Source organism: Panthera onca, chromosome B2 (assembly GCF_046562875.1).
Source record: "Panthera onca isolate mPanOnc1 chromosome B2, mPanOnc1 haplotype 2, whole genome shotgun sequence".
Classification (NCBI taxonomy): domain Eukaryota; kingdom Metazoa; phylum Chordata; class Mammalia; order Carnivora; family Felidae; genus Panthera; species Panthera onca.
The window spans coordinates 45,253,626-45,325,714 of record NC_138343.1 but is presented as its reverse complement, the minus strand read 5'-3'; the positions used below and the strand labels follow the sequence as shown (position 1 = coordinate 45,325,714).

General features: G+C 40.5%; 1 protein-coding gene across 1 annotated transcript; it reads right to left on the bottom strand.

Annotated features, from left to right (window-relative positions):
* Positions 1–13,201: 13,201 nt before the first annotated feature.
* Positions 13,202–40,426, bottom strand: OPN5 (opsin 5). The gene is made up of 6 exons (XM_060614510.2): positions 40,297–40,426; positions 36,247–36,366; positions 32,081–32,251; positions 27,920–28,254; positions 16,652–16,893; positions 13,202–13,265 (listed from the first exon to the last, which is right to left on the bottom strand). The coding sequence occupies exons 1-6, from the start codon at positions 40,424–40,426 to the stop codon at positions 13,202–13,204; spliced, it is 1,062 nt and encodes a 353-aa protein (XP_060470493.1).
* Between the last annotated feature and the right edge of the window lie 31,663 nt (positions 40,427–72,089).

The following is a 72,089-nucleotide window of genomic DNA, read 5'->3' as shown; positions in this document are numbered from 1 at the left end:
GTAAAGCTCAAATCATGTTGGTGCTTAATTTTGTGTAGCTATTACCCAACTGTCCTATTCCCCATGATACATTTGAAAACAATTGCATAATTTTCCAATTTCCCTGCATGATTTTGTACTCAGGGAAGAATATACCAAACATGTACTCTAGAAGGCAATACTTTGACCTTGGCAAGCAAAGTGAGATAGATGAAAAATAGCTACTCTTCTCAGCTTACATCATGGTCACCTCTGCTAAGGAACCACTAAGTGGCTCCATAGAGCCCCTCCCATCACTAAGGAGACCTGGACCAGAGCTTCCAACCCAGGCTGGGGTGGGGGGAGTGAGAAAATCACCAAGAGCACTGGCAGAGTTCTCCCTGGAACGTGATAGTCATAAGTTGTCCTAAGAAAACTAACTTTGTAGATTCCTCCTTTCCTACCCTAAAACATGAAAATCGTGATCTAGACACCGAGGTAAGCACCAGACCTTGCCTGTAGGATATTTTGAAAAGTGCATTATCATGAGTAGATTCTCCTCCATCAAGTAATTCTTGATTAAGGTGGTTTCCCTCGCACCCCTTTCCTTTGCCTCTCTGGTTTACATAAACTAAAACAAGCCAGAAGTCAGGATCATACTCTATTTGACAATGCAATATTCACAGTGCAGTCAAAACAAAATGCCCTGGACATAATATCTAGGTTCTAATTCCAAGTCTGTAATGACAATAGACTTGTAAATAATCTAAAATGTACAAAGCACAATGGAAATACAAATTATTAAACAAAATCCTTAGCCTACTGATTCTGACCAAATATGTTTTGCTGTACCTTTGCTTCCCTTGTCACTGCAAGTGAAAAGAAAAGAAGAGTCGGTCTATCAATGCCACCAGAGGACGTCCCCATCATCAGTTGTAACTAACACCTCCTCTCCAAATGTGTATATAGCACAGGGATTCCAGGAGCTGCACAGATATGGGAGTAAATCCTGCCCCAGTCTCTTCCCTACTGTGTAACCATTGTCAAGTTGTTTCATATATCTGATCTTCAATTTCTTCATCTGAAAATGGGGTAATATATTACCCTGTAATATATTACAGTAAATCTCATCTCAAAGGATTATTATAAGGATTAAATAAGGAAATGCATATAAAAATATTTTACAGAAAACTTGGCACATAGCAAGTGCCTAGTAAATGTTGTAAATATTATCTCTTAATGTTTCTTCCATATGATGTAAATAGGATCTGCTGGAAATAGAGTTCTAGACTCAATCGAATTTGGAAGATACTGGTTTAAATGAGTTCCAACATGTAGACTTCTCATCTCAGAGCCATTAATGTGCTAACATACAGGGTAGCCATTCAAAAAGGAGACAAAGTGCCTAGCATTTTCCCAAAGTATTTGAAGATTAGCACCCTTTATTTTTGCAGTATCTTTGTAGGACAGGGTTTTTGTGGATCATACTTTGGGAAATTTTGTTCTCACAAATCAGATACTCATAAAATTGTGGTGACATCCCAGGATGTTATTTGCTTTGGAGGCGAGGGAAGAAGGTAGATAAGGGTATACATGATACAAGATGAGCCACGTATCGATCATTGTTGAAACTGGAAGATGGATACATCGTTCATTATACTTTTCTTTCTCTTTTATCTATTCATGGAAAGTTCTATTAAGTTTTTGTAAAGATATTAAGCAAACCAGAAAATTATGTACACACACACACACACACACACACACACACACAGAGTCTAAAAGGAATGGCTAATCTCCTGAGGTTCACACACCCACTCAAGCAAAGGTAAGTTATTTGTTTCTCTCGCTTACTTGGAAATGAAACTCTTCATGTACCTGAAAGAACCTGAAGAGGTCCCCTGTGGTGTCAGTAGTCATGGAGAATCCAGCTACCAGAATTGTTATTCATACATGCCTACCAGACGTGCTACTGTAGTCAAAATCAACCAACGTCTTGGCAGGAGGAAAACCAGAATCAGTCCCTGGATGACAGAGCTTTGAATATATCAAACTCTCAATTGGCCTGGTGTAATAATTAGTAGGTTTGACTTGAAGACTCACGAGCATCTTTCATTTTGATGAAAACGGTATTTCGGGAATGCCAAGCTTTCTAGCTGCCAGGGAATCCCAAGGGACTTATAGTTGGTCTGGAACTTATTTCACTTGCCACAGGGCCCAATTTATTATATTAAGAGAAATATTTTTACTGACAACAATGAAACCACCAAGCAATGATCACTTTTTGGCTTTTTAGACGAATTTTCCCTAATTGCTCTTTTGTTCTAGATGTTGTTATTTTAAACATTATCTCATTATTTTTAGTCATGCCCAATGAAAGGTGCTCACATATTTGCATCATGTAGTTAATGGTTTAAACTCACTTTGGGGCACTGACAAAATCTTATTATTGTTCATTTAACCTTTAGAAAGTTCACAGATAGCTGACGCATCTGTCACCAAGATTTGTGTTCACGCGTTAGTCATTTCCCAACTAGACCACTTCATGGTCTCCTGGCAGGCCTTTTTATTCATTTCTTCTGTGTTTCCAGTCCACTCAAAATTTATAAGGTGCGTAAATTTGTTTCATCCTCCAAATTTCCTGCTTCCACTCTCCCTTTGGTCCAGCATAATGACTTTCCTCCTCACCTAAGCGTTACCTTTGAAATTAAGGTAGCCTCTTCTTATTTTGCTTCTGTTGTATAATATGAGAGAGAGAGAGAGAGAGAGAGAAAAGTAAGGAAAACAAAAGCTATTCCATTGGCTTATAAGTATAATGGGTCTCTATTTTCCTCTTTATAAAAGACACATTGATTCGGGTTACCCTGGTTTCATTTCTTATTCTCCAGAGAGTCCTGATAAGGGGCATTCTCAAGATGCTTAAGCAGGAAGAAAAAGAAGATGAAGTAATTCAGTTGTAAGAATCAGACCGCTTCTGCCTGCGTGGGGTCCACATCTGGGAAACTACAGCTAGGACAGGACAATAATCTACACAGAAACTGTGATGAGTGGGCACATTATGAGCATAGGAAGCCCACACTACTTTCACTGAAAATGGGGTTGGTCCGAAACCCCAGAGAGGTGAGCAGATACTGTGATTAAGGCATCAGGAACAAACCCTGCCTCCCTAATCAGGTGATGCTGCCAATCAGTAGAAGACCCTTTGCACCACTTTTTTCGGTTATAAAAATACTTTTCTCGCCAGTCCACGCTCACCTCTGCCCGGCACCTCATCTGTAAGAGAACAAGGCAAATTACAGATGTGGACTGAAGCTGCCCCAGATGGAGACTCAGACGGACCTCCTTTAACCCTCACTGTATCCAGACCAGCTTTCACAAGCTCCTGTCCTAGAGGAAAGGAGTCCCTTACACAGTAGACTGACATGGGCATCAGAGGATGGTGGAAGTGCAGGTTTCCAGCACCCTGTAGTTGGTAACTCTGCCATAGATTGGGATAATTCAACTAACATATTTTACTTCAATATTCATAGGGTGCATCGTTATTTGGATATTCCTTATTAATTACTTTCTCTTGACAAGGTACATGGGTTGGGGTTGGGAGTCCGGAGAACTAACACTTGCCAGCTAACTTCCCTGTATGTGCCAGACCATATGGGAGCACTTTAGATGCACTCTTCATTTCCAAAAGGTGTGCCATTCCTCTTGTAGAGAAGAAAAATTGAGTTTCAAGGAGAAGCATACCACTGGGAAGTGGAGAGATTCCAAAACTAAATTCAGATCCTAATCATACCCACCACGCCCCAACACACGTACACACTAGGACAGGGATTGGGATGGACATTGTCATTGCGGATGGCTTCTCAGTGGATTCCTTTCTCTTCTTCCCAGATGCAATTAGTGCTGGAGATTCGAGCTTTCTGGATGCATATCATCCTGTTCCCTTCCTGGATATTCTATTTTAGTTCGGGCCCTTTTTCTTATCCATCCACCTCCATAGTCTCCCAACTCATTTCCTTGTGTTCTACTCCTACACATCACCTAGAATAAAATGCAAAACCTCTAAGACTAACCCAGAAGGTCCTCTAGGATGTGCTCCCTACTCATCTGCACAGCCTAATTTTCTCCTACACACCCTTTGATCCAACTAATACAAACTGTTCTCTATCCTCCAGGCATGCCTCTGCAGGGACCAGCCCCTCCATCTCCTCCTGGGCCTGAACACCTAACCCACCCTCTAAGTTTTTACTTCCTCCTTGAAGCCAGATGGTGTACCCATCCTCTGATGCTGCTTTCCCCATTAGACAATGAGCTCCTTGAAGGTTGAGTTCATATGTTTTTCAACATCACTACCGAGTCATGGGCTGGAACAAAGTCACACAACTAACCGGAGGCAGAACCCAGTTCTGGAAACTCCCTTAACCAAGTTCTTTCCAATAAGCCTGTTGCTTGGGGATTTTGCTGGAAACATGACAGGGATTTGTGCTATTCTCTTGTGCTATTTAGGACAGCCAAAGCAAACTAAATCCTAGAAAGTGTCTCCTTCACATACATGGGAGGATAATCCACTTCTGGATTATCTATGGCAGATCAGCTTGTAGATTTGTGAAGTTGGAGGATTTCATTTAGAGTATCTGATCAACAGCAGTGTGGGATGATAAAAACCATCAATCAAATAACAGTTTCTCAGAGAGAGAAAAAAACCAGTATGATGTTGGTTCATAAGCAAATCTTCCCCAGTTCTCTCATGGCCAATCCGCCCACAGACGAGACTCCTTAATTTAACTAAACTGCTCTTCCTGCCAGGTTTCACATCCTTCACAGTGGCATGACAAGTTCAAAAAATGTAACATATTATACATCAGGATCTCCTTTCCAATAATTACATATTCCAACTAACTACTCTGGACATAGTTTTCTCTGTTTTAGGGAAACTAAACTGAGTGCTCATTTCTAGACTTCCTGGCTCATTTTCTGAAATGAGTGAAAGATAGGGAAGCTACTGAGCAAATATCTGAGTTGACTTGGGAGAGAAGGCAGAAGGAGGGACAATTGTAGGTGGGAGAAAAATATTCTCTATCTCATTGCAATTACTTAAGCCAGAATTTTTTTTTTTAATCAGAAAGGACATTTCCTTTTCCTTTGCTATCCATTATCCACATGCAATTAATTACCAACTCGTGTCAATCTTTAATTCCAAAATACTTCTAAAATCCATCTCTCCCTCTGCAACCCAGGTACAACTTTTCAGACCCTCTTCAGTCCTCACCTAGGTTAGTTTTCCCCCTACGCCTTCTTAAAACCATTCTTCAATGCTCCTCAAGCTGTGAAGTGCATAAAAACATCATTAGATTTCAATATCCCAGAGATTTAAATGGGTACCACTCCACAGAAAGTCAGATGTGGGAGGTATGAGTAGGGCCAGGTGATTTACATTTACACAAGCCTCCAAGGCAATTCAATACAGGTGTCCCAACTGCTGTGTTTTGTGTTTTGTGGTCCAAAATGGAACTCTGAACACAATCCTCGTGTACTAAAAACGCTTAAAGATTTTCCCACAGTCAACTGGAAACAAAAGAAGCTGTTGACCCTGAGATCATGATCTTCAAGGACCTTCATGAATTTACAACCCCTTCCCTGTCTCTATACAACTTCTTAGAGCCTCTGTAATATATCATGCCTTTACATAGAGTGTCCTTTTCCTCACAAAGCTCTCTCTGGTTTTGAAAACCCTTCTAGCAATTTCTTCTGACCAACTCCTATGGGAAATTTCCTCTTCCAGGACGGGTCTCATCCCTTCCCACACCAGTGTGGCTTAGGAGAGCCCTCCTATGCTCATAGAGCTCCCTGTGCTCCCTCTCTCATAGCACTCTCCACAAGGTATCGCAATCATCCTTCACTCATCTGTTTTTCCACCGGACCATGACCTCTTTTCATATAAAGAGTGTGCATTCTTTTCAGCATAGCTTCCTGTGTAGTAAATACTCATTAAATAATGTTTACTTTAATTTATCTTCAAAGGTTATCACCTCAACACACCCCCATACAACTGATTCCCTTCTAAACAGAGTTATGACTTGATGCACCCGGTCTGGGACCTCCGGGCTCTATAAAAAGGGTGGAAATTGATTCTTAATTCCCCATCCCATTTGTAAATTGAGCAAGGAAGTAAAATTATTCGAAGAAACCTAGAGTAGGATTTTAGAGCAAGCAAGAGGGAAGGAGAAAATTTAAAGACAGAACAAATCTCTCTGTCAGCCCCTACAGCAGTGAGAAGTGCAGGCTCTGGAGGCAGCGGGAGAGAGCTGGAACCCCAACTCTTCCACTGACTGTGTGACTTTTGAGCAGGTTGCATAAATTCTCTGCACCTCAGTTTCTTCATAAGGAGCAAAGTATATCCCCCTCGAGGTGTTAAGACATATAAACAGTAGAGCAGATTTTTGTGAGACTTTTTCTGTGAAGTGCCAGAAAACACATACTTTAGGCCCTTCAAGACAATCTCTCTCTCAACAACTCAAAAAGGGAAGCAGCCACAGACGATATGTAAACAAATGAGTGGTTGTGTTCCAATAAAACTTTATTTACAAAAATAGGCGGTGGGCCAGATTTGACCTGAGGGCTGTATTTTGCTGACCTCTGCTCTAGAGCAATGCTTGTTTGTCACATGTTAAACTTAATAATATTGTAGCTGCTATTATTTCCCTTGGAGAAATTTAATACCTGGCAAGTAACTTGAGTTTCGACCTTTTACACAACCTTTAATCATATGGCTCTCACTACAATGAGAACACACCTCATCTATTTGTATTAACTGGAATCAATACAAAATGGGCCGCCATCTAAGACTCACAAGCTCAGATGATTTCCCACCACTACTCATTTATACCGATCATCTGAAATAAAACGAGTAGAGTATTTTCTGGGAGACTATATCTCCCCCTCTAACTTCAACCATTCTGAAACTTAATTTGAAAAAACTCATAAGCCACTGTAACAGGAAACATGTACTGATAGTAGCAGCTGACTGATGTGAATGATTTTATTCATTTGAAGATCATTTATATTGAGTGATAAACGATTTTAATTAATAGTTGTGCTAAATTAAATTAAGACAAAACTGAAGACAACCAAGACCCTAAACGGCTGAAAATGGAATAAATAACTCCCTTTCTTCCCACCAGGATCACATGTATACTTACAGTGCCAAAAATATGTATGTCTCTAACCTTCAGAATTATTCAGTTATTTCCAAACAGCAAGCCATGTCATTGACTCCACTACCTAGGAAATGTAGAGCACCCAAGGGGTGAAGCCAACCGCTAGATGTTGTCGTTGGGGATTTGAGCAACTAAACTGTGAGTACAATCATTTAACCACTTCTGGTATTTTCTCTAGGAGCTAAAAATAAATATATTTTTAAAGGTATTTAAAGAAGTCACACCTGCCTCCTTTTTATATCAACGTTTGCATGCAAACTTTTTGTAGAGTTTGTCTTGAAGTTGTTACTCTGTGCCCACATAGTTACCAGCTAATTAGCTCCTCCAAGGGTCTGTATCCAACCTGCAGGCCCTGAAATAGGAAATTGCCCCTCCTGATCCACTCTTTCAGTGTATCTCCACTCTACCTCTTGTTTCTGCCTTACCCACTCAAGCCATTACACTCCAGGGGCTCTGACTGTGACCATGAACATTTTTGAGCCACTTGTTTCTTACAGAGGTACCTACCTGGTCTTCTGGTTCCTGGGCTAACCTGACTTTCAGGACGTTCATGCTACCAGTCCACACGCCTTCCATTGCAGGCTCCTCACTGGGGCTTGCCCAGATACTTCCGCTAACAATAACAGCAAACGACTCAAAAGAGGTGGCTGGGGTCTCATCTCACCCTGAACCATCTTCTTCGTCTTCAGAGAGGTGTCATCTTTGGAAAGCGCCTGGTTTCATCCCGATCCTGGGCCAAGGGCTTCATCTATTCCCCACGTTCAGCCTCAACCACAGAATTGCATTCTCTTTTGGATGGATGCTCTGCCAGTTCCCCTGTGGCAGCAAGTTCCTGCAAACTCCTAGTTTGGAAGTGCTTGTAGAATCTTCAGGCTTGGTCCTATATTTAGAGAAGGGTGCCAGTTTCTCTACTCTCTGGGAGTGTTGAGAGTGATTCTGCTTTAATACTATTATTCCTCACTTCCAATGCTTTAAAGCTTTTTATCAGTCTGGGCTCATACATGGCTTTGCTTCTACATGGACGGAGTGTCAAAATCCGTAGATTCAGATCTAATTCTAAGCAGTTTGGATAAATCCCACATGCTTGCTGCCAAATGTGGTTCATTTTTCAAGTGGATCAGATGCTTTTCTTTTCCCCTAACAAAATTAGATTTTGTTCATTTGGGTGTGCGTGTATGTGGGAAGGGTGGGTGTTACAAGTGGATGACTCTTCCAAAATAGAAAATACTTACAAAAGTATAACTCTTGGTATTAAGGGAAAAAAGTCCTCCTCTCTGAACAAGATAGCTCTGACACCTACTAATACAGCTGTATGTGAGGAATATGCTGACTCACCCAACAGCCTCTTGTTCCCTTCCTCTGGTTTCTCAGGGAGGAGACTGGGAGCCTTGGTTCCAGCATTCCACAAGGGGCTGTTTTCTTAGATTTCTCCCTCCAAAACACCTGGTGCCACACTATCCCTCTGTTCTGAGGATGGAACCCAGCTTACAGCGTATGTATTCTTCAGAGTTCCACAACCTAATGAATATATATGTTGAAAGTTGTACCATCTTTGAAAAACCATTCAAGGTTATGGTGGCGACCAGCAGTTTGGCGGTGGGGCTAATGGCTTGACATTGGACATCCCTCCAGTTTCTTACCATATCCCTTATAGCTCTTATATTTCTTGCCATTTACTCCTTTTCACAAGAAGAGTACATAAAAGTCAACTCTTTGGCCTTCCAGGCAATAGGTCTGCCTTGTTTTCTACAAAATTAGTTATTGAATCAAAGGCTCTTTCTACTTTCACTAACCTTTTTTTCTACAATGGCATTTACCCTCACTCCATATAAATCATCCTCTGACAGTTTGGCAGAATTTAAGACATTTTATTCTGTAGGCAATACAATATCCCACTCACTCTCCACCTTTTCCTCTCTACTTCCCCTTCCTTGTTGCTCCCTCATGTGCACTAACTTAATGGAAAAGCACTCCCACTGGCAGATTTGGGGTTCATATTTTTAAGAATCATTAAAGATGGCAATGCATTTTTCCCTGGAAAAAGAACTGAGTTACCATTCAGTTCGAAATAAATATAAGGCTTGATTCTCCAAACAATTAAATTTCTAAGAGTTAAATAGCTGGGTTTTACTGTGTAATATATTCCTATTCCCTCATTCTACTTGGGAAAAAAAATCAAAATATTTTTGGATTTTATTATGATTCTTGACACCCAACATTCCAAGTTATTAGGGCATCTCTATTCTTAATCCCCATTTCACAAATTCATGCACTTATTCATTCATTCATTCACTCATTCGTGAGACAGTCATATTAAAACAGCTACATAGAAACAAGTGGATTTAAAATAAAGCATAAACTAGGGATCTAGGATTTTACACTCTTAATTCAGTACTTTATTCCATGCTTCCAGATCTTTCCCAATTCAAACCTGAAAGCCACTCTTTTGATTTCAACCATTCAATGTCTGAGCGTCCTTCCTGTGCCTGGCATAGAACCATGGAAATAGCTACCAGAATCTAAAGGAGACTAAGCATAGTGTCTGCTCAAGGTTTCAGATTATCTCACGCAGCCTTATCAGCACGAAATATGATATGTCTATCTTCTTTTTTTTTTTTTTTTTAATTTTTTTTTTTCAACGTTTTTTTATTCATTTTTGGGACAGAGAGAGACAGAGCATGAACGGGGGAGGGGCAGAGAGAGAGGGAGACACAGAATCGGAAACAGGCTCCAGGCTCCGAGCCATCAGCCCAGAGCCTGACGCGGGGCTCGAACTCACGGACCGCGAGATCGTGACCTGGCTGAAGTCGGACGCTTAACCGACTGCGCCACCCAGGCGCCCCGATATGTCTATCTTCTAAGCTAAAGTAAGCTTAACTGAATTTGTTGAAGTGTTTGGGGACTACACAGAGCTTTCTCAAATCATTGGAAGCCCCAGGGAATGGTCAATCATCCAACAACAGCCCAACCCTCAAGGGCTCATTCTTTTCCTCCTTTATTCTACCCTAAGTTTTCTCTTTCCCTATCAGTACTGGTAACAATTCTGGTGCCTCCCAGCTCCCAAAGTATCACCAAAAAAAAAAAAAAAAAATGTGGAACCAGAGCATGTAGAATCACTTCTTAAGTCATATTTTTTCCCAAAATTCCTGGTATTTACACTCTTCCCTCTGCCCCTGCTCTCCCCCAGCCCCATACCAATAGCTCTGCTAATCCTTTCTTATAGATGCTTTTCTAAGCCACGGGAAAGACTACACCCTAGTTAAACAGTTAAAAAAATGACAGGATGGGTCTATCTTCAGGAACTTCTGTACAATGTCAGTGTTAAATTCTACCTTCTAGATGTTAATCGGAATGTTCTTTTCTACTCCCCTCCATCATTCACTTCCATAATCATGCCTTCAAAATCAAAACGAAACAAAAAATTCTTCACTTCATTTTCATCAGGTCTTTTGAAACAGGCAATTTCTCCCTTAACGTTCATTCTTTTCCTACCTGCTTCACTTGAAAATTCCAATCCCCATACATCATGTATGATTTTAGGTTATTTTTAACTGCCTATTTTTTAAAATATCTTTACCTGTGCTCTGGACACTAGGGTCAACATATCCCAAATTTGGTTTGTTGTCTGCCCCCATCCCTCTGCCCTCTTGCACGATGCAGTCACCACTAACCTCACTGTTTCCTGAGCAGATGCTCCCCTGTCATCCTTGGTTCCTTCACCTCCCACACAATCAATTGTCAAGATCTCCCACTTAAAATATTTTAAACCTATATTTTCATCTCCATGTCTGATATTTTCATCTCCATGTCTGATACCAATCCTTAATTCAGGCCCTCATAAACTGTCATGTCTTTATACAGCTACCCAACTGGTCTCCCAACCTCTACTCTTGAACCCTATCGCCACGCAGAACAATCTACTCTCCACGCTGCCCTCAGACTGGTCTTCCTAAAAGTCATAAACCTCATCACACCCTTCCCAGAGGGTCCCCATCCCTTTAGAGGTAAGAATCACATAACATCACCGACAAGGCCCTTGGGGTCTGATCTGGCTCTTGCCTGACTACAATTTCTTGCCCCGCTTGTGACCACCACCAACCACGTTAATAGTAATGACCACAATTGCTAATATGTAGGGGCTGCTCCCTCCGTTACTGTCTTGGCGCTAAGTGATTTATGTGGATATTTTCCCATCTAAGCCTCAAAAGGATCCTGTGATCAAGCTGTTGTCGCTATACCCACCTTACAGGCTTGCTGAAGGGCAGTGAGCTGTAGACACAGGCAGTCTGACTGTGCTCTGAACTTGTGTCCCCCTCCACCGTGCCATGCTCTTCCACACCTCTGTATTTTACTCATCTGCCTCAAAGTCCCTTGCTCCTTATTCTAATGATAATCCTGCCACTTTTGTCTGCACTCAGGTAAGCAGTCCCAAGCCCCACGCAGGCATGTCACTCCCTTTGCTTTAATCGGAGAGTGTTTTACATACACATCTATTGAGCACTTATCATAAGCCCTTCACACTCATCAACTCCTTCTCCACCCCAACTCTGGAGAAAACTAATAGACAAAGAAATCCAAGGTACCATGTACTGAGGACTGAGGACTTGGAGGAGGGTCTGATCTCTATAAATCCTCAGATGGAAGGAGTGGAAAGATTATCAAAGGTTCTGGAAGGGCCTCTCCCTTCTTTCTCCCTCTTCTCTCACCAGCCGTTATCAGAAAGGTGGGATCAGAATTGTTGAGCAGGGTTTAGGGTCATAGCAGAAGAGGAAGGTGAATGGAGCAGGGAGCATGGGGGACCCCTGCCTAGGGCTTCAATGAAAAGAACTGCAAGGAAGATGGCCCTAACCCAATCCTCCTTGGATTAGGAAACAAGACCGGATAGACAGGTCTTAAAGGCCAGTTTGGACCTAGTATTTACATGCCTGCCCCCTTGCGTTAGTTCTTAAGGGGCAGGCATCTGCAACTGAAATCATTCCAATTTATTCTTATCTGCATTTCTTTCACCTGTAAACCTCACAAGGTATTTGTTGAAAACAATGAACAAAAGAAACAAAAAGGTAACGGAAAACAAACAAAAAATACTTCCATAGAGCTATTATCACTAAATTTGTTTCTTGTATAATTACAGCTCGTAATAAATACCCTGTCACATCCACTGTTAGTATGTACGGCTTCATGAGGAAAATCCATGTGGGTAAAATTATTACCGGTAAGAATTGCTTTTGCCCTCAAATTCAGAGACACGAGAGAGTTTTCCATTTAGGGGTTTAAGGCAAAATTGATTTCCCTAGAGGACTGCTCCATGGAATCACTACCATTAGTATGACTCTTTGCCAACATCAGAAGAGAATGGTTACAAGAATCAGAAGCAGAGGGGCGCCTGGGTGGCTCAGTCAGTTGAGCGTCCGACTTCGGCTCAGGGCATGATCTCACAGTTCGTGAGTTCGAGGCCCGCATCCGGTTCTGTGCTGACAGCTCAGAGCCTGGAGCCTGCTTCAAATTCTGTGTCTCCCTCTCTCGCTGCTTCTCCCCTGCTCATGCTCTCTCTCCCTCTCTTTAAAAAAAAAAAAAAAAAAAAAAAGAACCAGAAGCGGATACCAGTCAAAGAACCACAGTCCCAACAATCACCCACCTGAATGAACCCCAAAACTGCCACCCTGGCCCTACATTAAGAAATAATGATGATATAATGAAATGAAATAACATGCGAATAAATAAAGTAATTAAACATTTTTCTCAGTATCTCAGACTTCATACTTTGGGGCATGACAATTAGGTTTTAAATTACAATAAAAAGAAATTCCAGGGAGGCTCATCCTGGTAATATTCCTTACATAGTATCCTACAATCTAATTTCCACTTGGCCATGGGCATTCCCCAGCAAATCCTGGCTGAAGGAAAAAGAGGGAAAGTGTACAAAATATAAAAATATAATATAAAGAGAAAAGTGTAGTCACAATCAAACATCAACAGCAGTGAAGAGGCAAATAAGTGAATAATTATGTCCATGAGTGATGCCGTGCCCATCTTCATACCTCTTGATGGACTTCCAGCACAGCAGAAGACTTCCTGACTGTGGTTACAGTGTGCAGCCTAGATACAGGAGAAGAAAAACACAACTTAATATATATACGCACACACAGACACATACTATGTATATACATCAGTCTTGTCTATCATGAAGATTATAGACACAAGACTTGAACTAAAAAGAGAAGGCAAATAATAAATCACTTTAAAATATTCAAAACCAAAGGGCATCTGGGTGGCTCAGTCGGGTGAGCGTCCGACTTCGGCTCAGGTCATGGTCGCACTGTTTGTGGGTTTGAGCCCCACGTCTGGCTCTGTGCTGGCAGCTCAGAGCCTGGAGCCTGCTTCTGTTTCTGTGTCTCCCTCTCTCTCTGCCCCTCCCCTGCTTGCACTCTATCATTCTCTCTCTCTCTCTCTCTCCCTCACTCTCTCTCAAAAATAAATAAACATTAGAAAATTTTTTAAAATATTCAAAGTCAAGAAATCCCTTGAGTGGAGCTTTCCAAAACCAGACCACTTATTCATGGCACATTCCGCGTGGCCTAGTGAGTTTTCTGTCCCTAGAACAAACTACATCGCCTACCTATCTACCAACCAGTCAGTTGGGCCCTGTATCTTACCTACAAAGAGTGAAGGACAGCATTCAAATTAAGGTGGTGAGGGAAGGTTTATTACAACGGCAATGCCAGAATTTAGTACTTTTTTTATACTTTATCTTTACTAAACTATTAGGAATGTAAAATGCCTCGGTCCTTCGCTATGTATTCCCCGTGTCATTTGAACGTTTTATTGCATCTAAGATTGGCCTAGCTCCTGAAGTCTGGTTTCCCTGTCACTGATGTAGATGACCTCATTGGTCTCTGTGTAAGTGGGGTGAGAGGCTTCTGAACTATTAATGTTTTCCTTTTCCAGGCTCTGGGTCACTGGCTTTCAACAATGGCTGGGTACGAGAACCATCTGGGAGAGCTAACTAATCAAACTAATGAAGGTCCAGTCCAGACCAGTGGAAGCCAAATCTCTTTCCAGGGAGCATTAGTTTTTTCCATGTTCCCCAGGTGTCTCCAATACACAAACAGGGCAGAAAAGCACTGTTTGCAAAATACAGGAGACCTCATCTGGATACCCAGATGAGATGAATAACAGACAGCCTGTCAAAAAGGGCTCTTGGCCATGCTTTAGTTCATCAGCTTCTACCAAAATCTCAAGAGGACTCAATTCAGCGGGGGGAATTAGTTAACTTTAAATGAACTGTAAAAACCACTCAAAATTTATTTCCACAAGCTCATATTCAACACATTAGCTTTCTTATTTGAATGCAAAATATTTCCCAAGAGGGTGTCCCATTATAAGCAAATTCATTCCAGAGCTCAGAAAAGGAAAAAAAAAAAACAAGGATATCAATTAATCTAGTTTAAATTCAATTTAAACTGTTCTGGCAGAGCATTAACCACTCTGGACTGGCTTCTTACCACTTTGTCTCATTCTATAAGCATCTATGTTACCCACTTTCTTAGTTTTTTAATAACAAGAGCAACGACGACAAAATGTTTGCTTTTTCGCTTCTTTGGAAAGTTCTTCTCCGAAGAGAGACTTCTAAAAATCGGCGACTCCTCACACCGCTTCTGCATTCCTTTTCTAAAGATGTTCCAGACTTTAAAACCCAAGGGTTTTTTAGCGCTACCGCCTGCTTTTTCCACTGAAAGCTGAGACCCCGGAGTAAGAAAACAGCACTTGTCCTTCAGCCAACCAACTGTTGTATTTCATAGCAACAGCTAACAGGAGCAGGTGAACTGAACTGACTCTTGGCTGGCTGGCTTTTCTGAAGGTCTGAGGCCCCGAGTCACTGCCTTCCTCATAAATTTCTCTCTTTTCATTTTTGCGCAATTGAGTATTTATGTGCTGCCTACCCTGAAGAGCTAAGGCACAGAACACAGACTCAGTCCGAGGCAAGATTATGAGGTAGGTGCAATCTGCCTTCAGCCATTCCTGTCAAAGTCCCATCTCTTTCAGAGGAAGAAATGCCCATTATTTTCTCCCACAACTGCTCTATGAAGAACACTCTCTCTAACCTGCATTCATAATAAAGTATTAATAGTTGATAAGGGAAAAGTGCTGTTACTGCCGAAATAGATGCATTTTAGCATTTGAGTTTATCCAATTCCACAGAAAAGGCATGAACCACCAACAACGTGAAAGAAAAACAAGACAAAACAAAAACCACGAACAGTTGTCACCTAGCCCTTTCCAAACATGCATTTGGTGTAATTCCTACAGTTTCAAATGACGGCTGTTACAAGCAGCTCGTCACAATTTTAAGTTATAAGTAGTTCATTTGCCCGGATACAGAAAAATGAACCAAACACTAATCTTCTACTTCCAAATTGTGTATTTCTTCCCCTGTACCAGCAACAATGACAATACTGTTTCTTTGTGCCTTTTTTTTTTTTTTCATTTGATCTGTACTGCATGGCGAGGACGTTAAAGGTCAAAAACGTAACCACTTTGCTCCAGCACACTGAGAGAACAAGATAAAGACCCGTATCTTCTCAAAGCTAGTTCTACCTTTCTTTCCCCTTCTGTTTCCTATTTGATACAGGAAAATAGTATTGGGAAACAACCAGACATCCAGTGAGTAAGAATTAATGGAAATCAGAGAACCCATTCCTTCTCAACACCCCTCACCTCAGACCATGCATTCAGGTGCCTGATCTACACTCTACTAAGACTGGCCCTAACTGGACACAAAGTCCACACATCACTCTCAACTCTTTACTCACATGGAGCCTTTGGGAACTATGGTGCTGGATCCCCAAACTCATCTGTTCATTTCGTAGCGGAAACAGTGTAGACTGTTTTGAAACCCAGGGGACCCGAATTGAAACCTCTGCTCTGCTACTTGCTGGCTGCGTAAACACAGGCAGCTCGCTTGACCTTAACCTTACTTGTTTTACCTTACCTCCATCTCCTTGTCTGACAAAGAGAAGGGACAACATGGGGCTCTTGTGGGAATAACACGAAGAACCTGAACAGAGAGCAGAATATGTCACCTCCCTTCTCTCCTTCCTTTGCCCGCCCAAATCCTAGAACTCTTAGCTAATGGCAGAAACATCTCAAACAGGAGAATCTGTTCTGTTGTGAGAACTTAATTTTGGATCATTGCCATGTGGAACTGTACTCTTGGGGTAAAATGGATTTGGTCCTAGATAAGGAAGAGGGATGAATGGTGGTTGCTCAAATAGAGCATCCGTTTGGTATCCTCTACCCATGACATTCAACCTTACATATCTGATGGCTTGATTTCAGGAATTTTGATGAACAGAAAAATACAGTCCTCATTACACTACTCCTAAGTGATGAGCTCTAAGCCTAAGAAGATAGCATATCGGAGTGGCTTGAATCCCATAGGATTGTGAAACAGCATCATTCATTCCCAGCTTCCAAAATTTTACCTGAAGTCTTCCAAGGATTTCTTCTTGGTTGCTTTCAAACCACCAGTTTGGCAACAGGCAAATTTGTAATCGATGACCTGGTAAATGATGGGGTTGTACATTGCTGCTGATTTTGCAAGTAGGGTTGGCACCACAGACAGTTGGATGGGGATGGAGTCTGGCCTTCCAAAAGCTGACCACACAGAGACCACCGCGTAAGGAATCCAGGCGATCAGGAAGCCAGCGCAAATCAGCATCGCCACCTGGCGAGGGCAAGTAACAGAACAGAGTCAAAACACTGGGTGGAAATGAAGGGTGGGAGGAGGAGCGGCAGCCCAATTACACCCAAGAAAGTCTATTACCTTTTACATTTATCTCGCCCATAGGAGAGACATTTCAGATGGACTTCAGAGATGTTCAGCCAGAAGAAGTTATTACAATGCCTTATCCCATTTACCACATCCTATCCAATCTCTACTCCAGAATTGGAATGTACCAAGAGACCCAAAGTTTAACCCTATAAACGCTGTCCAATTTTACATTGGGCATGAACTCATGCTAAGAAGACATCAGTGCCCCTGAAATTTCCAAGACTTCTCAACCCACGTTGATGGAAAATATGTTCCATCGTATTTTCACAGAGGTACACGGACAATATGTTCACCTTGAAGAAATTTGAAATCACTCATTTGCCTCAGGAAACAGAAACTCTGCTCTTGTTGGAAATTTTAATATGAATCTTCTTCAGAGATTTCTATCAAGTGTTCCTTCTTTTGGCTCATTTTCTCAAGTGTGAGGCTCAGAGAGTGGAAATTCACTAGATATAAAGTAAAACAGAATCGCCAAGCTTTAACCAAAGTGACACAGTTGCATTAAGCAAGACTTTTCCAGAAAGGACTTTTCTCTCTCACAAAATTATAATTACCTGGGGGAGCCTCTAAAGTTTCAGATCAAAGAATAATTAGAGACAGGGTTTTAAAACGCTCTCACTAGTTTCTCACCATCTGCAACCCAGCCCCCCTACTGACGTAGCCCTAATTAGTGCCCTGTAACTACTTGACCCTATGGATTATCTCACTTGAATTCAACAACCCCTTTTTAGCAAGTGCCTTGTGTCAGACACAATGCCAAGCGCTAACGGGGACACTAGTACACCTTAGTGCCTGGCTGTATCCCTCTGGAATACAAACCACTGCAGTACACGGCAGAGTAGGATTTAAGTGCCAGCCCGGAGGAGGACCAAACTGCACGGCACGGGGCAAGTTCAGAACAGTTTCGCGGGAGACGTGGCATATAACCTGCATGTTGGTAAGTTAAAATAAAGGAATAGCAGTACGGTCAGTGTGAGCAAAGGCACAGGTATGTGTGAGGTTTGTACAGAAACTAGCAAACAATTCACTTTGGCACATGAGATGAGCCTGGAGAGAGAGACAACATGCGTATATTCAGGGGCTTGTGGAGCATATTACCAAGCGTGCACTTCATTCCATGTGCTTTGAGGCACTAGTAGGTTTTTGAGCAGGAGACTTAACGAATGGAAGATTGACCTCTGCTGAATGAACTGGGGCAGGAAGAAATAGGAGGTAGAAAACTCATTGCTCATTCGTTGAATCAACAAGGGTGAGTATTCCCCCATGTTCTGTGCTGGGGATAAAGCAATGAGCAAAGCAGACACCATCCCTGGCCACACAGAATTTCCACTTGTAACAGTTTGTTTAGGCTGCAGTGTAAATAAGAAATAGAAGGGCTCTCGCTTCGAGTACTAACACTGGCAAATGAGGTCCGAGCTTTGGTGTCCATTTTAAACAGGAGCCACTTCACGTCCTAATTGAGACAGAGTGCATGAACCTCGAAGTCTCTTTACACTATTATCTACCAGAGTATTTTTTTCTGTAGGAGAAATCATGAAACAATATTCACGTTAGGGCTGTGCAGTGGACGTCTGGTTTTGTTTATTTTCCTCTGCCTCATATACCTTCTACTTCAGCATTGCCTGTATCCCTTCTACCCCTGTTGCATAGAGCTGGTTTCGCGTGACCCAAGCTTGAGCAGAGGCCTGCAGGCCCCTGGCCACCATAGCAAGAACAGGGATGAGTACATGGCCAGAAAGAGCATGATCAGACCCATCTTTGTGATTTTATAAGGGCTTTGTAGGAAAAGTGGAGCTTCCTTTATCCTTGAGTTCCCCAAAACCCAGAGAAGATGAAAAAATGGAACTATCCAAGGCAGGCATCACCACCTCTTTCCCCACCCTCTTTTTTTTTTTTTTAATTTTTTTTTTTAATGTTTATTCATTTTTGAGAGGGAGGGAGTGTGAGCTGGGGAGGAACAGAGAGAGGGAAACACAGAATCCAAAGCAGGCTCCAGGCTCGGAGCTGTCAGCACAGAGCCCGTCACGGGGCTCAAACTCACCAACGGTGAGATCATGACCTGAGACAAGTCGGACGCTTAGCGGACTGAGCCACCCAGGCGCCCCTCACCCCCATCCTCTTATTCAAGAAGGAAAATAACAGCTTCCGGTATGAAGGTCATGACAAGCTAGCGTAGTGGATCAAGGATGAAGAATGAGACACAAAATGCTTTATTAGTAATAGTTAAAGCAACAACATTCGTGCATGCTTTTTTGTTTTAGAAATTCAACCGGATAAGTTTTGTTTTGTTTTATAACAAAGTCATTTGAGCACATGTGCATTTCAATACGCATGAGAGCAGAGCTATTATATGCAGGGAATGGTCCTACCCCTACTTGACCTCCGAACAGCCAGCAGCAGGGTGTTTGCCCTGAGACCCCCATATTTGTGGGCCGTGTCAAGAAAGAAGTCTGAAACACCTACTGGAAGTCTCATGTTATAAAATTCCACCCAAGAAGTTCAAGGCTCATCTCTAAAAATGAACTGCCGCTGAGACACACATCAGTTACATTCATTTCGTTCCATTTTACAAATAGAGTCTAAATCTCATAGCGATGAATGAAGTGAGCGCGGACCTCCTTCAAGTCCTGAGCCCTGTGTTGGGGTCCCGCAGCCTTCCTTTAGGGTCCTGATCCAAAATACTTGCCCGTGCTTAACAATTATCCCCCAGCCCCAGATCACACATGCAATCCCGCTGCTTGCTTTCCCACCTCTCTGCAGAGGGTTCCCCGGGAGAAACTGTATTTGGTTTGGTCTGGCCTGTGTGACTTCTTTTGTAAATAGAAAGGATGCCACAGGGCTCAAAGTGAGGGCCTTTTTCTAAATCCCCAAATAAACAATAACTGTATAAATAACACTTGCTTTAGCAGATGTCTGGGAACTTAACATAGCTCTTGCCTTTATCCTTTGGTGACTCACATGATGATTTCACAGTATTGCAAAGGCTGCATTCTGGGTTGCCGTCAAAGTCATTGACAAAAAATAGATTGGCACTCAGTCCATAATGTTTTCTGCATTTTATGTATCTTCTACTTTTATGAGAGTGTGCAATGGAAAGACAAAGGACTTCAAACATTAGCATTACGTTATCCTTTTTAAAAGAACATAGGAGAATTAACTGTACTGTGGTTTTTAAACACAGAGCAAATGCATCATCGTGGCTTTTCTGATTAGAATTAAGCTAAGTGCTTTAAAATGAATGACTAGAAATCAGGTTTAAAGCAGAAAGAGGGATAAAAGCCTAGATGGAAAAGCACTGCAGAATGTTACTTATATGTTTGAAGTGAATACAAAGTTAACAGAAGCCACATTCATTTTTTACCATCTTCTCATGTTAAAATCTACTCCACAAAATATTAAACATTAAAACATTAAATATTAAAGGCATTTTAAGATACACCCTACAGAAATCTCGCATGTTACATTCATTTTCCCAGTGCTTTCTACTCAACATGGAACGTGTTTAATTTTTCATCAGCCTGTTCCTTGCTTTCCTCATTTCTGAGTGTATCCTCATTTCCATTTTCCAAATTTTCTTTTCCAGGTGTCCTTAAACTAGATCTAACACAGACACCTGTACCTGTCAGCTTTTTCTAAGTTGTTTATTTTTTAATCGCTTCACTTTTATTACTGCCTTGTGGTTTACTGGAAAACAGTAAAACTTCAGTTCTTAAATTAGGCAATTTTTGTGGGAGGAAATTCACAGAATATGTGTTCTGCTTCTACAAAAAAAAAAAAAAAAAATCACACATCTGCAACCCAGTTCACTTTAAACATACCTTGCTGCAGAGGACAAAGGGATATCTGCATGTTCCAGCTAAATTCAAGGGCATTAATTGAAGTGTCCCAGAAGCAGTACTGTCCATAATTGATTGATTCTAGCGAATCGATCAATTAAAGCAATAATAGAACAGTGGAATTGAAAGTAAATTCTCCAAGTTACGTAAGGCTCTATGTGTGGGTCCAATTCATCTTCACCAGTCCAGCAGACATGGTTTCCAAAAAGGGATGTCCTGCCCTCTCTGTGCTGAGGCAGTGTGCAAAAGTGCAAATATCACAGATGGAGAAGTACTCAGGTTTGGATTCCAACTGTGTTTGGCTCCATAGTGTGAGTGAGACAGAACCCCGGGTTCTCTGAGAATGCCCTTTCAGTTCCTTCCACCAGGCTCCTTTGCCCAGATATGAGTAAGGCTTCTCATTTTGAATCTGTGTACTACCTTGAACAATGAAATGGATGGTTGGGGCACCCGGGTGGCTCAATTGGTTAAGCGTCTGACTCTTGGTTTTGGCTCAGGTCCTGATCTCACCGTTCGTGAGTTCAAGCCCCATGTCGGTCTCCATGCCTAGCGTGGAGCCTGCTTAGGATTCTCTCTCTCCCTGTCTCTCTCTCTCTCTCTCTCTGCCCCTCCCCTGCTCACTCTCTGCCTTTCTCAAAATAAATAAAGTTTAAAAAATAAATAAATAAAAGATGTGATAATGCAAGAGTCAATGCCAGGTACGCGGCTACCACCCCCCACACGCAAGCAGCCTGCCATTGAGTGACACCACCAATGGCAAGGAGGAAGGAAGGTGATAAACTTAACCATGACCTACCTTCACTGGAACCTCAGCTCCTGACAGGTACAAAAATAAGGGTGGTGATAGCTTGCACGCCACCTTTGAAGAAATAGAGGAATTCAACAACCCTAAGCATGTCTCATTTGAGTTTCTTCCTCCCTTCTCTTTAATCGATAGAAGGACAACTAAGGCCAACCATCCAAGGCCCTTCTTCATGCACTTAGAAAGAAAAGAATTCTGACAGCTTTGATGTGTCCACCATCATGTGAGCCCTGGTTGTGATCCAAGTAGAAAATATTAATTTGTATTAAAAAAAAAAAAGACATACAAGAAGGAGGAGTGTTCTGCACTTCCCAGCTGCAACTTTCTCAAATCTTAAAATACCACTATTCTATAAACAAGCAAAAGCTGAGATTGAAAGGAGAGGATGTAAATTAGGTCATATCGCTCTGTACACCTGTGTTTTGGGGTTTTGGTCTAAAACTGAACACAACATTCCCCAATGAGGCAGCGGCTGGCTTGAAGAACTCTCAGTATCTGGTTCTGCAAAACAAGGGAGACTTCACTGGTCATTACAGATAAACCAAGCCCTTAAGGTGAGGAAACCGCTACTCAGAGGGAAAACGTACTGAGGTGGAGAGGTAAAGTGGTTTTAGCAATAAGAGTGATCGCCATGGGTGCTTAATCCACCAATCTAGCCGTTTTGATACAACCTGAGAGTCTTAGAAGGTAACTTAGATAGCATTTAACTCCCCTCTCCCACCTTCTCTCGCAGATGAGAAAACCGAAGCCCAGCCAGGTGAAGTGGTTTTTCCGAGGTGAATCAGTTAAGATTCTGAGTTGCAAGTAACAGAACTTGACTTTGGCCAAGGGAGACAGAAAAGGAATGGGCTGATTAGGACAGAGTGTCACTGGGAATGCTGGACATAGGACTGAGGCCAACCACACAGAAATGGCACCCAAAACGGATGGCTTGAGCTGGCCCTGATGCAGAAACCACTGCTGCTGCAGCCATGCCCCCAGGGGACATCTCCCTGCCCCTTCGCTGGTGACACTGGCTCCTGAGACAGACTGGCTGGAGCCTAGGGTTATGGCTATACTCCAGCTGCAAGGGAATCTGGGAAAATTCATGACTGATCTTTCTGTATCTTTTAAATTAGGAGTCATCCTTTGCTCAGACATATTGTTCCTCCCCTCCACCCCCCAGCAAGACTCAAAATGTTGGAAGTTCCTTAACACAGAAATTCCAAACATGGAAAGGGGTTCAGCCACTGGCAGCCAAAATAAATAACAAATATCAGCTCACTGAGACCCTAAAGTGGGTCACAGGCAAAACTGGGATTGATTCCTAATTGCAATTCTTTCCTTCAACAAATATATATTTTTAACATATATTTATGTATACATCTTTATTCATATTTATTTATATTTAACTTACATTAATATACTATAATCAATTATATGTTATACCATATGACATTATTATATAATATATATATAATTGTTTGTGTGTGTGTGTGTGTATATATATATATATATATGTATATATTTGAGGCATTGTGCTATGTCCTGGGGACACAAAGCGAACAAAATGATAGTTGTTACTCCACAGTAACAACTAATGACTAATGTTAAAACCAGACATTGAGCAAATAATCACAAAAATAAATATGCAATCATAAATTAATTATAAGTCAGAACCAGCTCCAAGAAGAAAATGTAAAGACAGCAGTGACACGTTGTAATAGGAAGATTTGAATTCAATTCGGGCAATGCTCTTCTGAGAAGTGACATTTAAACTAAGAGCACTTACGAAGAACCAGAGGAAATGAATTAATCGGTTTAAAAAATAAAAAGCAATGCCGTTCCACTTTCCCACAAACTGACCCAGAAGCCTCCCTGGGGGGGGGGCTCTCTGACTATGACCCCTCCATGATAAATAACACTCCATGCGCAATAAAAGAGAGATAATCATTTGAGGAAAGCAGAGATTTACATTTGTGATTTTTAAAAAGACTTCAGGGTGAAAGAACAAAGCAAAACAAAATGCCTCTCAGTTATGAAAGGGACGGAGGATCTCCAGCCAGGGGTCAAGGGACCACTTACCGCTCATCAAGGTAATTAGATGAACTTAGTTTATTCAATTATGTATTCATTATCGTGATCATGATTAAGCGTCTAGGAGGCCCTAGGCAGTGAGGCTCAGAAGCACACAGGACGCGTAGCACTTGCGCTCACCTACCTACTAGCAAAGAAGAGGGACCAGCGTGGGATTCAATAAAGCGAATGTTCCAAGTGCTCCTATGGCCCATTACAGAGGGACTTCAACTAGCCAGGGGCGATCAGGAAGGTGTTTTGGTGGAAATAAGGGAAATGAGCAGAAATCCAGATCCCAAAGGATCTAGATACTAATTACAGACCTGGAACTTATAGATGATCTACATGTGTTAAATGAATAAATATGAAGTACTAATCCATACCACATAATAATATTTGGAAAAATTAGTCTGTGCTTCTGGTATTTTCTTCCTGTTACTCCACCACCCCCCTCATTAAAGCAGAAGCAAGAGTGTTCAGTGCATTGTGTGAAGATTTTTTCAAGCAGAAATATCCAAAGAAGTAAAACATTCATTTCTCAGCTTGTGAGTTTTAAAATAGAAATTTGAAACTTACAGGAGAGAAAATACTTGAGAGAAAGGGGATTCGGATGTGCGAAAAATGACATCGAGCATCCACAGCCAGAAACTTGCAGGCCTGGAAGCATCAGTCTTACTGAATGGGAACAATTTTAGAGGCAGGCATGTGGTTACAGGTTTCCCACCCAAGAGTGGGTAAAAGGCCTACAGCTCGAAGGTGAAGGGACCGCCGAGGAGCTGGTAACTGACCTTGAGAAATTGTCCTGAGGGACTCCACTGAACTACACACAAGGGGCCAGGGTTGGTGTTGGGGGAGCAAAAGACCCTTAATGCATTTAGGGATATCTTCCCAGGGTCCTTCCCAGGGTCCCAGGGTCCCAGGGTCCCAGGGCAGGAAACTTCCCAGGGTCCCAGCCAAGCTCCCAAAATACACATGATGAGTTGCAGTCAAAGGACAGGGAAGTAACTAGAATTGCTGACGAGCCTAAAGAGACCTTCTAACTGGAACAAGCAGGACGCAAAGTGACCCATGACGGCTGATGACTGAGACCAGAAAGAAACCTAAATATCTCAGCAATACCAGGGTCAATAAATGAACAACCAGACCAAGAGCCCCCCCCCCCCCCCCCCATTGACACTACGGAATTCTGAAAATCTCCCTGGAATTTATACATAGCCCTGGGAGAAGGAGGAAAACCCCAAAGCAACTGAACTTATCCTGATTGTCTAATATTAAGTTTGCATTACAAAGTCAAATGTAGGCACGAAAATGAGATTATACTGAGTCATAGAAATATAAAGAGCTTTTGTTTGTTTGTTTGTTTTATTTCTTGGGCTTTTTTTGCACACCTCTGTTTGCACTCTTGTGAAATCTCAGCCTACCAGAAAAGGCTGGCAAAAGCATCATTTTTAAAAAATTAATTAGAGGAAAACTACAAACTACAGAGATATTCGTAAATGGAATGTCAATTTCTAGGTTGATAAGACCAGCCTGGCAAAATGCAGGCCCAGATAATAACCCAGCTGAAAATAATTAGAGCCCCCAGAAAAGTAAATGATTTTGACCCCAGAATCCAAGGAAGTGGGCTTTAAGTAGTAAGCTTTCAGACCAGGCTTTTCTAAAAGATCAGAAGCACCAACTGAATGCGCAAACTGCTCAGTCCTAAGAGGTAGTTGAATGGAGGAAAAGCTTTCTCAGACGATGAAAAGGCCCAGTATGAGGTTGTTTTTACTTATTTTTACTCAGTAGAAAAAAAAAATCAAGATCAAAATTAACTAGTAATTGAAAACATTTCAAATTTAGCACAGAAGATGCCAAAATAGAAAGCTATGTTTATCAATGTGGGTTGAATTTTGATTTACATTTTTTGTGTTTAAGTGTAAGTAATTAGAAGCATGTTATATTCAGGCTATTTTAATATAAGTTTTATATATACAAATGAGATGCAGACATATTGGATAATATATAACATATACAATATAGACATTATATGTAATATAATGCCACTTAGTGTATGTTAGAAGAAGATGCATATAAAATAAAATCATACATATATACGCCTACACTTTTCATTTAATATCTCTCTGGTTGATCTGGGCTGAGTAAGCCTGCATACTTGATCTATACAGTCCAGTCCAGGTCAAGGAGAATGATGACCACAACCCAAATTAAATGGTGTGTGCTGAGTTTCACCTCCTATGCATAATGATTTTCAGAATCATTCACCAAATTGCCCACCCGCCAGAATACACAAAGAACAAGATGCCAGGGTATTTATAAAAGTTGGCTGTGGGTGGAGTTAGGCAATTCCATTAACCAGAGACCAGATGATGAATAACAACGGACTCAGAGAAACTGGAGAAGAACCCCATGGGAATCAGGATCTGGACTCACTGATCAAGACCATCAAAATGCCTCAAAGCTGATATCATTAGAGGGTGGCAAGAAGTGAGAGGAAGTCAGATGACAACTGAGCAGCTTTCTGCTATGCCAAATAACGGGGCTGCAAGTTGAACTCAAATCCACCTACGAGTGTGACGGATGATACGATGTTTCTCTGGGCGTATTTTCACAAAGCACTGAGAAGAGAAATTTTTATTATTGTTGTATTTACTGTGTCCCAAAAACAGTACTTGGTCCTGTGTAGGGTTTGGATTAAATGTAATCCGAAATTAACTTGGATTAATTTATTTGGATTAATTTTTGTTTTTTTGTTTTTTTAATCACAGATAAGAGCAAAAAGGAGAGCTAGAAATGAAGAACTGAATTCCTGATCCTGGATTTTATGGAAACATTTCTTTCCATTTTACAACCAATTATAAGAGAGAAGTAGATTATGATTCCTGATTCTGCATTTTCATCCCAATAGAATTACTCTATGATTAGATTATGAGCATAGATTTGCAGTGATGAAAACTTCCCTCAGAGCTTGTCTTTATTGAGCAGGTGGAGCTCAGGAAGGAAAAGTCAACCAGAACCATGAAGAATCTCTAGCTCATACTCTGCAACCAAGACACCCTTGCACCATCTCGAAACATCTGCAGTGTGAAGAGAGGAATATTAATAGAACCAAGGCCCTGACTTATTAGAAGCGACCCCGGGTCTAGAGGGAACTGTTACTATAGGTCCCGAGACAAGTGGTCCCCAAGTAGGTTGTGAGGACACGTGAAAGTGGGATATCAGTAATATGATTGGTTGGGACCAAAAGGAATGGTTAGAACCTTAATCTGCATTTATTTCTGCATCTTTAAAAGTAAAATGGAAATTAGCATGTCCTAGTGTCAAATATACAGTTTGACGGTGTTAGCTGCATGTCATTTATATTGACGTGTGTGCAGAAAAGATATTTTTCAACATAAAGGTAAGACAGGATGAAAGTGGAAAGACCACTGCCTCATACTTTCCCAGAATTCTTTAAAATTACAAGAGAATAAAGGAACTGAGGCTTCTTCAACACCTTCTATGCACCAAATGACAGAACAACCTGCTTTATCTCGTTGAATCTCCACCACAATCCAATGAGATCAATGGTACTATTCTTGTTGCCCAAGTGAGGAAACAGAGATTCAAAGAATTTCAGTGTCTAGCTCTGGGTCACAAACTTCACAGGTGTTGGTCATGGAATGAAAACCCCAGTCTGTTTTCAAACTGTGTGTTCCTTTCCTTACACTACAATGCCTAAACAGCTGTCAACCCTTGACGTTAGCATTTACCAAGAAACTCAACCCTGCAGGAATTATGTTGCATTAAGATAAGCTTCCCATAGGACAGCAGACATGGTAAATAATGCGAGGTGACAGAATGTCCTTCACACCCACCAACGTCCGTACAAAACTATAAATACTCTGAGGCATCTCATGATGCTTAAAACTTATTCTTATTATGACTTAAATAATTTTTGAGAACCAAGAGTATCTTATTCAATAGAGAGAATAAGCTCCCAGTAGATCCACCATACAAATTAAGTAAATATCAGATGTGTTTGGGTGTGTGTGTGTGTGTAAATGAGAGACAGAAACAAGAAAAAGAAACACTACAAAGGTTTAGATAAATAATAGCAAAGTTGAGCAGTATGTAAAGAATAGGGACTCTAAGTTCTCCCCAGTCCCTAGCATCCCCTATCCTCTTTGTCCTACGATGTTTTAATTGATTACAAAACACCTCTGTAAACTGTTACTGTAGTTACCTTGGTCAGTTTCATTTCCAGCACATGGCTGCTATGTATCCGACTGTCGAAATGAGCTACTTCTTTGGAGGAGGACTTAACCTTGGCAATGATCTTCACATAGGAGAACACAATCACAGCCGTTGGGAGCAACAGGCAGAAGAAGAGGATGTTCAGGATGAAAATCTGGCCGCCCACGGAGGCCTGGGCCAGCCACCAGTCCAGGGTGCATGAGGTTCCGAAGGGCTCAGGCGCGTAGTCCCCTAGACCTACCAAGGGCATGGTGGTCCAGAAGGAAGCATAGGCCCAGATGACTGCCAGGCAGATGTAGGCGTGCTTTCTTTTCAGCCAAACCCCTGGAGGTAGAAGAAAAGCGTTACTGGGATGTAATCTGCCCTGTACCCAAATACCTCCCCTAGATATGTCAAATTCCACATCCAAAGAGTTATTCCATTGGATTCTGGGAGAAGTGGTCAGATAACTGAGCTCTGAGGGAGAGTGGAGTGAAGGGAGAAAAGTTCCAGAGCATGGGCCTTTTTCCACGCAAATAAAACTAGAAGTGCTTTCACAGGGAAGGTTTCCATAGGCACACGGGAGCCTTGGGAGGTGAAGGGACAAAAGCTGAGGAAGGAGGGGCAGTAGAAAGATGAGAGGGTGCCGAAGACGATGAAGGAAGGATCTTAAGAAAGCATCTAGAATGACCTTTGAGATCCTATCCAATATAAGGCCCATTGGTAGACCAGAAGGACCAAGCGCCAAAAACCATGTATCAATGGTTCATCCAAGATAGAGTCCTTTGGGAAAGGTGGAAATGGTAACACATTGTTTGTGCCTTTAAATACCCTTCTCCCTAAAATCTTCCATGTCTCTCATCTCATTTGTCCTCATAAGCACTTGTTGGTGGGGGTCGGTGGGCCACCACCATTACTGCCTGTGACCTTAAAGTGACTGACCCTGCTTCACGGGAGCAGATTTTGAACCTTCGAACGTTACTAACACAGCAGTCATGCTCACACAGCCATGGCAAGAGAGGTAGAGGATTTAGTTAGATTGTATCATGTTCTGCAAAAGTAATTGGGGTGGAGTGGTGCCTGGGTGGCTCAGTCAGTTAAGCATTCAGCTCAGATTGTGATCTCACGGTCATGAGATTGAGCCCTGTATCAGGCTCTGTGCTGGCAGCACAGGGCCTCCTTGGGATTCTCTCTCTCCTTTTCTCTCTGCCCTTCCCCAACTGGCGCTCTCTCTCTCTCTCTCTCTCAAACAAATAAATATTAAAGGTGACTCAGTTGGTTAAGCCTCTGACTTCAGCTCAGGTCATGATCTCATGGTTCATGGGTTTGAGCCTCACGTAGGGCTCTGTGCTGACAAGCTCAGAGCCTGGAGCCTGCTTCAGATTCTGTGTCTCCCTCTCTATCTGCCCCTCTTCCACTTGTGCTCTGTCTCTTTGTCTCTCTCTCTCTCTCTCTCTCTCTCTCTCTCGCACGCGCGTGCACTCAAAATAAATATACATTAAAAAATTTTAAAAAAGAAAGAGTAGTTCTGTGGAAATATTTTCAGGAAAACAAAATTAACCTCTAGGTTTTTCAGGAATAGTTTCCATCAACCAAAAGAGAATTCCAAGAAGAAGAAACAATGTAGTCATCTAAAAAAAAAAAAAAAAACGCTGTAGAACACTAGTGATCATTTTCCAAAGTTCAACACACCCACCAAAGACAGGGTAGCCTGATCTAAGTGCTGCAGCCTACCGGGAAAATTACCTTCACACCCCATTTATCACCTCAAAGAGAAAGGGCTGGAGAAGGGAATCCTTACTGCCTTGGTTTGGAGTAGCAGAGAAGAAATATCGGAACACATTCAACAAAAGCCAAATGATCTCTTCATCACAGACTCCAGCCTGCCTCTGCTCAGTGCCACGTGGTTTGGGAAGTCAGTACGGCCTAATTTTCGTTTATAGGACTTGACCCTTTTCATGTAACCTTTCTAGACACCCATGTTCTTAGCAGTAAAACAGAGTAAATAAGACGTACATTGCTGACAGGTTTTGATAAGAGTTCGATGAAACAATGCCAGGCCTGATTTGCAAGCTACGAAGGACTACAGTAGCATGATTTTTCAGTCTTGTGTTTGCCTCAGCTCTCGCAAGAAATATAACAGATTGTATCTGTATTCTATTGTCTCTATTTTTCTCAAACACATGGCATTTTTTTATCAAAAAATGCAAATTTCTCAAGCCCAACCAGATAGAGGTAAGGATCAGGTAGCCACATTTATGTCAGCTCTTGCTTGTCCATTATAATGGGTAAAACACTGGCACGGATAACCACATATATTTAGGGGGATGTGCATAGGCATACGTATAAGCATTTATGGTTAGGGTTACTTGGCGAGGTGTTGGATACTTACATTCGAGTGTGGTGAAAGGCTGTCAAGTACAGGAGGGAGTAGATTAGTAGATTGGTTCTGTGTTGCTCCAGAAGTCAGAACTAGGACCAATGGGTGGAGGTTACTGGGAGGCAGTTTTGTCTCAATATAAGGAATAACATTGTAACAATGAGAGCAGACCAATCAGAGAATGGGCTGCCTTGTGCAGTAGTAAGCTCCCCGTCACTGGTCACTGGAATTATTCAAGAAGAGGCCAAGTGGCTGTCTGTCAGGGATGCCTTAAAACAGTTTATCACATTAATGGGAGAAAGGTCTACATGTTCCCAAGCGGTCTTCTAATTCCAACATTTTAAGACACTGTGTAGAGGGCTTAAGCATGAGTCAAAGCAAATGGTGAAACCATTCTATTGAGGTTCAATCTTAAAAGAAGCTGGAAAAATATATACAGTTCCCATATGGAGAGATGCCCTGCAATTATTCTGGGGGTGGGCAGGATCATCTCTTTCATTGACACCACGCCTACATCCAAGAAAATATTTAAAAAGCAGAGACATCAAGGTGTAGAATTTCTTAAATATCCCCAAGAAGTGGAAATTCTGCCTTCTCATCTATAAAATCTATAAGTATATTTAAAATTTATTTGAAATAACCAAAAATAAGTTTATAGAAAGAATTTGACTCTGAAGTCATCCAGTATATATACAATTGAATATTTTTTTATATCATTGGAAATTCTGATTTAAGTTGTTTCTAGTGGAAGTTTTAATCTGTTTGGAAAAAGAGATGCAAATTTAAAAACAACAACAAAAAAGTGCTAGGTCGTGAAGATGATGGTCCATGACCTTACCCTCCCTCTGAACGGTTTCCTTGGAGTTTGGGACTATAAACTCTTAAAATATAAAGGAAAATTCTACCACACTGAAAGCATCAAGTTGACTTGATCTTTCCCCCCTCAGGCTCCAGGCCATCCTCCGACTCCATGGTCGCAACGTCAATGAGACGGTTGACGGATTAACACACAGAGCAGTTTTATCCAGAGGGAGCCAGTATTATTCCCTGGTTGTGCCTCGTTCTCAATATTAAACGTGAGGGCCCAAATGCTTCTCTTTTGGGTTCAATAAGTTCGCAGAAACCCAGGAAGCAAAAGCAATAAAAATGTATTTTTAGCATGTTGAATGCTCTAATTATTAAAAACAAAAGCAAAAACAAAAACAAAACAAAAGAAAACTTTAGTCCCTGAAAAATTTTTTATGACGGGCTCTTCCCTCATCTTTCTACCTATAAGACTACAAAAAGAACGTTGAGTGACATTTCTGCACGTGCCCTTTCTTGCCCCCACGGCAGCACAGCTCTCTAACTTGGACCCGGACTGTTTGGAATTCCTTATCTCTGAAATCATGGGGAGCCTGAGTCCTCAATGAGGATCAGAAACATCTTTCTAATAATTACACTTACCATGTGGGGAACCAACTAAACCATCTCGGAACTAACATCCTTTCAATGCATTTTATTTCTTTGTCTGCACAGCAAAGCTTACACACTTTACACAAGGAAATGATACTTTCCAAAAGCATTGTAGCCACACACCAGAATTTCCTATAAAAGTAGAATTAAGAGAAACCTACATGGACACAGGTTCAAGTCTTTAAACATATGTTAGAACAAAATGAGCTATAAATAGAAATACCCTTGGTCTCTTAGGTTATTAGCAATCTCTGTTCATGACCTATCGGTACAATAGGTACAGTCTGACAGTCCACTAGTTTTGTCTATCAGGGAACAAGAAACCTTCGTACTTACCATAAGATAAATAGCAGATTTTCAGGTATCGATCCAGGCTGACAGCAGTCATGGTGATAAGACTTCCACAGCCAAAGAAAAATCCAGCCCATCCATACCAGCGGCAGCCAATCCAGCCAAACACCCAGCGGTGACAGAAGCAAGAGATGATGGTGAACGGTTTGCCTACAACTAGAGGGCCAAGCAATTTGTCAAGGGATGTTCCCTCCAGTTAAAATTACCCACCTGCCTCAACTCCCTGTTGAGTTAGTCTATTCAGACAAGAGATACAGCTATTTTAGTCGATGGTAGGTTCCCTTGGTTTACAACCAGACCCAGACTTCCGGGATTTAAACTATTTATTCCTTCAGCCTCCATTAGTGTTTTTGTGTTTTTTACATTCTAGAAAACATTCTTCTATTTTTTGCACCCTTTGTATTCAGCTATCACATTCAATCTTCACGCTCCCAGAGGGAATAGTGCTGAGGAAGCTCTCTAAAACCTCCATCTGATCTATTCTATCATGAGGTTCTCTAACCTTTCTGCACCAGGAAAACCGAGGAACCCCTAGTCACGGGTGCCAGCCCCGTCCTACCCCCCCCTCCCAGGTGTGGCCCTTCTTCAGTAGACAGAGGTACACCTAGTTCTTGAGAGTGGAGCCAGTTAACACGTGTTTCTCGAGTGCCTCTGTGAGTGAGACACACATCTCCTCTAGTGGTCGTGACAGCTAGTGCTAGACTTACACCCCCATTTCAGAGCTTTCAATCCCAGTGGTCTTGCCCTCTTGTCAGTGAGGATACTGAGTGTAAAAGGACTGGTTCTTATTCAGCAAATAATTATTCAGTGTCTCTTATGTAACAATCTCAGAGCAAGGTGCTAGAGGACAAAGTGGAGGTCAAGACAGACAAATGCGTTTTATAATAGGGAGGGCAGAGAAGAGAAACACATAATTTGTAATATAAGATACGACACGATGGAATGATCATTAGTCATTAGTGCTGTGAGGAAAAATGAAACGGAAGGAGATAGATAGAAATTGTTTCACATAAGGGGATCAGGGAAGACCTCTCTGAGCACATGACATTTAGGAAGATGTCTAAATCACTGCTAGAGAACTCAAGCAAGTATCTAGACGGGAAATGTTCCAGGCAGAGGAGACACGAACTGAACGCTTAAGGTAAGTGTCAGCTGGGTGGGTGCTAAAGGCTGCAAAAGACAAGTGAAGGTGACTCGGATGGAGTGAAATTAGTATCTGTTGGGCCTGGGACTATTTTAAGCTTCCTTCTGGAGTAGAGCCTTTGGTAAACCTTCGGAATGTCATCTAGAATGCCTCTCCCTTCTCCACTTAATAAAATGGTTGCATTCTGGCTGCACACTAAAATCACTGGGGGAGTTGTTTTCTCTTGCTTTGCTTGCTTTTGTTTTACTTTATTTATTTTTTATTTTTTTTAATGTTTCTTTTTGACAGAGAGAGACAGAGAGACAGACAAAGAATGAGCAGGGGAGGGGAAGAGAGAGAGGGAGACACAGAATCTGAAACAGGCTCCAGGCTCTGAGCTGTCAGCACAGAGCCCGATGCTGGGCTGGAACTCACGAACAGCAAGGTCATGAGCCCGGGTCCAACGCTTAAACAACTGAGCCACCCAGGTGCCCCTGTTTTACTTTAAATAATCAATGTCCAGGATGCCAACCCCCAGAAAGTCTGATTTAATTTATGTGGAACAAACTCAGGCATCAATATACTTCAATATAGTTTTTGTTCTTTTAGCTTCCCAGGTGATTCTACTTCATATGCACAATTGTGAGCCATCTTAGTTACATAGATGAAATACACCTGGTGTCTAGTATGCACTTCAAGGTGCTTATAAGGGAATACAGTGGGCCAGGAAAAAATAAATAAAACAGGCAAATATTGTTAAGGTTTACTGGAATGGGAAATGTGTTAGAGATACTCAGAAGTTGAAAAATGATCTGGGCTCATCAGCAAAAGCACATGGAAGAAAATGTTTTCTTGGTGAATTACTCTGAAGATATATGCAGAATAATGAGGTGGTTTGTGCAATTGTAGAGCAGGTTTGCTTGGTGGGAAGCATTTTCAATGTATCAGACCAATTAAGGACCTTTTTATTCAAGTTTAGTCTAATTCGGCCTTAAACATGAACCTGGTAGTATTCTCTGGTGAGGGATGTGGATGAAATGGCGGGTTTCATTTGAACATTTTATGTTCAACACCAGGGACAAACCGGTTGGGGGTGAGCAGGGAGGAGTTGACGGGGAAAGCTATCATTTATGTTGTGACACCGCCATCGTGTGGCCATCGCTAAAATGGCAGCCATTTTTCAGCTTTGCAAATTGCCAGGGTTGGTCTTGGCGATTTTCACCCATGGGGTATGATGTAATATGCTTCTCTTAATGTGCACGTGCATTTCCAATAAGAGCTCCTGATATTTAAGCCTGTCCATACTGAGTAAAGTCTTCCCAAGTAAGGAAGGCCATGCAAAATCTCAGGGGTAGCACATCTGGTGATAAACAGTGACTCAACAGTAGAGGCTTATTATTGAGCCTTGTTTTTGGAGATTGGCAGCCGCAGAAAAATCCACTGATGAAGGAAGAACCAAGTATCAGAAAACATTTTAATAGGGACGTTTGAGGTGGGAAATTGCTGAAAAGTTTCCAGTGGAAAGAGGAGTTGATGTGTGCTGTTTGAACTCAGTTTCCCCAATTCTAGTAACTTAAGACCATACTCCAATCAGCAGAATTTGGGATCCAAAGGCACATTTGAGTGTATCTAGGCAACCCTGGAACTTTATAGATGAAAGCAAAGGGAGGCTACTTATCCAAAATCATTTATATTTTAAAAGTAAACTACAGTAAAAGAGAAATTTTATTCCAATTCCTCCTTGGCTGGGTTATCAGAGGATCCAAAGAAGCAACAAATAAACCAGTGGTTTCCAATTTGGGCCACACATTAACTTACCTGGTAATACCAATTTTAAATATCCTGATGCCCAGGTAACATTCTCAATCAAGTAAATAAACATTCTGGGTATGAAACCCAGCGGTGAGGTTTTAAGGGGGATTTTTTGTGTGTGTGTTTTGTTGTTGCTGTTTGGTTTTTTCTTGTTGTTTTTTGGGGTTTGCTTTTGTTTTTTGTTTGTTTAAGTTCCCCAAGTGACTTTTTTGTGCAGCCAATTTCCAATTTCCAGAACTGAACTGGAAGCTTCCTACACTATCAATCAGTCCTGAAGCCACATTTCAATATATCAGCAAGACAGCCCTCCCCTCTTCCTGTACTCACCTCTCAGACCATCTCAAGACTGTTTGTTTTTTTTTTAATTTTTAACATTTATTTATTTTTGAGAGAGCGAGAGAGAGAAAGAGTGAGGGAAAGTGGAAGAGAGCTGGAAAAAAGGAGACAGAGGATCTGAAGCAGGCTCCGTGCAGTGAGCACAGAGCCTGATGGGGGCTTAAACCCATGAACCATGAGGTCATGATCTGAGCCGAAATCAAGAGTTGGCTGCTTAATCGACTGAGCCACCCAGGCACGCTTCTCAGACTTCTTCACCCATCACTGAAGCTTTGTTTTTTTTTTTTTTTTTATGTTTATTTATTTTTTGAGAGAGAGTGCGAGTGGGGGAGGGGTAGAGAAAGAGGGAGACACAGAATCCGAAGCAGGCTTCAGGCTCTGAGCTGTCAGCACAGAGCCTAACATGCAGCCCGAACCCATGGACTGCGAGATTATGACCTGAGCTGAAGCCGGACGCCCAATCGACTGAGCCACCCAGGCACCCGTTCATACTGAAGCTTTAAGACCTCCTCCCTTGGTGTTTAACAGATTTCCAAAAGGGCAGCAGGGGTATAAAAGAGCTCAAAACCATGATCTGTAAGTTTCTGTCTTCTAAATCGTTTAGCTGGTACACTCTGAGGTGTAGCCTTAGAAGGTATCGTGCATTATTCCAAATTGTATTCCTTGCACCTAACGTGCTCAGCACACAGAAAGGACTCAATAAATGTTAAATGGATGATCTGTTTAGCCTGATCACACTCTGTTGACTTACCACAAGCTCTGTAAAGATGGTGTGTGAAGGGAGGAGCAAAAGGAGATGGGGGAGGGGTGATCTCTGGGCCAGTGAGGACTTGAGAATGGGGCACAGCTCAAACCCCCAAAGAAGAAACGGTTGTGTTACCTGAAATCCCCAGATCACAGATTGCTAAATTGATAGTCATTATTTCCGCAGGTCTCAGCTTCTTCTTTCGTCTAGAAGACATATAAAGGACATACCCATTTCCAAATGTGGACAGAATCCCTACAAGGAAAAATATAAATTCCCGCCGTTAACACTAGGATTTGGGGTTCCCTCGGTTATGAAACACTTCTCAATTTCAAAAATGGACACCATAGGTTTAGAGGGTAGTGAGAGGACTCTAAATAAAAATCTCAATTAAGAAGATGAAGTAAAAAGCATGAGTTGCGAGTGACAGGCGAGGGATGGGTTGCCTCCAAAGGGATAGGAGTCAGGGATCATAAGACTGCACTTACCCAGAAAAAGGAACTGCTAATTTCCCAGTGAAGCTCAGGAGGCTGTGGGAATCCCCATGGTCAGTTCTTGTACTGGCCCCCAAGATGGAGTACTTCCTCAGCCACTTTTACCAAGTATTGGCTTTATAGAACTCCCTCCCTCTAAGAAGTAGGGTTAAGCCCTTGGCTCTTGATAAATTCTGACGCTGAAGTGACCCCAACCAAACAGGGTGCTTTCACTATCGCCGTGGACTCCTGAGGGAGCACCAGCAGTCAGGAGAGGCAGAGGCCAGATAGGGCTGGCGTAAACCCCTGCAAGGAAAGGGTCATCTCCTGGAGACACATCCCAGGACTGCTTGCCTCCTGAGGACACATGGACGCTGGGTGTCTGCTGCTTCTACTGGACTAGGTCTTAAGGGGAAGTGGGTGACAGTTGATAGTATGGCTCTCCCCCTCCCACCAAAGGGAGGGAAAGTGACCCTCAACCCTCCAACCTACCAATAATGGTATAAATGTGTTCCCACTTTTTTATATCCTTTTATTAATGACTAATTGGCTTTGGCATTACAATGATACTGTTCAAAAGTTCTTACAAACCCAGTTTAAATCCAAAAAAGACCCAATCCCTACTGACTTTATTTAAGAAAAGAATACACCTACTTCCATAGCTTAACATGTAGAGTAGATTTCTTCAGGAATTCTTGCTTCATAGTGTAGCTGTGTATAAATGAGAATCTGGTACAGCTGCCTTTAGTAGTAAGGAATAAGGAGAGTATTAACAGGAGAAACCCAGATTTTTCTATGTTAATTTCTACTTCTCCACCACAATTCATTTTAGGGGCAAGGAAAGAAATGTGTGTTTCAGCTGATGGTATGAAACCACCAGGAACGAACTGCATTGTGCTCTTAGGAAATTATGAATTCCTGGAGTCAGCGCTGCCTAATGGTCTGTTAAAACCTCTTTAGCTTTCTTAAGACAGAAGAGGAAAAAAAAATAGAAGAGATTAGGGAGTTCTAGAGCAAAGCACCTAAAATGAAGCCTACATCTCATTAAAGGAGACCAGCTAGCAAGGCACACTGGGATATTAAAACGTGAAGACATGGCTTGAAGAAGTTCAAACAAATGCCTTCTACTTTGTATCCAAGAAGATTGAAAACAGTAAGTATACATATATATTTGATACACAAAGCTCCTTTAAACACCCTTTGTCTTTCTACTTCTCTTTTGAGAATATGGATTTTCTCACTTTTTCTTTCTTCAATTATCTTTACTAATGTTTCATGAGGCTTCACCCAGTGCCCAAAGCATTATCACAAAAAAAAGTCAACTATCAGCTGCATGTAGATTATTCCCATAGGCAATCTTCTCTGGAGGGGATTATCAAGAGAATGCAAACTTATTTTTGATGATAAAGGAAAACAAGACTAAGAAGCTAAAGGCGGGGGGGGGGGGGGGGGGTATGTTTTTTGATGATCAAAATCCTGACTCTCACTCTGAATACAAAACAATGAAATCTCATATACAGACTGTTAATAATAAACCAAGTATCTATAGTAAAAGGGTTGAGGGTGGAAATGGGTCTCTAATTGATTTCTCCTCTATCCAAGGTCACATCTGTCTTTTCATCTTCCAATTTTCCCTAAGACTTCCAGTATTTAACCAAACTCACCAAGAATGTCATTGAACTCTGGTTCCTTGAAAGGAATCTGGGCATATTCCCATACCTATCTTAGGAGGGGTGAAAAACAGACATAGCACCAAATCCAAGACTGGGTCTAGGATGAGTCTAAATCCCTCCAAATGACCCTGGCCTCACCCTGAATGGCTGTTCTGGAACATATCTTCGGCTCCACTCCCAGCTCCCTGAGTCATCTGATATTCCCTTTGTTTGGGGACTCTTTTTGGACCTATTTTTCTAGCTTCACCCCAGCATGCCCATTTCAAACTGACTGTGGATTTTCCTTCCATCCCCAAATAAAACAAGTGAGAAATTTTCCTGATTGCCCAACCCACCCAGCCTGGTTACCTCTCTTCCTGAGATCTTCCCTGCCAGCGCAGGGAATGGACTGTGATCCCTCCCTCTTTTGTGTTATCTGGAGAAATTTGTCAGGTTAGAGATGCTACTTTTTTTTTTTTTTTTAAACCAATTCTTGCAATTGACTGAGACAAATTCAATTTGTAAGATGTCAATTGTTGTGCCTTTTCTGATAATTGAAAGTACTTGTGTTTAATGAAAATGCAGTGTGGATTTTACTATCAGATGGTCCCTGTCCAGAAAGAGAATTTGCCCATTTTGTTCACTGCTGTATTCCCAGAAATTTAAACAGTGGCAAAGAATGAGCACTCAATATATACTTGTGTTTGAAAGGACATGAGGGTCCATTTACAAGAAGCAGAATTTAAATCATCTGATAATAACTAACAATCAAGCCAAGGACCCAGGGAATCCCTCTGCATGGAATTTCTGATTCAATCTCATCAATTCCTTTTGCCTCAAGCACTGACCATAGAGGTGTCTCCAGACTTTTCTAATGAGTTTTCTAATTTCAGGAGGTTAAATGAAATTCTTAGCCCGTAATAAGTAGATGGGAGAGAGAGAAGGAGACGAAGAGAGAGGGAGAGAAGGAGAGAGAAACAAAGCTTGACCCAAATCTGAAAAGATTAAAGGCAGACACCCCCAAAGACATAACCCACCTGTTACTGTGCACTGGTTACCCAAATGTAGAACACCAGTTTTAAATTTAAGAAGTTTTGTGGTTGAATTCTAATCGGCTAGGCTACTGCTGTCCGATAGAAATACAGTGTAAACCAGAAATGTGAGCCGTATGTATTTCAAACTTTTCTGTTAGCCGCAGTAAACAAAGTAAGACAATTACTAAGTTGATTTTAGTAATATATTTAACCTAGTATACCCGAAATGTTGTGAGTTTGACATGTAGTCAATTTCTTTACATCCTTAATGAGCTGTCTTTACATTATTTTCTCTAGTGCTAAGTGTTCAGTATCTCGCGTATATTTACACTACAGCACATCTTCTGGAAAAGTCACCATTCAAGTACCCAGCAGCCACACATGGCCACCACACTGGAAAGCACAGTCTGGAAGCAGGTGCACCATGTTCTGGATTATGCATAAAACTTTCTGACCCTGGGCTTACTCCCATTTTATTATCAATACATTTTTCCACCTCTCACCAAAATCACTTAGTGATGCCATCATGGGGCCACTCTACTTTGGGTGCAAATAAACTTAGCATGTCTGTTGTCACCACAGTCCGGGGACAGTTCCTCAATTATGAGAAGAGGAGGTGATTTCTAGGGTCCTTTCTGAGCCTATCATCTTATGATTATATCAAAAGCATTTTTTAAAAAGTAAAAGAACCACTGTATTTAAATAAGATATCATTATCATTAATTTTACTATTCAGAAGACAAACCTACTCCCAAAGCAACCAAAATAGTCTCAGGATAAGTGATTTTGCTATAAAAGTTCTATGATGATCAAGGGAATATCCATCACTAATAATAAAGATAATAGAGTCATTTCTATGAAACATTCACTGAATTTCACAATGCCACCCCATCCTCTACCTTCTTCCCACTCTCCAGTTCCACTCAAAATATCTACATAACTATCTGAATCCTTGTGCAAAGTCAACATGTTAGCCCATGAATTTCCTACACGCAGCCTTTGCACAGAAAAATTAAGGAAGCTTACCAATTATTGTTAAGTAAAAGCCAGCCACTAGATCCGCTTCCCAGGAAAGTTTGGAAGCAAAGGGGTCCCCTTCTCGAAGGTAGTGTGGCAGGCGCTCATCTTGGGGCGGGGCAGTGTGGTTTAGCGCCATGCTCTCTTCAAGCGACCAGGAGCCTGAAAAGCAAATCAGTAGAAATGGCAACAGACCCGAATAAGCCACTTGAACCATCCCATAACCTGTTTTACAATGCAAAGCAAGTTCCCGGGGTCAGACTTGATTCCCCAACTAATAACCAGTGAGAACTTTAGTACTTTTCTTCAATGACCCAGATATGTCAGTATTCAACTATTCAGTGTGCAGATAGATTATTCAAGCCTGCATTATCTTACTTCTTTATCATTGCTACTCTCTTGTCACTTCACTTCACCCCTCCCTTGGGTGAATAAGACATTGAAGACCAAGCTCCATCCATTTTACTGTTTCTTAGCAATTTTTATAAAGGTCTGAGCTAAGAGAAGATATTATAGGAAGTATACATTATATATATATATATATATATATATATATATATATACACATATATATACACACACATATATATATAAAGGGGAAGAGAGGGAAAACATTCCATCAATATTTAAAATATATCATAGGGGTGCCTGGATGGCTCAATCGGTTAACTGGGTGACTCTTGATTTTGGCTCAAGTCATGATCTCACAGTTTGTGAGAAATCGGGCTTTGTGCTCACATTGTGGAGCCTGTTTGGGATTTTCTCTCTCTGCCTTTCTCTCTGCCCCTCCCATGTGCATGTGCTCTCTCTCTCTCTCAAAATAAATAAATAAACATTTTTTTAATTTTTAAATATATATTTTATAAATATATAAAATGTTTTTTTTTAATTTGACAGAGTATGATATATTTTTAATTATCCAAATTGCCCAAAAGAGCATCTCTATCAGTTATATGTTCAGCGGACTTTGGCACTTTTCTAAAAGAAGAAATAGAATCATTAGTTATTAGAGCATTGAATACAAAAGAATGTAGACTCTTTACTAAGTGAAGTTAACAACTAGGAGATTTTAAAGGATATATTGACATTCTCAGAGAGGAGTACAATCCTGGTTGTAATTCACAAGGCTCATGCACAGGAAGATTTGGGGTTCAAGTTTCCTAAAGCAGAAAGCAATTTCATTATTCCATCACCCCTTCAAATCCATTTCCTAAATTATCTTATTCTTGCTCCAGGATGAGATCTTGAGCAATGAGAAACTCCCGAAACACACAGGCCCTAGTGTTTTCTACTGAATTTTGATTTTAAAAGCCTTACAGAAAGTCTTTGATGGGCCCTGTAAAAAAAAAATATGTATACATTACACAATATCCCCAATGCTGGAAGTTGATTGGTGTGATGCTCCTGAGATAGAGCATCCTGCTGATATCTTAACTTCCTCTGGTATGGTTATTATTATTTGTTTGGCGGGGGGTGGATACTAAGCATGGATGTTTCTACCACTTTTGAACCTATGTCAAATTGAACCAATAGATGTCATTGTTCAGCCCCCTAGGAAGCCATTTGGGACAGAACCCATCAGCTTGCAAGTTGAACTTAGAGTCCTGTGCCCCACAGTTGGTGAAAGACTGATGAGCGGAGATCTGAGGATGCCATTCAACCTCTCCAAAAGACGCAGATCTAACCTTTTCCTAACTTCCAACTTAGAGCCTAAATGGGACTTCTCCACCCACCCGTGACCCTCCTGATGAGCCGGTGTCTGGAGCTACTGTCTCCTACCATGCACAGTTTGAGGACAGTCACGTGGTTAGTGTTCATTCAAAATCCTTCTTGTTGGGAGCTGTAAGAACTGGAGCTTCTGGAAGGAGAAATCTCTGGCTGCCAACCTCCCCCCCCCCCACCCCCCACCATCTCAAGTCTTGCCCCAAGTCCAAATTCATCTTTAGAACTCCTAATACCCTTCTGATTGTCCCTCCTTCCGGTAAATTCTCTCCTCACCGCAGATTTCCCCATTCCCACTGCCTGCCCAGTCCTGTCCTCCACTTTAGATTCAGAACCATAAGATGAGGGTTTGAGTCCTGCTGTGACATCCACCCTCTGATCTGGAGCAGATTATTTCAACTCTCTGGACCACAGTCACTTCATCTATAAAATGGGTAATATCATGCTTACCCACCATTCATGCTTCTTGTAGAAACAGTATGACACTGGATATGAAAGCACACTGTACATGGGGAGTGCCATCTAGTTATTGCGGTGCTAGGACACTTAACTTTTCTGAAACTTGCCCATCCATGAGAATGCAGCTATTGAATGACAAATTTCCTCAGGGTCTTATGCTAAATAAATGTATGCTTTGGTAACAATTGAAGTAATTATTGAACATCTATTAACCCAAGATAAGGCAGGATAAGAGATATGTATCATAGATTTAGCTAGCCTGAAGGACTATATCATTTTGGACAGAAAAAAAAAAAAAAACCAAGATGCAATTAATGATCAGAAAATAATAATATAAGAATATAAAACAATAGGATGCTGACTTATGTTTTTGATTTTTTTTTTGAGACAGAAAGAGAGAGAGAGAGAGAGAACATTAGTTGTGGAGGGGCAGAGAGACAGGGGGACAGAGGATCCAAAGCAGGCTCTGCTCACACCAGAGAACCCAGTGCGGGGTTTGAACTCACAAATGGTAAGATCATGACCTGAGCCAAAGTTGGACGCTTAACCAACTGAGACACCCTGGTGCCCTTGGAATGCTGACATACTTGGTTTTAGACAATAATATTTTAAAACAGAAGGCAAGGAAATAATTTTATAATCTGAGAAACTAACTAGATGGGCAGGTTAATGGGCAATGAGAACCACAGAGGGTTTTCTGTGCATGGAGGGCATAAGCAAGGATTTGGAGGCAAAAATGACCATAAAGTGTGTAAGGACTGGAAGATGTCTGCTTCATTGGAATAGAGTCTGTGATGGTGAGAAGTGAGAGCCACCATGGCTTGGTAAATGGGATCTTGTTCTGTAGGGCCTAAAATGCCTGGCAGAAGACTGGCTTTTGATGCATCATAGGTCAGCTTATTTCCTTCTGGACCCACTGATCAGAATTTGTATTATTCAAGTTTGACAATAAAACACTTGAGGGTAGGTGTTTCCGGTTCCTTTCAAAAACATGACTTACGTAGTTTCCTGAGGCAGAGTGAGAGAGGAAGTAGAAACCCCTAAATACATTGGTTGTTTGGGGACTCTTCACTCTTCCTCATACACTACAAACTCATTCTCAACTCTCCCCTTTGCACATGCTGTTCCCCCTACGTGTAGCATCTGTTCCCTTTCTTCCTAGTCTACTTATATTCCAGTTGACCTTCAGGCCCCTGCCCACAGTCCACATCCTTCGAAAGGTGAATCTGCCTCCTTCGCTAACCTACTTGAAAAAAGAGCCTCTCTTCACTCCTTAAAGTTCCCTGAGCAGTCCCTCATCATGCTTAATTTACTTCATTCTTCTGGTTTACCTACCTGTGTGCAGAATAACTGTTAGCCCTAAAGGAGAAAGGTAGAGGAACCAATGCATAGAAAAAGAGCACCCCTGGCAATGGGATCACTGTCATTACTCTGTGGAGGTGATGTTTCATCACTGGAGTAGGATCAAAGCAGGATGTAGCAATGTGACCATCACGAGTTTGTCTGCAGAACAACACTAACTGTACTACTTAAAATAATGACTGCAACATATAGGCATGATTCTACTTGTTCAAAGATCTGTCTTAGGGAATTTCTTTTTCAGTACTGAATAGGACTGAGTTACGTCACTGTGTAAATCCAATAAGGCTGTCTGGGTACTTGTTTTCCCATTTTACCTCCTATACTTGAAGACCGCCCATGACACATAGCTTCCCATTCCATCTTCCCACGTACTCAGAACCCTCATCCCCATATCTGCCATGCCCTGGGATAGGATCCTGCAAACAAAACCGATGGTTCTCGCCTGGCTGCACATCTGAATCACCTGTACACTTATTTTTGCTTTTTGATATGTTGGTTGCTGACTGCGTTCTAGTTGTTCCTTAAGTACTGTGGTCCACGGACAACTTCCAGAGACTGTGATAGCTACAATAAGATCATGTCCAAGAGAGTCCAATAGTATGCAGGGCCTACCAAATTTTGTAACCATGGAAACTTCTTTTCTGTCACAATACTGTCTTCTGGTATTGGCGTTCCGAGAGACAGCATACGCAGGGAAATGCTGCTGAAGTAAACCACGTTAAAGAATCGAGGATTAAAATAACACATCTGTGACGAGATTCTCAAAGTATATGGCAGGTGGAGAAACTTAGCTTTAAATTGAAATACAGGGGTGCCTGGGTGGCTCAATCGGTTAAGTGGCCGACTTCGGCTCAGGTCATGATCTTGCGGTCCTTGAGTTCGAGCCCCGCGTCGGGCTCTGTGCTGACGGCTCAGAGCCTGGAGCCTGCTTCCGATTCTGTGTCTCCCTCTCTCTCTGACCCTCCCCTGTTCTTGCTCTGTCTCTCTCTGTCTCAAAAATAAATAAACATTAAAAAAAATTTTTTTTAATAAAATAAATTGAAATACAGAAGTTTTTGGCTACTGTGGAAAAACCACATAACACTGTAAGTACTTATTTGAAGGCACTAAATATTTCAGGGAAGGTGTGAGAAGGTTACAAGAGAGATCTCCTGTCCAAAGGTGGAGAAAATATAAATGGCTTCTCAAGATCCCCCCCTGAATTTATGATTCTCTGAGAAGATATAAAGTAAACCTCTTGGAGTAAATTATATGTTATTATTCACATTATTCACAACAGCATGAGCCTTTAAGCAATAAAATATACTCTACTGCTCTCACATTTGCTAATTAATGGTCCTTTTGACCATGACTTATACTCGTTAAGACTGTTCTCATAACAGCCTTATTACTGAAAAATTTGAAAACATCCCCACTCCTCATCACTCATAAAAATGTTAAATATTTTGTGTTACTAAAATTCACCTGAAACAAAAAATCCTTTATGATTCCACAATAAAAACTAAAAGGTGGGGCACCTGGATGGCTCAGTTGGTTAAGTGGCAGATTTCAGCTCAGGTCATGATCTCATGGCTTGTGAGTTCGAGCCCCACGTCAGGCTCTGTGCTGTCAGCTCAGAGCCTGGAGCCTGCTTCAGATTCTGTGTCTCCCTTGCTCTCAACCCCTCCCCCTCTCACCCTCTGTCTCTGTCTCTCTCTCTCTCTCTCTTTTTCTCTTAAAAATAAATAAACATTAAAAAAAAATTTAACTAAAAGGTAACTTGAGGCATAGGCAGACCCAAGTCCTCACGTCCAAACTGAACGGACTTACAAAACAGCTATTTAACAGCTATGGAGAAGACAACAGCAAAGAGGCCCCTCCAATGAGGAGATAAACACAAATAAATTAGTATCAAGGATGACAGTGCAATTCTGTTGAAGCTTATTCAGTCTTACAATTAATTATCTTCAAAAAATGTGAGGCAATAGATTTTCCCTTCTGTCCGCTAAGGTTTCTCTGGGGTTGGGCAGGAGTTGGCAAAAAGCTTGGGCATGTGGATGGCTATTTATGCAAAGTGTTTTAAGAGTTCTCTGCCCAAAATGAGCTTCCCCACCTGCTTTTATCCTACTCTGGCCTCTGAAAGTTTTGCCATTTTTTTTACCTTACAGGATTATCAAATTTATTGCCAGATACACGTTATCTGAGAATAAAAAAGTTTAATCTATCGGCACCCGTGAAGATTAACATGAGGGAGTTTATGAAATTAGTTACTTGATACATTGCAACAGCCAATAGAGCTGAAATTAGGGGTGGTACGGCTCTCATCAATTACAGCCCAGAGAAAGGAGCTGGAAACAATACAATCTATGGGTACCTTTGAAAGAGCATGAAGATCATGAAATGTCCAAAAAGTTAACAAAGAGGCAACCAGGAGCTAGGAGAAGGATGTGAAAGAAAGATGAAACAGCGAAAGTTGAAACTCGAGGGGTAAATTTTTGTAGCGTTAAATAAAATGTATGCAAGGCAACACAATTCTTTTAAAAATTTAAAAGTCCTATGGATGGCTTCTATAGGTCTTTGTCAGGTGGGGGTTTGCCCATTTTTACTACTGACTCAAGGATTACCCACAATATGCCTGCAGGAGAAAGGGTCTGTGGCTAGATTCATTTTGACATCAACTCCAGAAATTTGTGCCACTCGTTAGGCTAGTGTTTCATGATGAGGTAGCAACAACACAGAACCAAACATCTCTGCCCCTCACCCCCAGCGATCGGCCATCATGGTACAGGAAGGAGATTACTAAGGACAAGGAAGTGGAGTTTTCCTTGGCTCTTTCTTCTACTGTCTCCTCTTGAGACAGTCTCCTCTCTACCTCACGCTCTGCCTCTCGATTGGACACAGGTATCTCGTGCCATGGCCCCTTTCCTTTCCTGTCAAATTCTTCTCTTAAAAACTGAAGTTGATCTATTTTGTTGACATAGTAGGAGGTTCACAATATATTTGGTAAAAAAAAAAAAAAGAAGAAAGAAAAGAAAAAAGAAACTATTGGAGAGCTATAAAACTTTTTATAAAGAAAAGTAGAGAAAGAAATATTTACAAAAATGTATGTCGAGAGATTCCATTTTTATTATGAATGGTGAGTAGAGCTATCCTGTAGAGTGATGTTAGGAGCAATTTTTCCTTTATTTTTTATGGGGGTGGGGGTACTTGATCCATCCATTTTCTAATTATGTAACATAGCTATGTTACTTTCATATTTATTGCCCATATTTTAAATAAAGGATTTGTGTCAGATTATTTACAACATCCAAGAAAATTTTATACTCATCCATGCATTCATTTGTAAAAATATTTAATGACCACAGATTATATGGCAGGCCCCTGTTGAGACCATGAGTTACTTCCCCTGGGGCTTTGCCATTTACAGTGTATCTAACAGGAGCTGAGATAGAGTTCTCTGCAAAGGACTCTACTCAGAGCTCTGAAATCCTACCACACAGGTAGCAGCTCAAATCCGTGCTCTTGATCTTGTGCCGGCGCTGCCTTGGCTGCGTGTCAGCCAAAGGCCAGAGCCCCAGGTGACTCTTTGGGGATTTTTCTCCCTAGTAATTGTGTCTCTTCTTGCTCACTGGATGTTCTGTAAATTCAATAAGCACAAGCCGTGCTCTTCATAATGATTTTTTTTTTCTGTGTCAGCAGCTACAGGTGCATAATGTGCATCGAGCAATAATAATACCCATACAAATACGTTGTAGAGCAAATCTATAATACAAATCTTTGGATTCTGGGTCTATATAAGGATATTGTATTTTTCTCTTCTACATTAAAAAGGAAGCTACAACACTCCACCAGGCAAAGTAGCAATTAAGAAACAAAATAAATAATTTGGGGGTTCAAAAACCCCAATCCAGGTCTCCAGAGAGGGAAACTTTATCCATTAGTTGGTGCTAATGAGATCCTTGCCCTCTCTACAGGGGAACTGTTCACAACCACAAAGAAAACTTTTGATCAGCTGAAGTTAGCTGTCAAACAGAAATGCACATACACTATTCGGGTTTTTCCACCATAGTTAAATATGATGCTAGAGAAGAAAATAAAACAGCTCAAATTTTTTCAACCCGCTTAACTAGAAATACAGCAAGAAACATGGGAAGGGAGGGAGGGAGGCAAAAAGGAAGGAGAAAAAAATATTGTTCCTCTACAGAAACAAGCCAGCAAGAGAGCAATCAATTCAACTCAATATCTTCTAAGTCAAGTAAAAAATGGGCAGAGTTGTCTGCTCAGAATAATAGCCACCGAGTCAATTTATTCCTAAGTAGTTCAGCTTGAAGCAAATTGGCAAGTCTCGGGTAATGGGAAAATTGTGAGCCATAGAAAAGTCTGCTTTAATATTATCTTACATTGTTCATATTAATTCCTTTAAGTATCAACCGTCATGGAACTCCTTAATACAACCATATCTCCTCTTCTGAATTGCTGAGTAATAAGTTTCACATTAATTTACTCCCACATTCTCTCCAACCCAGTCACTTCCCCCAGGTAAAAGGGACGAGGCCCGAATTTCATATAATGATGACTCTTTGAATTGCCAGCCCGTGACACTTTTCATTCACAGAACAAGAGGCCCCTCCAGCTCAAGTTCCAGATAATGTTGTAGGCTGTGGCCTGGGGTGCATTCTCTTCCTCTCCCAGGGGACCCACTACACCCACCAGCCCCTCCTAAGGAAGCAACCCAACAGCCCAAACATCTGCAGATAATCAAGGTAGCACCTGGCCTCAAAATTGTAAACCCGAGAAATGAAACTAGAAGTTCAGGGTTACTGTCAGCATCGTTACAGAACACCAGACGTGCACATCCTGATCGGGCTGGGAAAACTTTGCACCCTCACTGGGGACATGGTATTTCCCCCTCCAGACCTCAGATTTTAGTGTGAAAAGGACACTTAGATGAAATAAAGGAATGTTTACAAAAGGGTCGGAAATTCCCTTCTCACTTCTCAAATTCTAACACTCCAGCCCTGAGCTCACACATCTCTACACACCATGTTAGCTGTGATTTGCAGTCATGAAGTTGCCCTCAGTAATTATGACGGCCAACGTGAAGCATATGCAGAATGTAAGCAGTCCCATCCATGCATTCCTTCTCAAAGAGAAATAAACCGTACCACACAAGGTTTAAAAAAAAAAAAAAAAAATACCGGGAGGAACAAGTAGATGAGAAGACACAGTTTTTGGCAAGAAATTCAGAGTAATTTGGGACAGATCAGAACCTGCAGTTTTACAGTTTCTCACTATTCTGCTGCTCGGTGCCTGCCTTGTTTTATTCCTGATCTGAAATTGGGTTTCTGAGATATCTTCCAAGCATAAAGCTGATAGGCATTACTTGGTAGATTTCGGCCTAAACTCAACAGGAGAAAAAAAGTCCAATTAACGTCATCAATTACACAGTGGTATTCAGAAGAAAGATTCAGATGGAAGGACTGTTACTTGCTCCCCGTCCTTACAGACACAGAGAAAAAGGGGAGGAGGGGGGATTCCATTGTGTCTGTTCCCTGTGAATCATGCCTCACCTATCCTCATAATTCCCTTCAACCGACCATTCGATTCAAGGTCCTATTCTTCCAAACAGGAAATGATAGAATCTGTTGTTTCTTAGCTGTTTCATCTCCTGGTTAAAACTCACCAATTGAAGGGACTGCCAAAAAGAAGTTTCTCTCCCTGGGCTTCTCCGGCTGGGTTTGCTCAGATCTTGCGATGTCTTCTTACTGGTTCTTTCCAAAGCAACCTCTATCACCGGGCACTTCAGCTGCTTTTAAATGTTGTCAAGTGAAAGGTATTCATTTTCTAGACTTTCCTACTCTCTCCACCCCTCTGCTGAAAGGACCAATCATATCTTTGGAAAAAATAATCTCATCTTATTGAATTATGAGGAGAGATGCAATTTTTGGAAGCTTCACTTTTTGGTGATTAAAAAACCTGCCGCAGCTACCTGGCCCTTATATTGATCAGAAACTAGAATAGCACTGTTTGCTGACCGTGCTTTATTTATTTATTTTTTTTAAGTTTATTTATTTTTGAGACAGAGAGAGACAGAGCATGAATGGGGGAGGGGCAGAGAGAGAGGGATACACAGAATCGGAAGCAGGCTCCAGGCTCCAACCATCAGCCCAGAGCCCGACGCGGGGCTCGAACCCACGGACCGAGAGATCATGACCTGAGCTGAAGTCGGACACTTAACCGACCGAGCCACCCAGGCGCCCCTCTGACCGTGCTTTAAAACATCATATACTCGCTCCTGCTCTTCAGTTTTAAACATCTCAGATTCATCTTTTAAAAATCAAGAATTAAATTCTAAAGCTTGTGTTAATTGTTTGTCTTCTTAGGTCCTTTTTTGTTTTAATCAAAACGTACTGTCTTTGATTACCTAATATAGTTGCTTGAGAAAGACCACGAAAATAGGAAAAGAGAAACTCACACATCATCTCGTACTGACACACTGTGTCCTGACCTGGGTTATAGCCCTAATGGTATATGTCTGGATTGAAAACGAGGCATTGGCTTTTTGACATTAAGCAGCCACGGGATCTTATGTCTAGCGCTGAACGAGTTCGCTCACTCCCATAAGTGGCACCGCGTTTAGCGTTTGCCATGCATTGCTCCATACGACACCGCAACAGTGCTCTGAGGAAGGTTTTGTTGGTATCACTTTTGTTGTCAATGAGACTACTGAGGTGCAGAGATATTCAGCACCTCCACAAAGTCCTATCGTTCAGCTCCTAGTAGAATCTCGTTAAAGCTTGGCTAAATCAATGAAGCCCTTAACTACACATACCATCGCTTCAAATAAGTTTTCACGGAGAAAAGTGGGAAATTCTGTTAAAGAAACAAAATGTAACATGTCAATAAACACAATCATTTTAGGCAAGCCTTCTCAAAGATAAGATGATTTCAGACCAGGTCCCAAAAAGAAATATTCCCAGATTTTCCAATATAATCTGTTTTTTTTTTTTGGGGGGGGGGGGTATTTATTTATTTATTTTAGAAAGAGAGAAAGAATATAAGCGTGTGAGTTGGGGAGGGGTAGGGGGAGGGCAAGAGAGAGCGAGAGCGAAAGCGAGAGCGAGAGCGAGAGCGAGAGCGAGAGAGAATCTTAAGCAGGCTCCACACCCAACACAGAAACTGACACAGAGCTCGATCTCACGACACTTGAGATCATGACCTGAGCCAAAATCAAAACTCAGGTGCTTAACCTACTGAGCCACCCAGTTGTCCTCAATATAATCTGTTTTAAATATCCTCTCAACACTATAATTGTGCCTTTCCAATCATATGTTCTCATTTTTTTTTTAACTTTATTGAGGTATAGCTGACATACAAAATTCTAAGATATTTAAAGTGGACATCATGGTGATTTCATATGCATAGTGAAAACATTCCCCTTCACTGAGTTAATCAACATTTCCATCACCTTACACACACACACAAATATATATATATATATATATATATATATATATATATATATATATTTGCTAAGAGAATAGCAAATAAATATATTTGCTAAGAGAATAGAACCTCAATGGTCTCACAAAAAAAATATATGTATATGCATATATACGTATATATATACATATATACATATGCATATATACATATATTTTTTTTTTTTGAGAGACCATTGAGGTTCTATTCTCTTAGCAAATTTCAACTGTCTACTACATTGGTATCAACTAATGTTTTACATTAGATCCTCAGGCATTATTCATCTCATAGCTGAAAATTTGTACCTTTTGCCAACCTCTTCCTATTTCTCCCAACACCCAGCCCTGGCAACCACTTTTTTAATCTCTGTTTCTATGAGTTTTGTTTTGCTTTTTTTTTTTTTAGATTCCACATATAAGTGATACCATCAGTATTTCTCTTTGCCTGGTTTATTTCATTTAGCATAATGCCCTCAAGATACATCCATGTTGTCACAAAAGCATTTCTTTCTTTCTCAAGGCTGAATAATATTCCATTACATACACACACACATGGTATGTGTATACCATATATATACACATACACATACACTTATATGTGTGTGCATGTGTGTGTGTGTGTGTGTATAGATAGATAGATTGATTGATAGATAGATAGATGTCACATCTTGATCTGTTCATCCCTTGATGGACACTTCACCTGCTTCCATATCTTGGCTATCCATATGATCCCATTTTTTCAAAGACTCTTGTAGGTCATGCTTCAATTCATCTCCCATTCACCCACTTATGCTTCACCTGGAGCTAAGATACCTAGCTTTCAAAAGCCTGGTCTTAGAGGACAAATTTGTCTTTCTTGGAATACGTGATTTTTTTTTTTATTTATTTAAAAGTCATTATGTCTCTGGGGAGCCTGGGTGGCTCAGTTGGTTAAGCGTCTGACTTGGGCTCAGGTCATGTGAGTTAGAGCCTCACATGGGGCTCCGCACTAACAGCACAGAACCTTCTTCTGATCCTCTGTCTCCCTCTCTCTTCCCCTCCCGCTTTCTCTCTCTCTCTCTCTCTCTCTTTCTCTCCCCAAAAAAAAAAAAAAAAATCATTTAAAATCATTCCTCTCAGGGTGCCTGTGTGGTTCAGTCGGTTAAGTGTCCAACTTCAGTACAGGTCATGATCTCAATGGTTCCTGAGTTCAAGCCCCGTGTGGGGCTCTGTGCTGACAGCTCAGAGCCTGGAGCTTGCTTCAGGTTCTGGGTCTCCTTCTCTCTCCGTCCCTCCCCTGCTCATGGTCTGTCTCTGTCTCTCAAAAATAAATAAATGTTAAAAAAAAAAACTTAAAAGCATTCCTCTCTTTCATTGTCTCCCTGTTTCTCTGCCTCTATTTCTAAAACAAAACACATAAAAAAGTCATTATGTCTCTCCAAAGAATGATGTTGGAATGAGAATAATGAAAAGATGTTTAAATGATGGGGGGGCGTGGGGGGGATAGGTACAGAACAGCACAAAGAACATTGCCTTCCCCGATTAGTCTGCAGATGCTCTGCTAATGCTAAACTACTATGCCTTGCGTATAAATTCAGGCTCAGCAAAAAATGAAATCTCTGACCATAGATTCAGCAGATCCAAGTTCCAGGGTTATAGTCTATCTGACAAGTTAACTAATGGTTACAGAAAGTCAGAGTTAAGTGTCCAAGGAGAGGCCCAAATATCGGAATTCCAAGGAAGAAGACACCAATTGTTTGGAAGATGTTGACGTCATCTATGCAATATAATAGTGTCCATACGACAAAAAGGGTAAGATTCTCTCTTTAAAAGAAAATAATATCAGTTTCTCCACTTTGAGCCCAGGATATATGCTGGGTGCTCAGGATACAACTGTAAAAAAAGACAAAGTTTATTCCTGCCTGCACAGAGCTTCCATTTTAATGGACATGCAAGGTCACTACACAATTTTTTTTCTCCGAGTTTTTATTTAAGTTGCAGTTAGTGGGGGAAGGGGGGGGGGGTAACTCAGTTAAGTGTGCTGACTCTCAATTTCAGCTTAGGTCATGATCTCACAGTCTGTGAGTACGAGCCCCACTTTGGGCTGTGTGCTAACAGCATGAAGCCTTCTTGTGATTCTCTCTCTCTGTCTCTCTCTGCCCCTCCCCTGCTAGCGCCCTCACTCTCTTTCTCTAAAAATAAAGAAATAAACTTTTTAAAAAATTAAAAAATAGTAATAAAAATTAAATTCCAGTTAGTTAACATACAACGTAATATTACATGTAGAATTTAGTGATTCATCACTTACATAGAACACCCAGTACTCATCACAAGTGCCCTCCTTAATCCCTATCACCTATTTAACCCATCCCCCACCCACCTCCCCTCTGGTAACCCTTAGTTTTTTCCTCTATAGTTAAGAATCTGTTTCCTGGTTTGCCTCTCTTGGTGTTTCTTTCCTCATGTTCCTCTGTTTTATTTCTTAAATTCCACAAATGGGTGAAATCATACGCCATTTGTGTCTCTGATTGACTTATTTTGCTTAGCACTATACTTTCTAGCTCCTTCCACGTCTTTGAAAATGTAAGATTTCATTCTTTTTAATGGATGCATAATAGCCTACTGTATATATATATATATATATATATATATATATATATACACCACATCTTCTTTATCCATTCGTCAGTCAATGGATATTTGGGCTCTTTCCATACTTTGGCTATTGTTGATAATACTGCTATTAACATGGGGATGCACATACCCCTTTGAATCAGTATTTTCGTATTCTACTACACAAAAATTTTTAATTACAATGGGAGAAGTACCTACCCAACAACCATTAATAGGAATTTAAAATGTCTCCAAAATCTTGTGGCAGCGAATCTCTATTTCTGAAATAAATAGGCTAAGGGAAGTGAGAGGGTATGCTTCCGAAGGGTACTGAGGTTGGTAAAAGCATTAAACCCAGCACAAAGTTCCCTTTATCAGATCAAGCACCCTCGTTGGGACCTCCAGTATCCACCCAAGACAAGAACATGTACAGTGTGCATCTACACATCTCAGGGTCTCAGTCAAAAGTATCCCAATGCCACCACCAAGACAAGAGTTTCCAACATCTGGTCTGCTAAACTGTGATCCCCTGTTACAAATTCCCTAATAATCTCGAACTTCTCCTTTGTAAACCTGGCAACTACCTTTTTCATGTGTGTCTCTTGTACCTGACAGGAAAATTCATGAGAACACAGACTATGTCTCTTGATCATTGACAGTGTTCTCAAGGCCACACATAGTAACAGAAACATACTCTGTAGGCATTCAGTAAATATTTGTTGGATGGTGAAAAGGGGGAAGGAGAAGAGTTCTGCGTTAGAATTAGAACAAGAGGTAAGGCACCAGGATGACATTGCCGAGATCCTCTGCAGTGAAAGATCCTCTCCAGTGTTCACCTGTCCCCTCATGAAAAAAAAGAAAGAGTAGGAATCTGAGTTTACTTTTATCTCTTCTCTCTTGCTTCTAAATTCTTCAGATGATTAGTCATGGTGCTATTTTTCTGATCCTTCAATACAGCTTTTTATTTATAAGCTCTGTGTTTAGCCTCGGGCTCCAGAGTTTGATAAAGGAAGATATTCTTGTTTGTTCATTTTTCCTTAATCTCCTCTGACTGTCATTTTGACTCACCACCAACACTCAAGCAGATGGTTGCAAGTTAATGCTGCATCCCTGGAATTAAACACATTAACTTGGGCATCAAGAAAGATGTAGAATTCTTCCTCTATTTAGATAAGGAAAGCAATCACTGTAAAAATCCATCTCAATAAATGTTCCTTTCATACAGAAATTAAAAAAAACAACAACTATGCAACAACTAAACGGAGGTAATCCAACTAGTCGCTTGAACTACAATAAATAATATATCTAACAAAATTTTATTTTCACAATGTTAGCCTGGATTCAGTTTCTGGAACCATGGTTTTGAAGGATTCCTTCCATCTTAGCTGTGAAAAAACTTGAATTTATCTAAATCATTTCAAGGGATGTAATAATCATTTCAGATATCCCTGCCCCATAACAAATTACTTGATAAATAAAGTAGTACAACATTTAAGTCTTATGATAGTTACCTATTTTTCATTTTTTAATATTCATTTATTTAGAGAGAGAGAGAACTAGGGAGGGACAGAGAGGGAGGGAGAGAGAGAGAATCCCAAGCAGTCTCCACACTGTCAATGGAGAGCCCGATGCAGGGTTCAATCTCAGGAACCATGAAATCATGACCTGAGCGGAGATCAAGAATTGGACGCTTAAACGACTAAGCCACCCAGGCACCCCATAGTTAACTATTTTTCAATTTTTATTATTTCCTCTTCAGAAATAATAACCTTCCTTTCTGTGGCTGGAAGGTTCATGTCACAGACATCTTCAAGGATTTCCCTCTCACCTCCCATGAGACTATAAGATTCCTATGTCACTCCAGCCAATGACACGTTTATGATGTGTCCTTCCCTGGCACTACTTTCTGCCTTGAGAGTTTCCACGTGTGACCCAGGGAGGAAGAATCCAGGCTCCCTGAGTTGAAGAGATGGAATTGGTAGGTTAAAAAGCAGGAAAACACCATCTCCAATGAGGAGGTAAATCAACCAATCAAAACTGACCCAGATCTGAGACAGATGTTAGAATTTAGCTGACCAGGACACTAAAACAGTTAGTATGACTGGGTCCATATGTATGAAATATATATCTATATTCGAAGGTTAGCTAGAGGCATGGAAAACATAAAATACAAAAATATCTCTTACCAAACTTCTAAAAATGAAAGCTACAATGACTGAGATTAAAAAAATAAACAAACAAAAAACTCTGGTTCAGAGTAACAGTGCATTAGACAAACTAGATCAGAAAAGACAGGTGAATTTGAAGAAAAAGCAATAGAAACTCAAAATAAGTCATATAGAAAAAAAGAATTTTGAAAAAATTCAAAGTCAATAGGCTGTAGGACAACTTCAAATGGCCTAATATATGTGTAATTGGAGTTGCTTCGGCAAGAAAATGTTCCAAAACATAGCAACTGATTTTTTTTTTTAATTTGAGTGAAACTCTAAACTCATAGAGCCAAGAAGTTCAACAAACTCCAAGTATAAGACACACGAAGAAATACTACATCAAAGCAATCACAAGTGATTTCCTTAAAGCCAGTGATTGTGAGAAAATTTTAGAAGCAGACAGGGAAATAGGGCATGTTGTACACAGAAGAACAAAGATAGGATAATAGGAAATTTCTCACTAGAAACAAATGCAAGAGCAAAAACAGTGGAACAGAGTGTTCAAAGTAGTAAGGGGAGACGGATAGTATTTACCCAGAGTTCTATGACCAGAGAAAATGCATTTCAAAAGCAAAGGCAAATAAAGACATTTTGAAACATAACAAAAGCTGAAAGAATTCAGCAGCAGACCCACACTACAAAAAATGTTCAAGGAAATCTTTAAGGTAGAAGGAAAATGCCAGATTGAAATACGAGCCTACAAAGGAATGAAGAACAACAGAAATATAATTATAGCATAAATGTATGATACTTTTCTTATTATTTAAATCCCCTAAACATTTAATTGCTTAAGCAAAAATAATAAAAATGTACTATAGGATGTATAGCATATGTAAAAGTAAAGTGTATGACAACGTCACAAAGAACAGGAATGAAGAAATAGAAGTATAATATTGTAGGGTTCTTACACCATATGTGAAGTGTCTATCACTTGAAGGTAGACTATGACCAGTTAAAGATGTATATAATAATTCTTAAAGCAACCACCAAAATAACAAAACGAAGAGTTGCAGCTAATAAACCAACAAAGGAAATAAGAAGATACCATAAAAGTAGAAGAGGAAAGGAGGGACAGAGATTAGATGGTGTCTTAGTAAATGTTCTCCAGAGAAACCGAACCAATAGGGTCTATGTGTGTGTGTGTGTGTGTGTGTGTGTGAGAAGGAAAGACAGATTTATTTTTAGAAATTCACTCACATGATTCTGGAGGCTAAGCAGTCCCAAGAACTCCAGTAGGCAGGCTGGGGAACCAGAAGAGTGAATGATATAGTTCCAGTGCGAGCCTGAAGACCTGAGAGCCAGGGGAGCTGATGTTGCAAGTTTCAGTCCGAGTCCAAAGGCAGGAGAAGATTGAAGTCCCAGCCTGAAGACATGCCATCTTCCTCTACTGCAGGAGGACCTTTGTGATCTATTCAAGTCTTCAATTAATTGGATGGAGCCTATCTGCATCAGGGAGGGCAATCTGCTTTACTCAATATACAGATTCAAAGGTTGATCTCATCCAGAAATACCCTCGTAGACACACCCAGAATAATGTTTACCCAGATATGTGGTACTCTGTGGCCCAGTCAAGTTGACATTAGCCATCACAGATGGGACAGGTACAAAACAAATAATAAGATGAGAGATATAAACTTAATCATGTCAATAACCACATTCAGTGTAAATGGTCTAAACACCTAAATTGAAAGTCAAATATTGTCTGATTGGATAATAAAGCAAAAGCTAACTATTTTTTGCCTACATGAAATGTACTTTAAATATAAAGACATAAATAGGTTAAAAAATTAAAGGTCAAAAAGATATATCATGCCAACCAATCAAAAGAAAGCTATTGTGCTTATATTAATATCAGAAAAAGTAAATGTCAGAGCAAAGAAACTTACAAGGAATGAAGGTCATTTCATAATGATAAAGGGTTGAATTCATCAAAAGTACATAAACACATAATCGATGAAGAAGTTTCTCAAATCAGTGACTTACATTTCTATCTTAAGAAACTAGGATGAAACAAGCAAATATAAACAGAAGAAAGGAAGTAATAATAAACATGAGAATCAGTGAAATAGAAAATAGAAAAACCATGGAGAAAAAACAATAAAACCAGCAATGGCCATTAAAATTATCCCTGAGGGGCGCCTAGGTGGCTCGGTCGGTTAAGCGTCCAACTTCCGCTCAGGTCATGATCTCACAGACCGTGAGTTCGAGCCCCGCATCAGGCTCTGGGCTGATGGCTCAGAGCCTGGAGCCTGCTTCTGATTCTGTGTCTCCCTCTCTGTCTGCCCCTCCCCTGTTCATGCTCTGTCTCTCTCTGTCTCAAAAATAAACGTAAAAAAAAAAATAAATAAAATGTTTCCTGAAAGAACAGTCCATGGAATTGTGTATCCAATGGCATTTGCCTCACTGAATGATTGAACAGTGGGAGGAAGAAATTTATAATTATGAAGGCTTAGCTCAGTGATTTAAAACTTTAACTGAACATTAGAATCCCTTGTCAAGCTTGTTAAAATGCTTGTACCTGGGTCCCACTGGGGACTCTAATTCAGGTCTCATTATGCATACTTAAAGCACCCCTTGTGACTCTTATGAACACACATCTCATGAAGTAATGAGATAGAGTTCTCCCAAAGCAAACAATTCCCCAGAAATGAATATGTGTAAGCAGTAACAAAACATCAAAAGAGTAGGAAATGGAAAGAGCGTTAGACCCTTCACATCACAACATGCCCCAAGTCATAACATAAGATGCTATTCATGACTTCCAACAGGAGAACCCAGTGCCCTCCAGGTAATTGCTTAAAACATGATGTGATAGAATATGAAACACAACTAACCATGAAATCATCTACATACGTTATGAAATATCAGTAAGGGCCTGCATGTTCTAAAATAATGAGAACAAAACAAATTTCTTATCAAAAGAAATAAAGCTCAAACAGTACCTCACGGAGAAATTTATCACAACTACCCAAAGAAAATTTCTTTCACCTGATGAGTATGACTAAGATGATAGTTAAAGAATAATGGTGATGATGGTAATAATTCTCACTGGTGTTCTTAAGATTTTATTTTTAAGTAATCTCTACACCCAACGTGCAGCTTAAACTTTCAACCCTGAGATCAAGAGTCACATACTCTGTCAGCTGACCCAGCCAGGCACCCCAATAAGTCCTACTGTTTATTGAGTGGCTGCCCTATGCCCAACCTATACCTGTGTGAGTGTATGCACATGTATGTAGGAGGGGAGAGAAGGACTATTATTTGCCTAATAGTGGCGTTTGCCTTGTGAGTATGAGGAAAGAAACAGTCCCAAAAGCTAAGTTCACAAGCATTTTCCACCCTAGATCAACAAGCCAATTACGTCCATCACAACCATATTTTAGGTTGTTAAACGTTATTATTGCTTGCTTGAACCACATAAAATTCCATGAACTGTCCTGGGTTATCAGTTTAAGTCCCAACAGGGAGGTGGGGTAGGGCTGTTCCATCCAACAATCCAAAGAGGAGCTTCTAAAAGCATTCAGAGAAGATGAAGCAAGGGTGGCCGGCACCCCAGCCACCAGTCTTGATTCTGTACAGCTTCCTGCCCAAGTGAAGCAGCCAGGAACATGGAGTCCAAATGGGCTGACATGTTACTGGGCACACTCATGACTTCCAGTGCAAGTTCCCAGCACATGTGGGAATATGCCGAGTGTGGTGAATAGACGAAACATGAAGCCTGTCAGATAAAACAATTTTTTTTTTAACTTGAAAAAGAGCTGTGTGGGTGTGTGTTTTGAAGGGAATTTTTAGAAGTTCTCGTGGAATTGGCTCTCTAGAGATTTGTAAGGAGCAAAGTGTAGAAGTACTTCCCTTCACAGAAACTTTCAAAGAGGAAAAAAAGGGAGTGAAGTAAATATTTTTTTAAGACATAGTTATTTTAGTAGCAACCGAAGTTTCCATTCAGGCATGATTGGAGAATCCCTCAGGCGATACTTCTACTCAATGAAAAAACGCTATCACAGGGGTGCCTGGGTGGCTCAGTCGGTTAAGCACCAACCCTTGACTTTTCGGCTCAGGTCATGACCTCACAGCTTGTGAGACTAAACCCCACATTGGGTTCCGCACTGACAGCACAGAGCCTGCTTGGGATTCTCTCTCTCCCCCCCTCTCTCTGCCCCTCCCCTGCTCTCTCTCTCTTCTCTCTCTCTCTCAATAAGTAAATAAATATTTTTTTAGTGTTATCACATAATGACAGAATTTTTTAAATCTATCAACTCTCAAAATTTATTTTTTTCTTCTTTTTTTTAAATAATTTTTTAACGTTTATTCATTTTTGAGAGGCAGAGAGAGACAGAGCATGAACGGGGAAGGGGCAGAGAGAGGGAGACACAGAATCTGAAACAGGCTCCAGGCTCTGAGCTGTCAGCACAGAGCCCGACGCGGGGCTCGAACTCACAAACTAAGAGATCCTGACCTGAGCCGAAGTCAGACGCTCAACCGGCTGAGCCACCCAGGCACCCCGAAATTTATTTAAACCTCAAACTTCCCAACTTCTCTCTTGTCAATCAGGGACATAGCTATGACAGCCAGTCAGCTAATAACAGTGGGTGTCATGAACCTCGACATAATGACTTCTAAACAATAGATTTTATTTACAAATTTTATATAAACTATTACTGCTGTTCATCATATATCTTCCACACCAAGTGAAATGCAAACATTTTTTGCTTATTCCTGTTTTCTAGTTATATTCTCTATATTGACTATAATTTTGTAACAATGTATAACATGAAGAATAAAATATAAAATAAGAATAATCAAGAAAAGTCTCTACATTCATACATATTGATGTGGGCGTGTGCATCACAAAACCTCTTCAATCAGATCTGTGTATCTTTTTACTCTTACTTTAGACAATTCTAACAAGCTTAGCTGTCTGGCTCCCTTGATTGCAAGACATCAAAAGTACAGAGATAGCATAATGTCCTCAAAGTCCATCCATGTTACAGCATATGACAGATTTTTCTTCTTTTTTGAGGCTGAATAATACCCCATTGTATGCAGATACCACATTCTCTTTATTCACTCATGTGTTGATGGACATTTACATTGTTCCCAACTCTTGACTATTGTGAATAGTGCTGCAATAAACAATGGAGTGCAAACATCTTTTTGAGATCCTATTTTCAATTGTTTTGGATAAATACTCAGACATGGGATTTCTGGGTCGTACGGTAGATAAGGACAACTACTGCCCAATCACTTATATGAGGCTCTGAAGTAGTCAACTCATAAAAGCAGAAAGTACAATCGTGGTGGCCAGGGGGGCTGCTGGGAGGTGAAAACGAGGAGTTGCTGTTCAATGCAGATAGTCTTTAAGTCATGCAAGATGAAAAAGTTCTAGAGATTTGCTGTACAATAATGCGCATTTAGTGTATAATACTATCTTGTATGCTTAAAATGTTAAGAGGGTAATCTTATGTTATGTGTTTTTACCACAATAAAAAAGAGTACAGAGGAAAACTAGAGACCCCAGAAACAGAAGCGGTTGCAACAGCTACTTTGGAAGACAAGTTCGTGGTTTCCTACAAAACTGAACAAGCTCTTATTAGATGAGCCAGCAATCACACTCCTTATTTACTCAAGTGAGTTAACAACTATTGTCCACATAAAAACCTGCACACAGGGTGTTTATAGCAGCTTATTCATAACTGCCAAAACTTGGAAGCATCCAAGTTATCCCTCATTAGGTAAATGGGGAAAAAACAACAACAACTGTGGTACCTCCAGACAACAGAATATTATACAGCGTTAAGAGGAAATGAGCTATCAAGCCATGAAAAGACATGAAGAGAATGTAAATGCATATTACAAAGTGAGATAAGTCAATAAAAAGTCACACACAGTATGATTCCAACTATACGGTATTCTGGAAAAGGCAGGGCTATAGAGACAGTAAAAAGATCAGTAGTGGTCAGGAGATATGGGGAGGAAAGGAAGAATAGAGCACGATGGATCGTCAGAGCAATATAACTAGTCTGCACGATCCTAAAATGGTGGATACATGTTGTTTGTCAAAACCCATGGAATGTACAACAGCAAGAGTGAAACAATGGATTATAGATGATAATGAAGTGTCGATGTAAGTTCAACCGTAACAAATGTACTTCTCTCATTGGGGATGTCGATAGTAAGGGAGGTTGTGTCTATGTGTAGTCTGAGGATATATGAGTACTCTGTACTATCTGCTCAATTTTGCTGTGAACCTAAAACAGCTCTGAAAAAAAATTGAATTTGTCAATTAAAAGAAGACATGATTGCAGGCCACCAGGAAAGACAAGGGAAAGACAAATATATATATTATATATTATATATATATATATATATAACATATATAAATATAAATATTATATATAATATATATAACATATATAAATATAAATATTATATATTATATATTATATATTATATATTATTTATATATTAATATATAACATATAATATATAATATTATATTATATTATAAATATATAATATATTATATATTATATAATATATTATATATATATAACAAATAAAGAATTTTTTAGAAGATTAAGATGCAAGGATTCTTAGGGTCAAGATAAGCATTTCTGCATATGGTGACAGCACCTGGGATCATCGGTGTTTTCTAGCACAATGCAATAAGGAAATGTTAATATGCATGATTATGATCTTAGTAACTACACAAATATTTATTAAGCATTTTCCAGGTGACAAATATTGAAGGGAGGGAAGATGTGGCTTATGATGATGTCAGTCACAGATGCTGACCTCGATGGGCTTTTAGTCTGGGGAAGGTAAAAAATCACGATACGCAGTACAATAACTAACTACTCGACGTAGAAAAGTTCCATCACCATAGTTCCAGTGACATAAATTAGACACTTGGGATCTCAGCCTCACACGGTCTGAGACAGTTTAATAGGCAAGATGAGCTCACATGTGGGAATCTGAAGGGTAACTAAGATTTAAATAGGAATATACTGCAGTGGTTGTAGGCAGAGCTTCTAGAGTCCTAGTTGCTGGCTTCGAACTCCAGCCGCACAACTTCCTCGTATGTGCCTATGGGCAAGTTTCTTAAGATTAAATGAATTAATGTAGGCAAAAGGTTTAGAACAGCACAAGGAAATGTTTGCTATCAAAATTTAAATAGGAAAAGAATGAGGGTTAGTGATTCCAGAGGATATATACAAAATGAATAATAAATACAATCCATGTGGTCAGGCAATAATAAACAACAACCATGTATGTGCATCTGCCCGCACAGGTTTGTACACTGAAAATAAGTCTAACACTATAGAGAAAACCTCTCAAACAGAATGGTCACAAAACAAATAGCAGTTGAGAGAATGCTCTCAGAGACAAGTGCATGATGGGTTCAAATAACAGGTCTGGCTGAGTGATCTTAAAAAAGATACTGGAACTCTCTAAACCTCATTGCCCCAGAGGCAAAATGGAAATAACAATATCATGCCTACATCACAGAGTAATTGCGAAGAATAAACAATATTTGGCCTGTAACACACACTTTTCAACAAAATTATGAAAAAATTTCTGGCTACCTAAAGGAAGAAAATATCTTTGATTACAACCACTTTATTTAAAAGACCTCTGAAATATATTTATCTCCTTTTGAGACTGAATAGACCCAGAAACCTCTTATCTTGTTGTCTACCTAGAATATGACTTTTGTCAAAGACATGATCGCTCTCTGCCTTCTCATATGCTGCAACTGCTTTCTGGAATACTCATCCTCTGTCCCCCAAAACCAGATCAGTGTCACCTATACGTATCACTCCATTCTTATCCTCATACTCCAATAGAGAGTCACTAATTCCTCATTCAGTTCCTCATTCCTCATTTCAGTTCTCATGGTTCCTGTACCAACCACGATTAAAGCACGCATCCCATTGTATCTCAGTTAATCCCCTGTGCCCTTGCTGACCCCATGTTACTGTGTAATTCTTAAACAGAGAATGTTATGTTCATCATGTTTGTATGCTTCACACTTTCACCTTGCCTGCCTCCTAGGACGCATTCCCCCCCCAAAAAAAAAGCATATTGAGTTAACAATAATAATAATTTAACATTTCATACTATGTAATACACCAGGGTCCTCATTTCCATTCAACCCGATCTCTAAACCTTCATTGCTGACATCTACATATTGTACGTACATTATAAGCTCATGGTCGGAACTCAAGGACCTGAGTGGTTAGGTTTTATGTGAAGAATTTTACTCTAATTGCCTTCTGCTGATTCATCTAATGTGCAAAATGGAAGTTAGCATTTGGTGTGCGACAACTTCCTTAATTTACAACCGTAGACCCCGAGACAATTATTAGCATGATGTCATGGGGGAAGCATTCCTGGAAAGTGATGTTACTCATTCTCATCACCAATTTACATTTAAAGGTTGAAATCTCAAGCTCATCATTATAGATATACTTCCCAAGGCATCACCTTGGGATGTATTGACTTTGCCCTGTTCTCATTCATTCTCAAGTAATTCTTTTCTCCTAAATAAACTAATCAGAGTCCAGAGGGACATTTACTTACTTTTATTGTGGCACTATTTTTTACATTAAAAACCTAAGATCCCATTAGCTGTTTGGTCTCTGTTGGTTCTGAGACAAATTCCAATATGTGGGTAGGAGGGTGACTTCCCCCACCACGTCACCAAGCAATCCACCAGATACCGACAAGGTGCCTTACAATTCAAACCAATTCTGTTAGTATCTATCCAGAAACAGTATCAGATTCCACAGGTAACAGGTCGCTCCTACAAGACTGCTGCTCCCCCATTGCCCCCCTCAACCTCAGAGGCCAGTTGAAAGCCAGGTTGTTATCTGCATGTGGGACCAACCCACAGCAAACTGGAAATCCCAACAAGGGGTAGCCCTCCTCAGGTTGGGTTAATTTGCTAGAGCCGCTCATAAAACTATGAGAGACATTTTACTTACTAGGTCACCGTTTTATCATAAAAGGAAATAACCGCCAGATGGAAGAGATGCGCCTGTGCAAGGTATGGGGCGAGGGCACGGAGTTTCCATGCTGTCCCACAGCTGGCCACGCTCCCCAAATGTGCACGTGTTCACCAACCAGGAAACTCTCCAAATCCTGTCCTTTTGGAGTTTTGTGGAAGCTTCATGACATGGGCATGGTGGATTAAACACTGGTCATTCGCGGGGCGCCTGGATGGTTCAGTCGGGTGAGCGTATGACTTCGGCTCAGGTCATGGTCTCACGGTTGGTGAGTTCGAGCCCCGCATCGGGCTCTGTGCTGACAGCTCCGAGCCTGCTTCTGATTCTGTCTCCTCTCTCTGCCCCTCCCCACTTGTGCTCCGTCTCTCCGTCTCTCAAAAATAAATAAATGTAAAAAAAAAAAAAAAAAAAAAAAAAAAAATTTAAAAACCGGTTATTCAGGGCCACTCTCCTCTCCTGAGGGGGGGGAGGGGGTTAAGACTGGTCGCTCCACTGGCAACCAGCCCCAAACCCTAAGTCAAGTCCAAAAGCCACTTAATTAACATTACAAAAGATATCTTTACTTGCTCTCATTACTTAGGAAATTCCAAGGTTTTTAGGAACTCTGAGCCACAAATAGGAATGAAGACCAAGTATATATTTCTTATTTTAAATCACAGAGGTCACAATTACCATTTCAATGAGAATCCAGTTAAATGAAGCTCTGTGTCCTTTTCATACCAGTTTATCTGGTATTCTTTTGGAACTAAAATCTAAATTAATTTATTAAAGGAACTATACCTTCCTATTAAATTTCTTTTTTTCTAGCTATTATTCTGAACTGTAGAGATCATTTTTATCACTCTTTTGCAAGCTCACCACCCTTCCAAAAAAAGGGTAACGCATAAATCCAACAGGAGATAAATGATTAAACTATGGTACACCAATATCATGGAATACTGGGGGCTATTAATTGGTATTTATGAAAACAGGATACTTGCATGAAGAAATGCTTCAGATGTAATATTATACATACAAATTAAGCTTTTCAAGCTTAATAAATGCTCATATGTCACAAATACATAAATGAAAGTTTGTGGAAGCAAATGTAAAAGGTTGATTTTAGGTGGTAAAATTATGGGTGTTTTTTTTTTTCTATTCGTGTTCTATTTTCCAAATATCTTATACTCTCCTATTGATTTTTAAATCAAAGAAAATACTTGGTGCCCGGGTGGCTCAGTCGGTTAAGCTTCCGACTCTTGGTTTCAGCTCAGGTCATGACCTCACAGCTCGTGAGATTGAGCCCCGCACTGGGGAGCAGAGCCTGCTTGGGATTCTTTCTCTCCCTCTCTCTCTCTGCCTCTCCCATGCTCGCTCTCTCTCTCTCTCTCTCTCTATCAAAAAGTAAATAAATAAACTGAAAAAATGTTTTAAATAAAATGTTTTTTAAAATGAGGATGGAGATTTCAGATTATTATTCTGAGAAATCAGAAGAAAGTAATTTCTCCCAAAATGATTCCGATAATTCCCCAGTTCTTGCTGCATTGCTGTCTTCTGCTATATGGCCTCAAATGTGTTTTCCAGTTGATTCTCACCTCCTATTGAAAACCTATAGTGCAGTCACCAGGTATCTCACCACTTGGTAATTACTGACCCTTTTGTGCCTCTAAGCTTTCGCACATGTAGTTTGGTCTAGAGTTCTTTCTACCATTACCCTTATAATCCTACATGACATTCAAGAGCTACCTCCTTCATGAAACCCCTTCAGCTTGCCCAGCTGGAGATGTCTTTCCCCAGTCTTTATAACTTCCTGTGCATTGCTGCCTCTATGCCTTACTTTTTGCTTGCGCATTTTTCCTATGTCTTCCCCCCATTTCTCCCTCGTCGACCCTCGCACATCTAATGCGCTGATTGTGGGCAATGAGTTTGTTCTGGGAGAAAGGCTGCTAGAAGAGTGACCCAGCAAGCTGACTTCTTTCTTAATGTGTAAGATGGTCCTACTTTGTTGAGGAGTCATGTGCTTATTCCAGGTGGAGGAAAACAGGTTGAAGTTACTCGGAATGAAATCAGTAACAGCAAAACCCATATGATTGTCTCAGGCTCCGTTGTTCATGGGGGAAAATCCAGAGCCCAGGCTGTGAAGCAAGAAGAAGCTCGCCGGAGCCCTCCTTCAGATTCTCAGGCTGCAAATTTCAGGAGCGTGTCGCCCTGATCTGCCACTCTTGCTTCTTCTCACCAACGCTGCTCTTTACCTCCAATTCTCTGAGGACTCTTTCCAGTGTCTGTTCCATCACGATCTGCTCTGTTTCTGTTGACCATTTCCAACTCCTCCCCTTCGTTCTGTCTGTCTCCAGCATTGATGACTGCCTCATTTCTTAGCCCCTGACAGTCTGCAGCAAAAAGTTTCCTCAGGTGATGCAACTCTTTCAGCCAGTTTTAAGTCATCAGGCTCTAAGTGGTTTTGTGCCCTCAAAAGGTAACCCTTAGCTTTGAACTTTGCATCTGTTCCCTTGAGGGGCAGTTCTCAGGTCCCATAGAACCTGAATCTGGAAACATTCAAAATGACATTTCCTAACTGACTTCTTCTAAGAACCTGGACCAATCTCCCAAATAAAATATATATCCCTTCACTCACACTTCCAGGAATCAGACCCAGTTCTTCCACAAGAACCCTTCCCCTCTCCTGTATGTATGCATCTTAATTCTTCTAGTTTCCAGGAACACGACCTGAGCCCAACATGCACTTTCTATGTTTCTCTCTTCTTCTCCCAAGCCCTCTGGGGTTTCCAAGGAGAAATAAAATACCTGAGGTCCTGCTGTTACATTCTAGGGTTCTTGAAGCAACAATGTAAATTCAGCCCCACAAATGTTCAAGGCCATCTGGAATATAGACAGCAATTGGGCTTCTAGAAGTTTGAGGCCGCTGTACATTGACAATATAAGAAATTAAAAAGGCAAATATTTGGAGTGGAAAAAAAATCCTAACCCTTCCTGAAGTTTCCTAACATGTAGAAATCAATTATTTATTTGCTATTGAAATTAAGGACTAAATCATATTTTTAAAAGCTTACAGAAATGATGACACTGGATTCCAGGTACTTAGAAGTTCATTGTACTATTGTCTCTACTTTTTTCATATATTTAAAATTTTCTAGAATAAAAAAGTTTATATATGTGTATATTCACATACACATATACACACATAACTACTTATTTAAGAAAATTGGACGTCAAAGAATCCATCACGATGAAATATGAGAAATAGAAAAAAATTTATGCATATGTATGTTCATCATAGCATTACTTCAAATAATAAAAAAAAGTAGAAAAAATCTAATTGGCCACATTCATACTCTGCAATTAGTAAGATATGTAGTAGCATATTATTTAATGAAACAAAAAAATATTTGATATATTGCTAAATTTAAATGAGTCAGATTATAAAAAGTACATATGGGATTCCATTTAGTCAAAAACCAAGATATGTATATAGCAGAGATAATGACTACATGGATAGATAGATAGATAGATAGATAGTCAGCTCAGACTGTCATGACAAAATATTATAGACTGAGTGGGTAGCTTAAACAACAGAAATTGATTTTCCACAGTTTTGTGAGGCTGGAAATCTGAGATCAGGTTGTGCCAGCATGGTCAGGTTCTGGTGAGAATTCTCTTCCTGGCTTGCAAGCAGCTGCCTTCTCACTGTGTCATCACATGACAGGAAGAGAGACAGAAAGCTCTCTGGCATCTCCCTTAGAAGGGCATTAATCCCCTCAGACCAAGGTCCTGCCCTTATCGCTTTACTTCCCAAAGGCCTCTGTCCAAATGCCATCACGTTGGGGATTAAGGCATCACATATATATTTTGGGCGGACACAAACATTTAGTCCTTGGAATACATGAATGTTAAAAGTAATTATCTGGAAGATGAATGACTTATTTTAATATTTTCTGAGTCTTCTACAGTGGCTACAACAAATAATGTATCCTTTATATAATCAAGAGGGAAAAAATCTATAGCAAGTGCTATTTTCTGTGGCTTAGAAAGGCTTTTGCTTCCAGCTATAAAGGGTTAATGTAGAGAAAACCAAATCTCCTACTGAGAATAACTAGGGATGTTTATCAAATACTAAAAAAAAAAAAAAAAAGAAGAAGAAGAAAGAAAGAAAGAAAGAAAGAAAGAAAGAAAGAAGAAAACTCTGAATGCAAGTATCAAAATGCTACCCAGACAGCCAGGATTTTATAGGCAGAGATCAAACCTTCTTCAATGTTTTTCCCTTCAAGGTATTTGCTGGTTCATAAGCAATACAGGCAAAGAGACAGAAGCTGAGCAAAACTTGGATAATAGAAGAAAATCTGAGTAGACTTTCCAGTGGTTGAAAAGACATATTTAGAGCTCAAGGCTACCAATTCAATCAGAACTTGAGCAACCAAAATCCTATAGAGAGGAAAATCTCAGAAAAGTGAACTTGACATCTATGGTCAACAAAGAGTACTTGCTAAGAGGCTGATAATCTCAGCACAACCACTGGCAATCTCATTGTGCTGAGCAGATAAAAACTGGAGTTTACATCTGTGCTTCCTTGAAGAGATAAACAATCCGAGGCTTCAGAAGGACCGCATCCTAGAAATTAAGGTCTTTTAAAAAACTGAAATAAAACTTAGAATCAATTTAAGCCCTGGGTAAATTAAGATGATCTGCTTTTTGGAAGTAGAAAATAAGCATCCAGAACCTCTGGAAGAAAATAATCATCCAGAACCTCTATAATATTTCATAGACAATAAAAAATCACCAGGCATACATATGCAGAGAAAAGAAAGCCATAGGATAGATGATAAAAATACAGGGATACAGGATATTGGAATTAATGAACAGAGTCATTTTAAAAAACAACTGTGATTACATGTTCAAAATTTAATAACAAGATAAAGAACAAGAGAACTGGAATCAATAAGAAGAGGTATAAAATGGAAGTTCTAGAACTGAAAATATAATAACTGAAATTACAAATGCAATAGGATAGGGGAGCCTGGGTGGCTCAGTAGGTTAAGCGGCTGCCTTCGGCTCAGGTCATGATCTCACACTTTGTGGGTTCGAACCCCACATCAGGCTCTCTGCTGTCTGCTCGGAGCCCGCCTGGGATCCTCTGTCCCCCTTTCTGTCTGCCCCTCCCTCACTTGTTCTCTCTCTCTCTCTTTCTCTCTCAAAAATAAGTAAATAAAAATTTATAAAAAATAAATGCAATAAAGAGCAAATTAGATACTAATATTGCCTCAAATATTTAAAACTGACAGAATTAAAGGGAAAAAATAAAGTTTCCCAATCATAGTGAAAGATCTTAGCATACTCTCTATTTTTTTTATTTTTTTAAAGGTTTTTTAAAATTTCTTTTTAATGTTTATTTATTTTTGAGACAGAGAGAGACAGAGCATGAATGGGGGAGGGTCAGAGAGAGAGGGAGACACAGAATCTGAAGCAGGCTCCAGGTTCTGAGCTGTCAGCACAGAGCCCAACGTGGGGCTCAAACTCACGGACTGCGAGATCATGACCTGAGCCGAAGTCGGCCGCTTAACCGGCTGAGCCACCCAGGCGCCCCAGCCTACTCTCTATTTTTGATAGAACATGCAAAAAAATATATAGAACAACTTAGAATTGTGCTGTCCAATTTATTAACCATGAGCCACCTGTGTCTATTGAACACTTGAAATGTGGCTAGTATAGGTATTTACCCAAGGGATACCAGTATGCTGTTTCAAAGGGGCATATGCACCCCAGTGTTTGTAGCAGCACTATCAACAATAGCCAAAGTATGGCAAGAGCCCAAATGTCCATCGATGGATGAATGGATAAAGAAGATGTGGTGTATATATATACAATGGAGTATTACTCGGCAAGCAAAAAGAACGAAATCTTGCCATTTGCAAATATGTGGATGGAACTAGAAGGTATTATGCTAAGCAAAATTAGTCAGAGAAAGACAAATATCATATGACTTCACTCATATGAGGACTTTAAGACACAGAACAGATGAACACAAGGGAAGGGAAGCAAAAATAATATAAAAACAAGGAGGGGGACAAAACCTAACAGAAATATGGAGAACAAACAGAGGATTACTAGAGGGTTTGTGAGAGCGGGGGCTGGGCTTAAATGGGTAAGAGGCATTAAGGAATCTACTCCTAAAATCATTGTTGCACTATATGCTAACTGACTTGGATGTAAATTAAAAAAAGAAAGAAAGAAAGAAAGAAAGAAAGAAGGCTAGTATAACTGAAGAATTGAATTTTTCATTTTATATATCATTTGAAATAATTTAACACAAGTTTTATAACCAAACGATGATAATTTTTGTTGTTGTTAAACACAACTGTGTTTTGGTAAAGCTGCATTTCACCTTTAACTGTTGCATTAAGCAAGATATTATTGCTGTATATAGTAAATGTGTCAGGTGTTTGGTTCACTTCTAGTATAATACATGAAGATATTGATAGAGTTGGGGTCAATGAATTGGTTAAGTTCAAATGATGGTTTTCTGTAGGCCAATGTAACATTTTAATGTGTTTATTTGAATATTTGATGGAGACAGTAATAATTATTATAGATTGCATCAGTAATTAGTTATAATGTAATTAAATTATTTTTTACTTTAAAAAAGTCAGCAAAAACAACTTTTTAATTTAAAATTAAGGCATCTTACAGGAGCATCTGGGTGGCTCAGTCAGTTAAGCATCTGACTTTGGCTCAGGTCATGATCTCGTGGTTCATGGGTTCAAGCCCCGCATGGGGCTCTGTGCTGACAGCTCAGAGCCTGGAGCCTGCTTGCAATTCTGTGTCTCCCTCTCTCCCTGCTCCTCTCCCACTCATGCTCTGTCTCTCTGTCTCTCAAAAATAAATAAACATTAAAAAATTTTTTTAAATAAATAAAATTAAAGCATCTCACAGATGAATAAATGACTATAGATGCAGAAACCAATGTTATAACTAATACAGTAACTTTTTAAAAAATG

Coding starts and splice junctions, on each gene's coding strand:
- OPN5 (XM_060614510.2), bottom strand. CDS start 40,426: ATGGCGCTAAACCACACTGCCCCGCCCCAAGATGAGCGCCTGCCACAC. Junction 32,252..36,246: donor CTGTGATCTGGGGATTTCAG/GTAACACAACCG, acceptor TTGGCCCTCTAG/TTGTAGGCAAACCGTTCACC. Junction 13,266..16,651: donor AAATCCTTGGAAGACTTCAG/GTAAAATTTTGG, acceptor TCCTGTATCTAG/GCTGCACACTGTAACCACAG.